The sequence below is a fragment of the Apium graveolens genome, chromosome 8 (assembly GCF_009905375.1).
Source record: "Apium graveolens cultivar Ventura chromosome 8, ASM990537v1, whole genome shotgun sequence".
NCBI classification, from domain to species: Eukaryota; Viridiplantae; Streptophyta; class Magnoliopsida; order Apiales; family Apiaceae; genus Apium; species Apium graveolens.
Window position 1 is genome coordinate 69,402,708 of NC_133654.1, and position 72,089 is coordinate 69,474,796.

At 35.1% G+C, this 72,089-nt stretch overlaps 2 protein-coding genes across 5 annotated transcripts; both read right to left on the reverse strand.

The window, feature by feature from the left end:
• Positions 1–16,310: 16,310 nt before the first annotated feature.
• On the reverse strand, positions 16,311–17,766 carry LOC141676696 (receptor-like protein 51). Its single transcript, XM_074482400.1, has one exon. It carries the CDS (start codon positions 17,609–17,611, stop codon positions 16,382–16,384), a length of 1,230 nt encoding a protein of 409 aa, XP_074338501.1. The 5' UTR covers positions 17,612–17,766; the 3' UTR covers positions 16,311–16,381.
• Positions 17,767–22,160: 4,394 nt separating this feature from the next.
• LOC141678229 (U11/U12 small nuclear ribonucleoprotein 31 kDa protein) lies at positions 22,161–26,905 on the reverse strand. 4 transcript variants are annotated; one of them, XR_012557662.1, is made up of 5 exons: positions 26,073–26,905; positions 24,984–25,094; positions 24,728–24,808; positions 23,796–24,638; positions 22,161–22,527 (listed from the first exon to the last, which is right to left on the reverse strand). XR_012557662.1 is itself a non-coding variant. In XM_074484491.1 (2 exons), exon 1 carries the CDS (start codon positions 26,832–26,834, stop codon positions 26,094–26,096), a length of 741 nt encoding a protein of 246 aa, XP_074340592.1. In that variant the 5' UTR covers positions 26,835–26,905; the 3' UTR covers positions 22,161–22,527; positions 26,073–26,093. The 4 variants fall into 4 exon arrangements, 2 of the variants coding, with proteins under 2 accessions (XP_074340592.1, XP_074340593.1); XR_012557661.1 differs by lacking the exons at positions 23,796–24,638; positions 24,728–24,808; XM_074484491.1 differs by lacking the exons at positions 23,796–24,638; positions 24,728–24,808; positions 24,984–25,094.
• Positions 26,906–72,089: the final 45,184 nt, after the last annotated feature.

A 72,089-nucleotide genomic window follows, 5' to 3' on the forward strand; every position in this document is an offset into this window, starting at 1 on the left:
ATTACTGCATTTATATAGTTTTGACATCATCAATTAGAACTTGTACATATTTCCATAATGCACAAGTTGGGGGAGATTGTTAGATATAATTGATGATATCTGGACAGAAACTATCATAAGTTCTTATCTGGACTTATATCAGTATTTACTGAAGAGTGACGTCATCAGTACTTATATCAGTACTTGATGAATAGAAGATGATGTCATCAGGATTTGTCACTTCAGTAAATATTCGAGAAGGAAAAGGAAAATAGGAATTCAAGGCGGTGAAGAACTTTATCTCAGAGGCAATCATACTGGGATAGGTATCCTTATTTGATTGTATAATTGTGCTCTATATAAAGCACAGATTAGGTTCATGCTATAAGCATTACGAACATTGTTATATCATTCGCATAACCTAGCAGCTCTCAAGGATATTTATTCATCCTTTTGAGAGAGTACGTTTATAATCTATTTTTATCTGTTAATATAAAAACTGTTGATTCTGTTGAAGCTTTGTCGAATTATTTGGATATACTGTATTCACCCCCTCTCTTCAGTTGATTACGGACGTAACATGTATCGCACTAAGGTGAAACGTTTCTAAGTAGTGGAGTAGAGTGTTAAACAAAATCAATGTTTGATTTCTAATTATCACTTTACCACTTACTGACTATCTTCTTACTCTCTTACTCTCTTTTTCTCTCGAGCTTAAACTCTGAAACCCTAATTTATGTTTAAGAAAATTACTTAAAGAAATATCATGCCTTCACCTGCTACCTCTACACCCTTTAACCGTGGTGGTGCCAAGTTTATCACAAACAAATATACCGTTATCCTGGACAACAATGGGATAAAACTTGATTTTCATATATTTCAAGATTTCTTAAGGGCGAGTGAAGTTGGGTATGCTCTGACAGCTCCGACGACTAGTTCTGGAGATCACGTTCTTGCTCTATAAAGGATTATTTTATTTGATGATGGAGGTAAAACAGGCACTCCAAGCATCATTTTTGGGTTTGATGCCAAGCAGAGGGTTGTAACCCCTCAGATAGTTCGTGATCTCTTCATCTCCCTGCTCATAACTCTTATACAACATTTGTAGGAGATGCTGCGATGAGGAGATCTTTCACTCAGATTGGCTATGACAAAGGTATGAAGAATCTTGTCCAACTGAAGAGGAATGGGATAAGGAAGGAATGGAATTTCTTCTTCGATTGTATTACAAGGGCATTAAACAACAAATGCACCAACTTTGATGATATTCCAATCATGACACGGCAAATTGGGTACTCTCTAATTCATGGTACTAACTATGATTTTGGTAAAGTAATTTTCTACTTTATAGAGGATAAATTAAAAGCTGATCGAAATATAGTATATTATGCTAAATTTTGTCATTTGATTTTCAATATTTATTATCCTGATACCCCAATCCCTGCTAACCAAATTGTGTCAGTTTTTAAGCTCACCAAGAGAGCTTTCTCTGATCTTATTTCTAAAAATTCAGAAAAGATTGCTCTAACTCCTTTAAGGCTGCCAATGATTGCCATGGACTTGCTAATTGCAAGGCTTCCTGTGACTTATGGTTTACCTAACCAACAAAGTGCTAAACTGCTGGAAATAAAAGTTGGTAACCCACCTGTAACTCACCCCAGCACTGCAACCCAAACACTTCCTCAAACACAATCTGCCTCATGTGCCTCCCAAAAGACACATGTTAAAAAAAGGAAGAAACTAGAAAAAGATGATGCTACGGTTATTGTTTCAATTGAGAACCCACAGGAGATAATTGTCTAGTCTGCTAGGCCTTATGGTCAAAAAGCAAGTGTCGCAAATGCTGATATAGCATAGAAAAGTGGTCATGTACAAGCTTCTCCTTCTTCTAAGCATTTAGATCTTGTTAAGAGAAATCTTGTACTTTCTGAGTCAGAATCAGAAAAACTAAATAAATGAAAAATATTTCATAACCACTGCAACTCTCTAACTAGGCATTCACCAATACCAATGAGTTTAAAAATAATGAAGGCCCACCTAGCATTGTATACTTATGCCCCCCAAACACACTTATAACACAAGATTTAGCTCCAATTTATTGACAGCGTGCTTAAATAAGCCTTTTTTGCTTGAAAATCTGCAAGATCATTCTATTCTTTATGTATAAAACTTACATGAACTTGCCACCTTTTATTACTCTAAGCACTAAAAATGTCCTTCTTCTTCTGCAACGGGGAGACTAATTTTTTATTGTCCATCAGTATCAATAATTTCTTATCCTCCAACCCACATAATTCCAAGATTTGAATTAATGTTTGAGATGCCTGAAATTCAGCTTTATATGGATTGTTTGCAACAGTTGGGCCTGCAAAGACTAAAATTATTGCACCATCTCTCCGTTTAAATATTCCACCTAATCCATCAATCTATGTACCATGAAAAACCTTTTTCCAGCTACCATCAATAAAATCAACTAAATTAAAGCCTTTTGCTTCCATCATTGCATTCCATCTATCTTTTTCACTTGCAGTTACACTCACAATAGGATTTTGGAACCACCACTGAGATCTGTTCTTCATAACCAAATTATTTGTCATGTTTCATTCCAAATTCCTATTTTGTATCAAAAACACTGTCTGACCTAAATTTAACTTAGAATTCTTAAAAATGACTTGGTTCCTCTACGACCACAGAGTCCATGCTGTAAAAATAATCACTATTTCGCAAGCACATTTGATCCCTACATTGTTAAACATTTGCTTTGATTTTCAAATCGATTCAACATTCTATATATAAACTTTTGAGAGTAAACCCCACCAGTTAAGTACAGTCACCCAAATCTTTTTTGAAAATACATATTTTCAAAACAAATAATTTGGTGACTCTATTTCTGAATAGCAGAAAATACATAAATTTGACATGTTACTTTGTCCAATTCTGTTATAAAGCATTTCGTTAGTAGGTAGGATTAGCTTGTGCATCTTTCATAAAAATAGTTTTACCTTTTCAGGGGATTTTACTTTCCAAATGAACTCCAAGTTGATACCCGCAACACTATTATTTTCATTCCAAGTAGAGATGGCATTCTTAACCGTGAAAGCTTCATTAGTATGTGACCGGATCAATTCATCCTTCTTCGAATGCAAGAAATGACATCATCCAGTCTTGTCAGCTCATCTAACTCCCAAGTCCTCAAAGGCCTAGACCAGAAAATTTCTCCATCATGTTAATCATAACAGCCCCACGGGTCTTTAAAAATCCTGACCTCTACATGCTTCAATCTAGACAACTTATATAATCTTCCAAACATTTCCCATAGAGGTTGATTTTGAAACCAAGTGTATATTTTATTTTATTTAACGAATTATCTAATTTTTAATTTTATTTTACTCCAGTTTAATAGTATAGTTTTTTAATCGCGTCATTTGATATATTTTTTTATCCCGATACAACAAATCTAATTAACTAAGTTTAATTCTTTTTATTTTTATTTTAACCCGAATCATCAATATTATATTTTTTTTAAATCCAAATGAATAGTGTATATTATTTTTCTTTTAACCCGGGGCCGTTATACTTATCAACGAATTATCTTTTGATTTTAATTTTATTTTTGATCGATTCAATGTTATAATTTTTTTCTGCCCGGGTGAATAGTATATATATATTTATTTATTTTGCTCAAAATCATTGTACAGATTTAATTAGAATTATATTTATGTAATTATATTATGAATATTATTCATTAATGAGAGAATTTATGTTAAATATAATTGTAAGTTGAGAGTATGACCAAAATACAGCCGATAAGGCTAAATCATCGACAAAATTGCAATTCATCTTTAATATAACTAATTATATTTAGTTTATATTTATTTTAACCCGGATCAAAAATATAATTTCGTTTAAGTCTCGATAAATATTAAATGAGTATAGGTTTTAATTTTTATTTGTATTTGCCTAATACCATTATATATACAAATATAAATATAAATATAGAGTTACTAAAATACATGTGACCAGAGTACTATCAACAAAATTTTCAAAATTTAGGCTTTAATATATTAGTGTAGATATATAGATGTAAATTCGTCATTTATAATAGTGAAACTCGTAACTATAAATTATAAATAATAATATCTTTAAAAAAATATATGTGTTTTAAATATAATAGGTTTATAACATAGCTTTTAATTAAAATAGGTTTGTAATATAGTTAGACTCGTAATAATAAGTTTTATAAAATAACATCTGTAAAAGAGAATTTAAAATATTTAGGCCCTAAATATATGTTAATATTTTATTTTGGAATAAAATAATGATATAATAAAAATTAAGTAGTATATAGAATTTTATTTTAGGAAATTTTGACTATCATGTGTTATTTTTTTTAAGTTTATAAATTTTCTAGTATTATGATATTATTTAAAATAGAAAGGGAGTTTGAAATTTGGATGTTAGTTGCATTGTACATATTGCATTGCACGTGATGTTTACGTATTTTTACGTATCTGAATGTCAATAGTTTTAATATTTTAATAATAAAAGATAATGGAATAAGGAAAATTAAATAATTTCAGTAAGTACCGACTGATTTTCAAAATTTCAATGTTTTATCTATTATTATATTTATAGATAGATAATCAATATATATATATAAAAGAATTGTCTATAATAGTTTTAGGAAAAGATTTATTTTAGTTGAATAAAATAAAAAATACAATGAGTTTTACTTAAAAAGGTATATATATATAAAAAAAATAGTAAACGTGTTTTACTTATAAAAAGGTATATTTAAAAAAAAATTGTCTAAAATATTTTTAAAATATTTTTAGAAAAATAGTTGTTTTAGTTCGAAAAAAGACAATGTATTTACTTAAAAAGGTAATTGTTTATTAAATAATTAAGTAAGGAAAATTAAGTAGAAGATTGAATTTTTTAAGAAAGGGTAATTATATAATTGAGGGAAGAACTGTACCAATCAAATTTTTTATATATCATCTATTATATAATAGTATTGATAAATGATATTATTTTTAATATCACTATTTTAAATTTTTTAAACATAAATATTTTTTATTTTATCATCTATAATGGTAAAACAAGATCACTAAATAATAAAAAAATTATCAGATTTTTTATGGTGTGCCCATAGGCACATAATAAGAAATGGGCACACAATAAGAAATGATATGTTAAATTTTGGTTGGAATTTTACTAGTAAATATTGATGAACCCCAATTATATCAATTATATCATACAATCACTCGAAAATCATAAAACTTAGTGTTTAATGTGTGTTCATGACCACACAAGACAAACTCAAAAATTATTTAACAAATATAATATTAATTTTAAATTACTCAGTTTATGATATAAAGTTTGTCAAAAATTATTTAACAAATATAATATTAATTTTAAATTACTCAGTTTATGATATAAAGTCAAGTTTGAAATGAATAATACACAATTATGTATAAAAATCTTTTAACACGTACTTTGAATATAGAATCTATCATTTTTCTTTAAAATTGAGAATTTTATACATTTAAATTTGAAACACATAAATATATTTTCAAATTTAATAAATAAGATATTTTCAAAGTAGGATGTTCACATTTATATTCTTAAAAAAGTATTTATTAAATTTAGTAAAAATATATTTCATTAAATAATAAAATTATAATTTTTATTAAATATTACTCGTTTAATTATTTTTACTCCTATTACATTATTTACTCATGGTGTCATGAGTTTATGAATTAAAAATCATCCCATGTATTATTATATGAAATACACATTTTTCGAAATAATTTAACAGTAATAGATATGACATGAGTATAACTATATTTAAATTATAATTTTATTATCAATGATACATATTTTTATTAAATTTATAAATTACTTAATTTTATTATATTTGAATTATTTAATATTGATAATATAATTTAAATATGATACCAAAATATTATATTAATTTTAAAATAATTAAAGATGAAAATACCCGTCGCAATAATTTATTGTGAAAATTACGCCACAATAATTTATTGCAAAAGTTCACGTAACTTTTACAATAAATTATTGCGAACGGTTTCCGCAATGTTTTATTACGGATCCGTTGAGGTGTCCAAATTTATTAATTTTACGGTCACACGGAATCAAATATGAGTGGGGAATTTTTGCCTTATTTTCAAAAGATGTATACATGGCCTGTAGAAGTTCGTAATTATTGTGACAAATACAGTCAATTATAAAAGACTAAGACTGTTTTGAATACATGAATTCTTATTCAAAATGAGACAAAACTTTTTAAGAATTTAATTATATGTAATTTTGTTTATTTAAACAATGTGTTACATAAAATTATTGCATAATTTAGGTATAATAATATTATTATAATTCATATAATTGACGGATATTCAATTTTGTGTGTAATAAATTAATAAAACTTACATGTAATTAATATTTTACAATATTTTTTTTGTGTATAATTCAAATTAAGAGGAAGGGAAAGTCAAACTAGAATCGGGAGTGAGGGAGTTATCGGCACATAAATTCACACGTCAAATTTATCTCTTTGTAGTTGGGGATCTTAGGTTATATATATCCTTGTTGGTCTAGCATTAGAAGTGTATGAATAAACGGGTTTCTTTGATATTTTTCATTAAAATCCACTTTCCGTAGATTCAAAACGCAACATGGAGCAAGAGGAAGAACAGGGCCTGATAAGACTTCCGATAGAGCTAATAAAGGACATCACCGAGCGTCTGTCCGGAAAAGAATTAGCTAATTTAGCATCCGTTTGTTCCGTGTTGGATCTTACAATATCTAATGATAATGCCCTATGGAAACGTAAGTTTCGGCAGGAGGAGAAATTTGAATACATGCCTGGTGACATATATAGTTGTAAGGCATGGAAAAACAGATTTGCAGCCACATGGGTAATGTATAACAAGAAACCAAGGAAGAAACTAGCAGTTGGATCGGATTTTATTATGCCCAAGAGACGTAGGACTATGTGAGATTATTGCGCTTTTAATTTTATGTTATTTTGCTTCTAAAAATATACTGTAGTAGGAATATTTCTTATTGGTTGGTTGTGTACTGCAATACATTAGAGAGCCAGTGCAAGTATAGTGTCATATTTAGTTTGGGCGAGCCTGGCTTTAACATAAATTTTTTACTCGGTTTATTAAACTTTGACTCGGCTCGTTATGAAAAAATTTAAAATCGGCTTGACTCATACAAAACTCGACTCTATTCGAGTGCAGCTCCAAAAATGACATACACAGCCTTTGAAGTTCAAAGATTTCCGGTAGTTCATGTCCTTATTGGTTTCCGGGAGTATTTCTTTTGTAAAGATTCTTCAACTTCTGCAAACTTTGTGATAGACTTATTGGTTTATTTCACATAAAAAGTACCAATGTTCTGTGGCCAGAGCTGGCCACATGTGCGGTCCGTGCGTGCCCGGCCGGGCCGCACACGGGTTGAACACTCCGTATTTAAACACTGAACCGGACCGCTGAATTACGAACCGGGCTCGGGCCGGGTTTGAACCGTTAAAACAGGGCTCGTAACCGAACCGAACAAACCGAACAAATTCGCGGGCGAGCTGTGTGTGCGGGCTGTGCGGGTTGGATTCGTGAGTTGGGCGAGCCGTGTGTGCGGGCTGGATTCGTGAGTTGGGCGTTTATATCCCAACCGTTGACACGTGTCAATCTCCTCCCCCTACCTTTCCACGTGTCACCCCCATCCCCCCATACCCCAAACCCTTTCTTTATAATTCCCCCTCCTCGTTTTACATGCCCCCCCTCCATTTTATTCAACATATATCAAAACCCACAACTATTAAAATGACGTCGTTTTGACAACAACTCGCCGGCTATAATAACAAACTCCGGTTATGGATAACAAGCTCCAGTCTAATTACACTCATTTACAGCGAAGCTTCGGGAGTCTCAACAGCAACAACTCCACTCCTTTCAGCGACTGCTCCGGCGACTATTCTCCGCCGACAGAAAGAAGAGTAGGGAGCAGAGCAGGGAGGAAGACGTTGGCGCGTGAGGCACACCCGCGGGCGTGCTGTGCGGGCTCGTGCGACTCGTGCGGGCTTGGCTCGTGCGGGCTCGTGCGGGCTTGGCTCGTGCGGGCTCGTGCGGGCTCGTGCGGTCCCGGGTTCTAAAATTGGTATTCGTGTTCGGTTCACCTAATTTACCGAGCTGTGCGGGTTTGAACCGACCCGGTTCGGTCTGAATTTTTTACGGTTTCCGTACGAACCGGTCCCGAATGAGCGGTTCAAACCCGCCCATTTGGCCAGCTCTATCTGTGGCTAAAGTAAAAGCTTGGAAGGTGAAAGGCGGTCCTCTGTCACAAACATGGTTACAATTACAAATGTCAGTCTTACTTGTATATTGAATACTCCACTACACATGTCACTAGTCTGAATTGTATGCATTGGCATTTAATTGAATTCCACAAGCATGGTTCAAAAAATCGGCGATGTTACCGATTAATCGGCCGATTAAGCGCTATAAGGCTAGCTCCCGATCTAATAACCCAAAAACGATTGAAAAAACATTTTTTCCGGAATCGAGTGAAAATCGGGCCGAAATTGGGTTAAAGCCGAAAAATCGGGTCAAATAATTTCATATACCTTCATCGATATAATGCGATGATGATTTCCCTCTAGTATTTATACTTTCTCTACCTCTTTTCGTATATGTATCTGCTTCTTAATCCAATCAAGATGAATATGCAAACTCAGATTGAGAATATTGAATGGTGTTAGGTCACAATGTGTTTGTAGAAGGGGGTTGAATACAAACAGTACCGAATAATCGAATAAATGCGGAATAAAAAATGTGAAACAAAATTCAAGTTAAATAAGAATATTATTAAACTTGAAAGGTGTTACAACAACTGTATCGATTACAAAGAATTAATCTCAAATTAATTATCACAAATTTAGAATAAATTCGACATTAACTTTTTCTATTTTTGCAATAATTAGAATCAAATGCTAAACGCGATTTGAGATTAAGTTCTAGGAATTTTGATCCGCTAGATTGTTACACAAGAACAAGATAAATATTTCTAGTGGTTTGGATTTAACTTTACAAACTAGAAATTTGATCTTGAAATTAGCAGAGAATATAAAATATTGTAGGCGGCTGCTTTTGTGTTCTTCAATTGTATTTTTGGATAGATAGAATGACTTCTACTGCTTCTCTTCTTTTTAAACTAATCAACAGACTTGAATGAACTGGAGTGACAATAGGTGAGACAATCCAATTGTACTAGCAAGACAATCTGTTGAACTGGAGAGACTTTCGGTATAACTATTGTTTGTACTAGCAAGACAATCTGATTGAACTAGCAAGACAATCCTCTTCCAGTGTAACTTTCGGCAAGACAATTATTTGTACTAGCATGACTTTCGATATGACTATTGATTGTCATACCGATTGTTATATTAGTACAATCAGATTGTCTTGTTGAATTTAAATAGATTTTAATCCAATTTAAATTCTGAAAATCCTTAATATTAATTCTGAATTAATTAATCAATTAATTCAATTAATAAATAAATTAATCTTTGCAGATATAATTTATTTTCTTAATTAAATTATATGACTTAATTAATTAATAGAGTATTAATACTAATCTTGAGCAGCAACCATTCTTCTGAATATCTTCTGAAAATCACTGAAAATTATGAATCAATTCCACCACTTCAATGTTGACACTCGATGTACTGTCTGGTTCATGAGTGACTAACATCCGTGACGTTTCTTCATGTCTTGACTTTGATTTCAGATTAAATCCCTGTAATTAATTGATACCCTGACGAGATCTCTGTCACTTGATTAAATCCACAATCTTGATTTATATCACTGAGGCTTGAACAATTTCTTGAACTTCTTCCAGTGAATTAATTCCTCAAGTCTGTAGATGAACCTTGTTTCTGAATCCTTTGACAGATGTTACTTTATGAGATCTCTTTGACGGTAGATCCACTATTTACTTGTTACATTCTTATTTGAGTTGAGTTAAATCCTCGAATAAACAAATATGCTATGACATATGTCTTACAAATGGTGTGTACGAGAACGAATGAGAGAGGTTTTATAACTAGAGAAGAAGGTGAACTGAATGAAACTGATAGAGAAAGAGAAGATATTTGAGAGTGACGGTGGGGTTAGGACTTAGGTGGGTGTGGTTGGTGGGAGTTGAAGATGCAAAATAGTAATATAATAAACTACTCCCTCCGTCCCGTATTATATTTCTCAAGTGTAATGTGCATCAGGTGCCTGATATGTCGTAATATTCTCAAGTTTCATCACTGGTGCTATATGTTAGATACTGCTTCCTGATAATAACCTAGCACAATATACAAATTTACAATGATAACATTCTCAGCTTACAAACAGCCATATCCCTCAGATAAACCTTTGCTGTTATCTCCAAAGGTAACCAGTGGGCCAACTTTCTCAATTCATATTTAATAGCAGGGCTCTATCTCCGATCATATGTCTTGATGATCCACTTGTCAAGAATCCACACTACCTGTTACACCCGTATACTGCCCTGCACTTCAAATGGATTAAACCTTCTTCGGAATCCAAACTTGGTTGGGCCCGGCATACTTGTAGAATTGTCCTTTGTCAGGAAAAACAACATTTTTAATTTTAATGGTCTCAACATCCTCAATGACTGAATATTTGACCTTGTAAACAGCCTTAACAAATTTCTGTTTAGGCTTAGGCACAAATGTCTCCTTTCTAGCCTTAGAAGGACTAGCAGTCTTAGACCTATCATGCTTCTTATTATTCACATGCTGACGAGGAGTAGTCTTATCACTAGAAACATGCTTACCATTAAAATAAGCATACATCAAATTAAAAGCACAAGACATACAATTAGCAACACCACATGCTTTATGAGAGTGATTAACAACAAGCAATTTATGCATGATAGACATGACATTTTTGTTATCCAACTCATGTGTGTCTGAGTTAGTCTCAGTTGCTTTCACAACTTTGACTAGAACTTTCGACACACTTGACTTGGAAACAACCTTCTCATTAGCATGATCTTCAGCACATATTTCTTCTTGAATAACAGAAGAGGTCGCATCAAATGGTTCAGCAATTGATGCTTTATAGAGGGGTTCATCAACACCCTTAAGCACATGTGGTACTTCCCTACCTTTAGCACATACATGAGGAGGGGAGTTTATGCCTAATTCTCCAATAGCAGCATTGTAATCATAACATATTCCAGATGTTTGATTAACAGCTTGCTTACTGTAGAACTCTTTAGCCTTCGAACAAGAATTGAAGTAGGCTCTAACCTTAGTCTCAAGACTGGTGATCTTGTCTTTGAGAATAGTTTCGAGTTGTCTATAACAGTCAACTCTATTCTCTAGAAAAGATACTTGTTCTTTTAACTTGTCTTGATTAATGTGCACAAGTCTTAATTCATTGACCTCTTTCTCAAGGTCTTTGATCTGCTGACTTAACAGTTCATTATCACGACGAGCACAATCTAAGGAACCTCCTAGATGATAAACTAATTCAGCATCAGTAAATTTTACCTCTTTTCTTGACGATGAAGCTTTTCCATCAATAGCCATAAGAGCAAGATTCTCATTTTCTTCATCTTCACTATCAGTATCATCCCGGCTTCTTCCCTTTGCCAGGTAAGCCCTTTCAGAGTTACTCTTCTGATTTGAATCATAAGAGTTCTTCCTTACTTGCTTTGGCTTCCTACATTCTGTGGCAAAGTGTCCCAACTCATTGCAGTTATAGCATCTAATGGTGCTCCGATCAGTCATCCCTGTTTTGTATCCACCACTACTGGTGTTAGAGGATGAAGATCCACCTGTCTGGAATCTGTTGTAGTTGGACTTGTACTTGAACTTGGGATTTCTCTTGAATCTGACATTGGAAAATCTCTTGACAATTTGGGCCATTGACTCATCTTCCAATTGCTCCAGCTCTTCCAAGGAATAAAAATCATCACTGGATTGATTTGTAGTAGGAGGATCATATTCTGCTACTATCACATTTTCCTCAACCTTGGAAAACTGTACCATTCTCTCCGACTGTTGAGATTGTTGTTGTTGTTGACCTTCAGCTACAAGAGTAGTAGATGTGCTGACCATTCTATCTTTCCCGTAGACTTTCTTTTGCTGAATCTGCTCCAACTCATAGGTTTTCAACACACCATAGAGTCTATCCAAAGAAATCTCACTCAGATCTCTATCTTCTCTAATGGCAGTGATTCTATGTTCAAGATGAGTTGGCAGTGTTAAAAGGAACTTTTTGTTGACCTCCCTGATTGAATAATATTTCCCATTTATGTTTAGGTTGTTGATCAACGCATTGTACCTCTCAAACACTTTAGTAATTCCTTCTCCTGAATTTGATTTAAAATGTTCATACTCAGATGTTAGGATCTCCAACTTGTTCTCCCTAACTTCCTCTGTACCTTCATTAATCACCTCAATAGTTTCCCAGATGTGTTTGGAATTTTTACAGTTCATCACATGTCTGTTCATCAAGGGATCGAGGGAATCAACTAAAATTAACTGAAGGATGGCATCCAAGGAGGTTTCTTCTTTTTCAGCAGGAGAAAAATCCTCAGGCTCTTTTGGATAGGTTCTAGCTTTGGTAATCACAACATCATCTACTATCACCTCTGGTTCAATAACCATTGGAGTTGTTGGACCCTTCTTTAACAAGTTCAGATATTTAGGATTTGCAACTTGTAAAAACAAGATCATCTTCTTCTTCCACATGATATAATTTTCTTTATCAAATAGTGGAATTTTAACGGTTCCAACTTTTTGTGAAGTCATTATGAATTTTTGAATAAATAAAAATTCAAGGAGTTGAAAAATCACAAAAGTCTAGGATCTTGATTTGTTCGTTAATCAGAAGACTCTGATACCAATTGTTAGGTCCCGATGTGTTTGTAGAAGGGGGGGTTGAATACAAACAGTACCGAATAATCGAATAAATACGGAATAAAAAATGTGAAACAAAATTCAAGTTAAATAAGAATATTATTAAACTTGAAAGGTGTTACAACAACTGTATCGATTACAAGGAATTAATCTCAAATTAATTATCACAAATTTAGAATAAATTTGACATAAACTTTTTCTATTTTTGCAATAATTAGAATCAAATGCTAAACGCGATTTGAGATTAAGTTCTAGGGATTTTGATCTGCTAGATTGTTAGACAAGAACAAGATAAAGATTTCTAGTGGTTTGGAATTAACTTTACAAACTAGAAATTTGATCTTGAAATTAGCAGAGAATATAAAATATTGTAGGCGGCTGCTTCTGTGTTCTTGTGTTGTATTTTTGGATAGATAGAATGACTTCTACTGCTTCTCTTCTTTTTAAACTAATCAACAGACTTGAATGAACTGAAGTGACAATAGGTGAGACAATCCAATTGTACTAGCAAGACAATCTGTTGAACTGGAGAGACTTTCGGTATAACTATTGTTTGTACTAGCAAGACAATCTGATTGAACTAGCAAGATAATCCTCTTCTAGTGTAACTTTCGGCAAGACAATTATTTGTACTAGCATGACTTTCGGTATGACTATTGATTGTCATACCGATTGTCATATTAGTACAATCAAATTGTCTTGTTGAATTTAAATAGATTTTAATCCAATTTAAATTCTGAAAATCCTTAATATTAATTCTGAATTAATTAATCAATTAATTCAATTAATAAATAAATTAATCTTTGCAGATATAATTTATTTTCTTAATTAAATTATATGACTTAATTAATTAATAGAGAATTAATACTAATCTTGAGCATCAACCATTCTTCTGAATATCTTCTGAAAATCACTGAAAATTATGAATCAATTCCACCACTTCAATGTTGACACTCGATGTACTGTCTGGTTCATGAGTGACTAACTTCCGTGACATTTCTTCATGTCTTGACTTTGATTTCAGATTAAATCCCTGTAATTAATTGATACCCTGACGAGATCTCTGTCACTTGATTAAATCCACAATCTTGATTTATATCACTGAGGCTTGAACAATTTCTTGAACTTCTTCCAGTGAATTAATTCCTCAAGTCTGTAGATGAATCTTGTTTCTGAATCCTTTGACAGATGTTACTTTATGAGATCTCTTTGACGGTAGATCCACTATTTACTTGTTACATTCTTATTTGAGTTGAGTTAAATCCTCGAATAAACAAATAGGTTATGACATATGCCTTACAAATGGTGTGTACGAGAACGAAGGAGAGAGGTTTTATAACTAGAGAAGAAGGTGAACTGAATGAAACTGATAGAGAAAGAGAAGATATTTGAGAGTGACTTTGGGGTTAGGACTTAGGTGGGTGTGGTTGGTGGGAGTTGAAGATGCAAAATAGTAATATAATAAACTACTCCCTCCGTCCCGTATTATATTTCTCATTTTAACTTTTTACACTATTCATGGTAAGCGATTGATTACTAATTTACGTCTAATCAAATATTATCCTGAGTGATCTTGTTGGATTCGTATTTATGAGTACTTTAATACAATGAAATTTTTATATTTAATAATAATACAAAATTAAAGATATTAGCAATTAAAAGTGTGCATTGACAAACGTGTCCAACACAAATAGGAAACGTTTTTAGGGACCGAGGGAGTACTACTTCGATGTTGAGACTAGTACTTAGAAGTTTGGAAAATTGTTATGGGCCGCTTTCTTCGAGCCCATTTCACCAAAATTTATTCTTAAATCTTATTTTTTTTCATCTTTTCAGAATGTATGTAATGTTTTAAAAATTTTAAAAATTAATATTAAATATATAACCGATTAGTGCTCCGATTAATCATTCCGATTAATCCCCGATTTACCGATTAATCGCTAATCGGTACCTCTACCGATTAGTACCGTTTTCCGATTTTTACGACCATGTCCACAAGTGAAGGTTCAAAACCATAACCAAACAATATCTACCAAAAATTTATAGTAGATCACCTTAGTTTTTCGGTGCCAAGAGCATCTCCAACCCTTCCCACCCCTTGTGTATAAATGACGTGGCAATTTATATTTACAAAATATGAACAAGAATGGACACTCCAACGCAAGTAACCCATTAGCTAAAATTTTACAATTCTCTATCCAGCTTCTTCATATTTGCTAGCCATTTTCATTCTTCAAAATTGTCAACCTAGACCTTTAAATTTTAATTTCAATTTCAAAGTTGCCTCTTTCTATAATGTCATTATAAATATTATTATTATTATTATTATATTATAGTCGGTCATTATAAAGAATACCATCGGAACAAAACACCTTTTTGGTTCTCTATAATTTACAAAACTATTATTATATAATAGAATAGCCAATCAATTTAGAGAATGAGCTTGGAGATGCTCCAAAAAAACAAAAGGTTGTATCAAATTTGAAATTTTGCATACCATCCATCATTCTTATATGTCTTTGACAACAACGTGCCATTGTCCTGTTCTCCTTATCTATTGTGCTGCAAATCCTGATTATGTTTGCAAGTGTTTTAAGATTTGGGGGGATAGATTCTTTACAGGGAACTTGCCTGCACCCGAATTCCATTTTTTTGGCAGTACAAATTTCTTCTCAGGTATATATATTTAAACTCTTTAGACAATATCATAGAGGAAAGATCAACATACAAATTGTTTTTCTGCGACATAAGCTAGCTAAGTTTCGTTCGATTCAATTTACATAAACCTGCGACTACGCGTTGTAAGTTGTAACCTATAATACGGCACTACCTCTACATTTTTTCGCTGAAATGAGAGTATATTTTGCTCAGGGCCACACGTTTTGTTAGAATGGAGTACATGAAGTCTCATAATTACAGAGACCAGTAATAAACTCAAGTAGAAGACATGAATTATTAGCTAAGTATGAAAAAGCAAAATCTTGCAAGTAACGAAATCATTCATACACTGCTACAACATGATAACTTATTTACTTTTTCCTCAAGGCCTAATCATACAACCCACAAGCAACTAAACCCCACAAGGGAAGTAGAAAAACAGAGCTTTCTTCTCAAATGGTAAAAAAAAAATAACAATAATCTCTCAATTCTTTTCCTAATTATCACATAATATTTCTAAATGGTCTCGCTCAAAAAGTCTTGCAATCTTATGCTTATTTTTCACAAAAAGGGCTTTTTAAGGATTGAACTCATAAATTTGTAAAAAATAAGTAGATACTTAACAATCGCATTCAGCATGACCGTAGATACTTAACAATCGCCCATGACCCCTCATGTAACATGTCTTTCTCACGAATAGATGTACTATAAAATCATTTTTAGATATCTTATATGATATTTTTACCTAAATAAATAAATAAATAATTTACCAAGTTATCCACACCATTTAGAAAGAAGAACTAAGAAAACAATGAGGAAGACTATAGATGAAAGACCAATTGCAACACCAAGAACAACCTTACTTGGACCCTTATGATCATTCATGTCGGGATCAGATTTAACATCACCACCATCATCATCTTCATCTTTCGAGCTCCGTCTGCTGGTACTCCCATCACTAAGTGAATCTTTAGCCGGAGGTGGTGGAATTGGCAATCCATATTTGTCACAAGGAGAAATGCCAAGCACTAACTTTGAAGAAATTGTCGTTTGATTGTAACAAAGCTTATTATTCCCGCTTATTTTAAACACGATAAATCTCTTAATAGTTGACTCATTAAATGGCATTATACCGTGAAACTTGTTATATTCAAGATTCAAGTACTTTAAGTTGTCCATCTCTGAAATGAACATTGGTACTGTCCCATTGAGCTGATTTGAGCCGAGATCAAGGTGAATAAGTTCTGGCATTGCTAGAATTGATTCCGGGATAGTGCCTGATAGCGAATTTGAAGACAATGACAACTTTTGAAGAGATAACAAGTCTCCTATGGAATTTGGTATCACTCCAGTAATCCCATTTGATGAAAGATTTAAAACTTGTAAATTCTCAAGTCGAGTTAAAGAAGTTGGTATTTTTCCGTAAAGGCTATTGTGTGATAAATCAATGTGAGTGAGATTTATATGCCAATGTTTGGGTAAAAGACCATTGAGTCTTGCTTGTGTAATGGTGAGAGAGTTGAGAGATTTCATAGGGTTAAGAATGATGGAAGGGTGAGTAGAGTTGATGGTAGTGTTGGAAATAGTTAGAGTGGTGAGATGAGTGAGGTGACTGAGGAAGACTCCAGAGAGTTTAGTGAGGCTGTTGATGGCTAAGAAGGATCGAAGATTTGTCGAGAGTGGGGAGGGGAAGTGAGGGAGAGGGAGAGAAGGGCAGTCGAGGATAGAGAGAGATGTGAGAGAGAAGAGAGATTTGAGTGCAGTGGTGGAGATTTGGAGGTGGTGAGGGCAGTTAGAGAGATTGAGAGTGAGGAGGTGGCGAAATGGGGAGGAGTTGTCACATGTTGTGGTGGTGCATGGGTCTGTGGTGGTGGGGATGTTGAGGGATTGGAGGGCTGTGAGTTGTTTTGGGTCTAGTGTGGTGGAGGATGAATGTGAGGTTGGGTTTGTGGTGGAGAGGAGGATGAGGGTGAGGATGAGGAGGCATTGTTGTGGTGGTTCCATTAACTCTCTGTGTGTCTAAGTGTGTTTGTTTTAATGGAGTGTATATATGAGTATAAATGTGAGACAGGGAAGTACTTCTACTTCATTGGTACACTGTATACAGATTTAAGATGCTTTCACAGAGAGGACAATGAATTAGAGGAAGATGGTGAAAAGATTGCTTTGCAATTAGGAGCTGTGTTCATAATAATTTTTATAACAAAATTATTCTGAAATAGTAATGTGCTAATCATTTTCATTCATATCATGGTAATATTACAAATTGTAATTAGCTATTACTAACCTGGACAGTCCAGTAGATAAAATGCTAGACAGTAGTTATTCCTTTATGTATGCCTTCATAAAAATGTGTCCGAGAGTATTTAAATTTCGGAATTATATCTTGTTTCCGCAGAAATGTGCAAGAATTTGTATCTTAACAGTTGGATGTTTCATAATCCGTCAACCAAGTATTGTAGGATGATACTACAATACAGAGAAAAATGCAGGATTAGGAGTATAATGGTTTATTCATTTAGTCCATTAATTATACATAATCTTAAACATTGTGGTAATATATCTTGAAGAAAATCTTCGTGAAATCGAACTTTCTCATCTGTCACTGTCAGCTGTCTTAGCTCAGTATCGTTGATATGTTATTTATAGCTGAAGGATATGTGTATTATACAACAGTTCCTAACCTGCACCTATGAAATTATTCAAGGTTGTACAACTTTTGTGGTTATGTGTGAACTGCGCAGAATGCGTTAAAATAAGTCTCTATTTCAAGTACTTTATCGACTGACGATTTGTTGTCCGGTATGGTAGAAAATAAGAGACCGCTGTATCTGCTTTCTCTAAGTATGTGCAAAACTCATCCAAATTACTGACTTGACTTACCTAGCTTACGGCACGTGCACGCACGGTCTTGGTTACTGTTTATATTCTTTTTTATTTTATATAATTTTATTAAAATTTTATATAAATAATTAGATACTAAATGATGATTATATAATTATAAATTCATAATGTATAATGTTAAGTTAGGTATAAATAGTATAAATATTATATGATTAATGATGAGATCTTATTTATAAATAATAATGTAAATGTTTGTGACTTATATGCATCTCTATAAACAATATAAATGTTTGTTGTTAACGATATTCAAACCTAAAAACTTATATGTATTTTTAGTATTTAGATCTAACGACTCTGATTATTTGACGAAAAAAATCTGACAGTCATGATAAAAAGAGATAACCAAAATCAGGTTAACCAAATTACAAATTATATCATATTCTAGTTATTATAGTAAGTAAGTATAGATAGATTACAATATTAGAATCACGGAAAATTCATTGATTTATGAAAATTGTTAATGCCTCGAGTTATTTTAAATTTAAAGGTAATTTATCAAAAATATAATTTTAATAAATTATTTGTGATTTTACAAGATTTGATTTTTTTTGCAAAAATACTATTTTTCCTGAAAATATTTGGAAAAATAGGATATTATATGATAAGTTGCATTTAGCATGAATTGTGCAACTCTGTTAGGTTGTATTTCAGGTTATATTATATGTTACATTTTAGATTACAAATATGTTTACAAATTTGCAGAATATATTTTCGTAAATAATTTTTTAAAATTCAAGTTGCAAACGTGGCTGTAAAATAGAATAGTTCCAAAGTTGCAAAACATATTTTTACAAATATTTTCAAAAAGTGACTATTTTTGTAAAAAAATTGTAAATTTTTGATATTTATGAAAAAACAACCCTATTTTAAATCTTAATTTAAATTAAAGTTTAGAATTCACACATTTACTTGATATATATATATATATATATATATATATATTAAAAATAATAATAATTTCCAAATGTGACTTCCTTAATACCGCAATTTGCGTGTCAAAATGTCATAAACTTTGAGACCAAAAAAGTTAGTGTATAAAAATTAAAATTATTTATATTCTACATTACTTTTAGTTAAAAAATTTAGGAGTTTTTTTTTGGACAAATATGACTTATAATATAACCTTATAAATGAGTTCCCTGTTGGGAGAATTAACCGAGGATCTTGACCGACAGATGATTAACTCTTGACCAACCGCCGTTAGCTCGACATTTTAGGAGTTAGTGTCTTAAGATAAAATAAAATTTAAAAATAAAATTTCTATAAATTGATCTATAATTGTAACGATAGATTCGGACATGTAAATATCGTTGAATGCACTACATTATGAATGATAACAAAAATTTTAAAGGCCAAATAAACATATAGTCAAAGAAAAGGGAAATAATAATGGATATATACCCCTCTTTAACTTGGCTTCTACTCATAGTCATAGTCATAGCAGTACCAATTGTCATCATTCATTAGTCTTGAATTCTCTACAGCAGCCATTATTCTTCATTGCAATCAAATCCATAGCTCAACAAAGCCTGCAGTCCGTGAATACTTTGTCCTATTGTCCTTTACTTAGCACGAGGTGTGAAAAAATACAATTCAATCTTACCCCAGTGATAATATAACAAATACCTGAGTACTTTAATTTAGCAAATTTTACCTAGTTTAAAGATAAACACCCATAGAACTATAATTAATTATGTTAAATAATAAACACCTTCCTGTGAAAGAAGTTTTAAATAAAATATAAAAGTCATCTTATTGATTTTACTATATCATAAGATTTTGATAGAGTTGCTGTCTTTAACTGTAAATTCTGGACAGATCAAGATAGGGAGTTTTGGTGCCCTTGACAAGTTCAGGAGACTCAAGAAAGTGACTTTTATCAAGTTAGATTGATCGAACTATACCCTATCAAACATATGAGCTCTTGATGATTCAATAATTAATCAAAAATGAACTTTAAGTGAAGCTACACAATCTATGAACACACTAAGTTGAAATCTAACAATTTAAGAGCCAGGAATAATGGAGATGGCGGTGGTTGAGAGCAGATTAGAGGGAGGTGCATTGCAGAGGAAGACAACAAGAATGCAGCGGAGGAATGGTAGTTTCATGAGCAGCTGAGCTCTTATACAATATATTGCTGGATGTTTATTTTTACTTGAGCTAACCTCAACCTTTTGTTGACAGAGAGAACAAGGAACAAAATTAGAAGAGTGTATCCAATAACTAGCTTACAATACCATATATTCCAATTTCGCATCTATGATGCCACATTTTCAGTATTTCTTTTCTGGCAGTAAAGTATGTTTCAGGTTCAACGAGCTTAGCATTTCACTATCAATGTAAGGGTTGTACTAACATTCTACCATCAACAAACTAATCATGTAGAACAGGAGATGGGTCACTACTCATCTCTTGCGAAACTATGTTTCAGGTTCAACGAGTTTAGCATTTCACTATCCATGTCATGGTTGTACCAACAATCTACCATCAATAACTAATCATGTAGAACACGAGATGGGTCACTACTCATCTCTTGCAAGGAGACGTCATGGATATATCTATGAGAAGGCTCCCATTCATATAAGAGAAGGAAAGAGGCCTATCGGTTAGTGAGAGTGAGAGACCCCTATAGAGTCAATCCACTGCCACACCCTTAGACAATCCCTATTGGTTCGTGCGAGAACTTTTATATTTGGAATAAAGAAAAATAAATTAAGGCCACCTAACTGGAGGCCGTATGTAATATAAACTCCGCCAGGATATAACACCTTAAGGTGGCAAGCTAGTACTACCGCCTATGGTCACCTAAATATGTTTACAGCCCTCGAGAGAAGAATTAAGTAAGCTCAATTACACAAAGCTAAAGGAATACAAAAAGAGAGTACGAGACATTAACTAACGTATATGAAATGTGCATCTGTAACAGCAATTTTCATATTCCTACAGAAAAAGTTGGTTCTGAATTCCATCTCTACTACAGAACTGGACATGAGAGTTTCTTCTCATCCAGCTATACTTTTGCATCGGCTCTCTCGTTAGGTAATTCCGAGGCGAAAGCAGCTCTCTCGGATGTAACTTTTCCCCGCCATCTTAGGGCTTTTCCCGGATGAAATGAAAATTGGATTCACGGAACAGGAGAAAGATTTCCCATTCCTTAGCCGGAAAGTTATGTGGCCATGAAAGAGGGGGATTAAGTGGAACATAATTTACTGGGTAATAGAGTCACGGAGGCGTCTGTAGGTGGCTTTTTAAGTCCGCCGTCAAATCCCAGTCTCAGCAAATCCTTTTTTTTCCACAAGGGATTGTGATGTCTTTCTATGGGATCGCGGGTCTCTTTATTAGCTCCTATTTGTGGTGCACAATTTCGTGGAATGTACTCAAAATCATTGTAATTAATGAATGACTGAATGAGTGCATTTTCTACACTATAACAGATAGCCAATAAACTCATAGTATGTGCAACTGTAGTCATATTTTCTTATTCTTAAATAAAAGACTGGGATACCATACTGATGAAATGACCAGTCATGAAAGGAATAACATGTGATCAGGTACTACCCAGATGTCTTATCCTTGGTTTGATTACACGAAGATAAAAGGATGCTTTGAAAATTTCATTTTTCTGGTTATAACTTTGTACCGCATATCCTATTGAATTGATCCCTGCATTACTTGATTCCTTCAAAGTTTATAATTTAAAGACCAAAAAATTGCAATCTCACCTTGTATACTTGCAGGGCTCAAAGTAACTTAAATCGAGGGAAACCAACACTTCAAATGCAGCCTTAATCTCAACAGCCCCAATTACATTGTAAGATAATTTCCTCAGAAATGCAGTCTTTTATCTTCAGTTCAAGCAATCAAGCTTGATCTAACAATCACACTTTAAAAACCTAGTACAAAGTTCTCCGCCTGCTGCCTTGTGTTCTTAATGCTAATCACTTATCTTCACATTTTCACAGGAGAAAGAATTCAGATCCATTCACAAGTCCTTTATCCATTTTAGTAGCCACCTGAATCAAAAAAAAAATAGCTCATAACTTTGTGTAGCACGTCTGCCTAGAGATATGCGTTCCAGAATTTTAGTCTAGATGGCAAATGACAGTAGATTAAAATTAAATTGATTTTTTACCACATGTGAGCTAGACATATATCAAGAGAGAACAAAAAAAAGTCTTCCACCTACAAATAAATACCACCAGGCAGCAGCGATGCTAGAGAACTTTTTTGCAAATTTAATTTAAAATTATGAGGCCTTGGCAACTTACTGATCTATCATTACTATTAATACAGCAAAGGTTTTTCAAACTGCACATATGTTTAAAATTTAGAGAACCTTAGCATATTAAACAAAGGAAATTGATAAATACACCTACATTTATTAATCAAACTCCAATTATGCATCTGACATTACACATGAATTGGAAATGAAAGAACCGGATATGAATTGTTCAAGATGAGTCATGAATATAGACATAGCTAAGGATATCGATGATATGAATTGAAAATGAAAGAACCAGACCTGCATATTTAGAAAATAAAAGAGGTGGCTCTCATAAAAGAATAATAAGAAATAGGGAATATTGTGCTTCATAAAAAGCGATTACACACAAGAATTGACGAAAAGGTATTACCGAAAAAGATAAAATTTTAAGCTTGCAAAACAAAAGTATAAGCATTTGCTCACACCAGATTAAGCGACACTTAAATCTTACAAGCAATTAGAATTAACTGCTTCACTAGTAACAATATTAAATTTTAATCGACCGAAGATTAACCATGACCGACTAACATATAAGTCCTTAACTTCACAGGATCAGAGAACCAACGAAGCCTTCAGAGCCACAATGCATTTTTGTTTCCATAATATATATCGACACCAGGTTATACACATCAGATGCATCCCCGAATTCAAAACCCCTTCACCTTAACCATAATACAATATAAATTCAAACTGACATTAACACAAGCCAGGGATCTTATTAACTATAGCTTTCCATCTCTGTATTTTTCTTGACAATCAAATCCCATCAATATATGGTATCTCATTCTCTTCGTGCACATTAGAGCGGATAGCTACTCAAACAAGATTTTGAGCACTGCTAGTTGACTCCAACACAGATCCATTCCTTTTCAACAGAACACACATAGAATCTCAATACCAGAGAAAACTTTGCATAACATTTGCTTCCACTATCTCACCGAAAGCTTTTTTATCCATATGCTAAGCGACTAACTGATCCAATTTAATTACATTTGTGTTATATATCAAGTCACTGACCTTTGAAACATCCCTGCACCTCCAGTCTTCTGGTTATGAAGTAACTCCGCAGCTGGGCCGATTGACTCAACTTTAGCCTGAACCTTAGTTCTCCTTTTTCCTCAATCTCTCTCTTTCCTTTTTTACTCTTTACCTTCTTTTCTCGGAGTGGCTAGAACTGTGGAGAGTTTTCTATCATTTTTGTTGGTATTTCATTGAAATAATTCTTTTCTACTCTCACTTTCTTGTTTTCTTCCTACATATTTTTATAAATCCTCCCTATTTAGAACTTCCTTTATACATACATTCGTATCCCCCTTCAATACTACATACACCTCCAATACTTTGATATAGAAAATATAATAATAGTTAAATGCATTATCCACTTAAAACGTGTAACAAATCAAATCTAGTATATCATTAAATAACATAGATATTTTTTTCAAATCTTAAAATGATAATTTTTTTCCTCCGAAAAATATAGATTTCCCCTTATACTTCGCTTAATTGTACAAGTCACTATAATTGAGCCTTCTACGCTTTTGCGGATGAAGACGAAAAGAAAGAGAATAGCAGGCAGTGCACCTTTGCCACCAGTAAACCTGCTGCGTACTCTCCCCCTCTTAATGAGAATTTGTCCTCAAAATCTTAGGAACCTTAACGAGTCATCGATGCTTCATGCTTCTGTCCATAAATACTTAAACAAAGAAATCATTCTTTTTCACAAAATTTTACTCCCTACAATACATGCACTCTGGGGGTACTTTATGAATTTAAACATTCTTAGCCCAAATGAGTTCATTAAATGTTCCATACTTCCACCCCAGGACAGTCTATTGCATAGTAGATGTTTCATTGCAGCCTCTGGATATGAAGTACAAAGAACGTGTCATCAGTTCCATGAAATCTTAATATTTAAACTACATTTCAAGAAGATTTTAAACTACTCGTACATTGTTGACTTATTTCTCTCCATTAAAACCTAGCAATTTGTTTTGACTCCCCAAATCTGAATTTCTTCCCGTAGAGCCAACCTAAAGGGAAATGTTGCAGAAGCATGTGATCTTTTTGAATACTTCTATAAGCACAGAAATAGTTCGCATTATGTTTAAATTGAAGCAACTAATGCTTGAGTATAAGCAATGCTAAGTACATCCTAAAAGTGATGGCAAGTATGTACTGTATAACCTGTAAATTCCATGTACGAACCTGTATGCTAAATTCAAATACTGAATTAAGATCTCTCGCAAGCTAGAGCAACACTGAGATTCAGATAATGGTGACATGTTTCGTCAATAACTGGAAGAACAGTATTCCCTCCTAAAAAATTAGCTCTTAGCACCATTTAACAAGAGTTGATTATCAAAAATTAAATTATGCTTAAACATTATGTGACACCTTTGAATAAAATTTTGACAGAACTATAAGATGGCAATCACAAGGCATGATCATAACAGAACAAGAAAACCATGACCCTTCTACGAGAGGTACGACGGTACTGCACCATTGGAAGCTTATCATTTGCATATTGATTTTCACCTAGTTTTGCTCTATACTTCTGGTCTAATTCATCCTTTTGCACCTTAACCTGCTCAACTCCTTTACACACCAACTTGACCACTTATAAATATGAAATGTTCGGTCCCTGGTCCTATCAGAATCCATCACACAAAATTTCACTGTTGTTCCTTACCTAAAACAAGTCTAATATTAGTTCCTTAAATTCTCATGTCAAGTATAATCCAATAACCCTTATACTTAACTTTTAACTCGCAGTTCGATCATTATCCACTTATACACAATAGCCAACCCCGGAAATATTTAGCATTTAATATCAAACCTTATCTTAATGAACTCTTAAAAATGCTGAAACTATCTAACAGAGCAATCAATTTTTTCAGCTAAACACATACACTAATTATATATTGGGGGAAGCAACATCCTTGAACTCTTAAGCTGTTGTATCCTCATCTCCAGTGAATAGATACATTATAGTTATATAAAAAATCTAGACATTTGTTAACAATCAATAAATTTGCTCACTTCAATCTATCAAGGGACCATCAAAAGCTCCAAACACTTAATAATACAATCATCAGAGGTTTTATATCAATTATATAACAAAGAAAATCCATCTAAGTACATTAATTCTACCATTCCTAATGAAGCAGCTAACATTCACAATTCCAAAGAAAACATACCTGCGGCAAAAATAAGTAAAATTCACATAAACATTATACAAATTCATAAGAAAAATATAAAAAGCATCACAACTATCCAAAAAGAACAACCGCTTACCTCAAAATTTGCATCACCCAATCAATCCTCATCCCCACTCTCATCACTAAAATACGCAACCTTCTTCCGTTTCCCCATCTTCCCACTCCCCCTCTCCTCATCATTCCTCAACAACCTCTCATCCGCATCCGTATCCACAACCGACGCCCAATTCTCCTCCTCAAACACCCCCTCCTCATCATCATTCCCCTCACCATCCCCAATCCAATTCCCTTCTCGTTTCCCCTCGAACCGCCTCAATTTCTTGGGCTCAGGCCTTTCCCTCTTCCCCAAAACATTCTTATGACATTCATAACTCAAATGCCCATCTTCCCCACACTCATAACACCGACTCTTATCCTTATAAACCTTCTTCCGTATAAACTCCTTAGCCCGGCCATTATCCGTGGCAATCGAAGCACTCAAAGTCCGCTTATTCAACACTTTCCCATTCATCCCATTCACAGCACTAACAGCATCCTCTCTCGAAACAAACAAAACAAAACCAACCCCGCGACTTTGCCGAGTCTGCCTGTCTTTGAGAATTGTGACTTTTGCGACTTTTCCGAAGGTGGAGAAGATGGTGAAGAGGTCGGAGTTTGTGAGAGAGTAGTCGAGGTTGGAGATGTAGACGGTGGATTTTGATGGGGCTAAGCCTCCGCTACCGGTGGAACGGGAGGACTGGGGTGTGGAGGCGGTGGAGGGAGGTGGGGCGGCGGTGGAGTAGCGGTAGTAGAAGGTGTCGTCTTCTTCTTCGTCGGAGGTATGTTTCTTGATCACCATGGTTTGTATACTCGTCGGTAGGATTCCAAGGGTTTGAGTTGTCCACAAAATATCAAATCTTAACGGGTAAAATTTTTATTAAAATCAACGAATTTTTTTTAAAATTTATGAATAATTATTAATACTTTAACATCTGAAATAAATACACTCCTAATTTGTTATTTTAAAATTTAATTTAGTAGAAATTTTAAAATAAATAAATCTCACGGTATATATTAAATCATGATAAGAAGGGTAAAAATTTCCAGAAAAATACTGGTCAAAAAATTAAAATAACCTTAATAAATATATGTTAACAAAAATGTCACTCTGTGCTTTATTTCATAATCAAACCGAGTTTTGTTACACTAACTAAGGCTCATCGACCTAGACGGAGGCCCAAAGAATCATTCAAACCTAGAATCGTAGGCGGAATTTTCCGATATTTAAAGCATTATAGAGGTCTGAAGTCATCGCTCGCTCATCGGTATAATCACATCATATGTGTGTGTAATATTTATGTTGTTCTGAATTAATGTGTTTCTGTATGTTGTATATTTATGTATGTATGTGACAATGATTATTGTGTTTTTTAATTATGTATTGATCGTGTAATTCTAAAGTTCCGATTTGAAATATATGTTTGATTGGCTGAATTTCGATAGGTTTTTGAGGGTTTTTTATTATGTTTTCCGGAGTTTTTTGATGAATTTAGGTTAATTACAGAATATGGATGAATTCAGGTGATTGTGTTGTTTTAAAATGTTGTAGAGATCATATGGATTTGGTTTTAGGCTAGGATTTTTCAGTGACTATTCTTATGAACACTCAGGGCAATGTTTTTGCGCAAATAGTTAGCTCGATTTAGTATCAGTTTATAAAGGAAAATGTTGATGATGCTTTTTGTTAATTGCAAAATCTCAAGGAACAGATTCAAACTTATGTATTTGACGATAAGCTTCTTAGAGGCATATTGGTCTTCTTGTTTTATTTATATGTATAAATCAATTTCGTGATATTAATGTATCTTGGCATAGGTGGTCAGAAATGTTATTTTAATATATGTGCTTCTTCTTCTTCTATATATAATAAGCCAACCAGGAATAAATTGAGCCAGAAAAATGCTTATAAAATGACAAATATGCCCCCAGCTAACTCTAAATTACATTAGTGCCGCCGTCTTTAAAACGAATTCCTGAGTTTGTTAAGTTCTGGTATCTCTTCCCTACTGAATCTGTTTAGACATATAAATGATAATCAGGGAGATATATTATTCAGTTAATCGGGTAAAATTATCAAGTGTTCTGTAATTTTTTATAATATATACTCAATTCCCAGTTGTTTTGCATCTTTTTTTTAGCACAAATGGTTTATGCACTGATTCAAGTCCTGAAAATGGACACTGTCCAAATACTTATCTTTTGAGGAGTCAATTTATTCAGAATTGTGAGATCAGCCCATATAAAGTTGTACTTGCTGCTTTATATTACATTCATGTATGTTGATTTTGATCTAGTTTGCCAATTATATTTATTTTAGACATTAGCTGAGATATCGATGCATAAGGGGATTTTCGCCGGACAAAGCCCCTTATCATATATGTAGAACCGAATTAAATTTCATTCTTTTTCTAATATTTTAGATTATCATGTTGTTGGAAACTAATAATTCTTATTTTTTTATAAGTTGCAGAGATGATGAAGCTATTGATGATTTTTTTTGCGCTAGCTATGCACTAATCATATCCTGCAGAATTTAAGTACATTTGTCGTATTTTCCCGAAAAGTTTCTTTTCTTGATGTGTGTATAAAAATATTTTCTTTGGATAGAGAAATTTGGTACCAATTTGTCAATATATATGTTGTGCTTGATTCAAAAAAATTTAGGGCTTGTGTTATGCTCCAAAGTTCAGAATTGGGAAGGGGATAAAGATGAAGGTATAGTTAAAGACTTTTCTTTTCATAATTAATATGATTAAATAAAATTCTTACTAGTCACTAGCTACTACATTCCTGGTCGTAGACTCCTATAATCATATTCTCCTTGCAAGAAATGAAATTGTATATGTTAATATTAAACTTGTTTTGCACTTGTCGTTGCCCAAGAACAAAGATGCTCTGATACCACTTTTAGGACATGTCCATGCCTGCTCTTTATATATAGATGTAAAGAAACGAATTCTTTTATCGATAAACACATGCACACATAACTAGGTGGTATTCGCGAGAGCACCCACTCTTCACAAACACACTTAAGTCAATCTTATTTCTTCATGCCTTAAACATATAAGTTGCTTCCCTCTTTATAACCCCAACCTCAACTCACAATCCCTAGATTAAAGTCGGAATATTACAATTCGCACCAAATCCTCCCTTTCAAATCCATAACTGGTGCATACACTAATTATTCATATTTGTAACTGATTTAATATTTATACTATTTATTATGTATCCTAACATTATTTGCCACCCAAACTTGAACTTTCTTCATGTTTTTGGATGCAAGTGTTATATTCTAAGGAATAAAGCTGACCAACATGGAAAGTTCGATGCAAAAGCTGATGAAGGTATCTTTGTTGGATATGCTATTGGAAAAGCATATAGAGTCTAAATCTGAGAACCAACATTTTTATGGAATCTGTACATGTTGTGTTTGATGATAAAATGGTTGAAGGACTGAAAGATGAAGGTTTCCATGAAAGCCTCAAATTTGACAATGTTGAGATGTATTGTGATGATAGTGATGATGAAAGTGGTCTAGAATGAATAGAAAAAGAATATTCAAACTTGTCATCGAATGAAGCAACAGTAGTTGACGCACATAGTGCTTCATCTGTTGAAAGACAAAGTGCAACATCCGTGAAAGACAAAATGTTGCATCCATTGAAAGACAAAGGGCAGCATCCGTTGAAAGACAAAGTGCATCATCCGTTGAGAGACAGAATACAACATCCATTGATGGTCATTCTTTAATAGGCGCTTGAGGTCATATTAGATCACTTCTTGACAGAACTCATTCTTCAAATCAAATATGCACCAACTCAGGGGGAGTATCATCTAGTCAACACTCAGTCACACATCAAAACACCAATGAGGCCACTTCATCTAGAGCAAATCTACCACCTCAAAGAAAATGGACTAAGAATTATCCATTTGAACTGATCATTGGTGATGTAACATCTAGAGTGCAAACAAGGAGAGCAACTCAAGAACAGTAGCTTTCTATCACAGAAAGAACCAAAGAAGGTAGAAGAGGCTCTAATGGATCCAGATTGGGTTTTAGCTATGTAGGAAGAGCTAAACCTTTGAAAGAAATAAAGTGTGGAAGCTGGTACCCAAACCTAAAAACAAGAATTCTGTTGATACTAAATGGATATTTAGAAACAAGATGGATGAAAATGGCATAGTCATAAGGAACAAAGCTAGATTGGTTGCAAAAGGATACTCTCAGCAGGAGGAAATAGATTTTGATGAGATATTTTCTCCAATTGCAAGACTTGAAGCTATCAAAATCTTTCTAGCCTATACAACCCATGCAAGTTTCAAAGTCTGTCAAATGGATATAAAAAGTGCCTTTTAAATGGGGAATTGAAGGAGGAAGTCTATGTTAGCCAACCTCCAGCTTTGGAATATCCCAACTTTCCAGGGTATGTATACTATCTAGTGAAAGCACTTTATGGATTGAAGCAAGCACCTAGAGCATGGTATGACACTTTGTCAAAATTCCTTTTAGAAAATCACTTCACTAGAGGTACCATTGACAACACTTTTTTATTTAGAAATGAAAATGGCTCTACTATACTTGTGCAAATCTATGTAGATGATATAATATTTGGCTCTACAGACAATAAACTTTGCAAAAAGTTTGCCAAATTGATGCAAAGCAAATATGAAATGAACATAATGTGAGAACTAACTTATTTTCTTGGTTTACAAGTTAAGCAAGTTAGGGATGGAATATTCATTAGTCAAACTAAATATATTTATGATCTTTTAAAGAAGTTTGATTTAATGGATTACACATCTACAAAAACTCCCATGGCCACTGCCACTAAACTTGAATTGAATACAACTGAAAAGTCTGGGGACATTTCAAGTTATAGAGGTATGGTTGGCTCACTTTTATATTTGACATCTAGTAGGCCAGATATAATATTTTTTCAATGTCTTTGTGCTAGATTCCAAGCTGATCTTAGGGAACCTCATTTAATAGTTATTAAGAAGATTTTCAGATATCTCAAGGGGACAACAAAACTTGGCATTTGGAACCCAGATATTCTGGTTTTGATCTAATTGGCTATTCAGATGCAGATTATGCAGGTTGCAAGATTGACAGAAAAGTACAATAGGGACATGTCAATTTCTAGGAAATAAGCTAGTGTCCTGGTTTAATAAGAAACAAAACTCAGTTTCTACCTCTACAGCTGAGGCTGAATACATTACTGCTGGCAGCTGTTGTGCATAGATTCTATGGATGAGAAATCAATTGTTGGATTATGGTCTACATGTGGACAAAATTTCAATCTTCTGTAACAATACAAGTGCTATTACCATTACTAAAAATCTTGTGCAGCATTTAAGTATAAAGCACATTGACATCAAATATCACTTCATAAGGGATCATGTTATGAATGGTACTGTGGAACTTCATTTTGTTCCAAGTGAGTAGCAACTTGTAAACATCTTTACCAAGCCACTTGATGAATCAACTTTTACTAGGTTGGTAAGTGAGTTAGGTATGCTAAACTATTCTTAATTTACTATTATTGATGTCAATGCAATTTGAAATACAGCCAGAAATAAATTTGATTTTCTTGATCAAGTCATGAAAAGGTAAAATTTTGGCTAAGTCAGAATTACTCTTTCAACAGATAAGGATTATCCGTTGAAAGTCAAAGATATTTCTGGTTACATTGTCCCTCAACATATAATGATGTATTTGACATCCGTTGATCAATCATAACTGTTGATTCTAAAACATCATCTGTTGAAATATACTTACAGTCGTGTATGTATAGGTTGATGGACAGTTATAGAATTTCTACCATTTACTTTATTTTTAAACGATATTTTTGGCATAAATCATTGGATATTTATATTTATTTTTAATCATTTGTATGTTTTAATTTGGGAAAGTATAAAAGCCAATTTCATTTTCAGATCTCACTTTTATCTTTCTCTAATTTTTCAAAATAAATTTTACTCTCTTTCTTCCCAAAACCCTCTTTCTCTCTATAACTGCGAACTTAACAAAAACGGCACTAGTTGTGAAGATTATGTCTCAGACAGGATTCGTGTATGAGAAGAACAATTTCGTTGCTCTAGTGGACATGAGTGTTGCTCATGAAAACTATCACAAAATGATGGAATTTATTAGCAACTGCAAACTCAAGTACTGAATGCTCGAGTCACCAGTCATATATTGTGAAGTTGTTGAAGAGATGTGGACCTTTGTTGTCTTTGATTCAAAATACATGACCATTGCCTCTCAAAGGTAACATTTACTGCATAAATTCCGATGAGGTCCAATCTTGTTTTAAATTATCTGAAAATAACACAATTACTCCACACACTGATACTGATGTTATTAACATGCTTAAGTCTATGGGTTATGCTTTAGACACTGCTAGTCTAGGTAGTATTAAAAGAAAAGGACTTAGGAAAGAATGAAGTTATTTGTGTGATGCATTTATCAAGGTGATTTTTGGTAAAATCAGTAATTTTGATGATATCACCTCTGCACTGCTTAACATGCTTTATATGCTTTTTTCTGATAGATACTTTAATTTTAGCAACTATGTCATGCTAGAGATAGGGTATAAATTATTGGATATTCAAAAGAGGCTTAGGAATGTGTTTATGCTAGATTCTTTATGATGTTGGCTAACCATGTTTCTAAGGACCTGAAAATTGAGAACCCAAATAATAAATTAGATTTTTGGGTTCAAGAGAAGAGGGTTCTTGCAGACCTTATCAGGAACAGCCTAAACAGTGAGGTGCCTCTCAATTATCTTTCTATCTTTGAGGCACCTCAGGTAAGTCAGGTAACCACCTCTGTCTCTATCTCTTCCCAACCTCAAATTTCGTTGCCTTCAATAGTGACTATAGAGTTTGTGATAGTGACCAAACAGATTACTACCCAGCCACTAAACCAAAAGTTTCCAAATCCAAATCAAAGAAACACATCTCTAGTGTCTCTCAAAAGAAACTAGTTGTAAAAACCACTAAAGCACATGAGGGGAGTGTTCAGGGTGGTGAGAAAGGTGAGGGAAGGGGTGAAAATCAAAGAAGCACCAATGATAAGGAGGGTGAGGTCAGTGTAACCCAAGCTAGCCATACTAGAGTCTCTCAAAAGACTATAGTGCTACAAAAGGAAATTAGCACATCCCTAGTTGCATCCTCCCAAAAGGATGTGACTATTGAAATAAGCTCCCAACCAGGAGCACATAACAAAAGTGGTAGGGACACTAAAAACTTAGCTCAAACCTATATATGAAAGAAGAAATATAAAACCATGGGGGAGTTACAGGGTGCACACACAATGTAAACCCAAGTCCCAGACTTGGTATCTGCACCATCTCAAAGCCAGGTTGATGTGGCTCCAGTAAATGTGGAGTCACAGTCCCACTCTTTAACAATTGAAACACCTCGAACACATAACTCTCCAACTATCTCTCTAGATGTGGACATGATTTCTATATCAATTCCTGATTTTCAATCTCTTAAACTCTTGGAGGAGCTTCATACTCAAACAAGTGATCATCATCTAATTGATGATTTGTTGGATCACTTGCTAATTCTTTCTCAAACTATTGAGGTGTTTGTGCACCAAAATTTGAAATCAATCTCCAGAGACTCCGTAATAGTTTCAACTTCTATTTCTCTTATTTCTTCTTCATCAACGGATATCCATCATCCGTTGATAAGTGATTGTCCTTCAACGTATATGCTTCACAATAGTTATCTGTTGATAGTCACAACTACACCTTCAACTGCTATTTCACAACAGTTGATAGTATCTGCACAAACACTTGATATTTCAAAATCTATTACAAGTGCAGATGACTTGGTAATTGTTCAATCACTTCTAGGATTGAGGGATGAGAGTGAACTGAGTGAGAGTCTAGGTTCTCCCAGGCAAAATGAGAGGATGAGAGTTCATTAATGCACACTATTTATTTTAGTGTGGCAAAAGTGAGTGAGAGGAGTTCCACCTTAGTAGGTGAAGGTGAGGGTGTAAGGATAGTGAGCCAGGGGGAGCACCTGATGCAAGAATATAGAGAAAATGAGAGAAAAGCAAGTACATGAGGAATAAGGGTGGCAACCATTGCAATTGAGTCAATGGATGTCAGTGATGCTGAAAAGGAAAGGCTATATCAACAACATCATAAAGCTTTTATAGACTTCATTTCCTTGGATGCTGAGATATTTACTCATCCTGTTATAGTATATCAAACCCTGGCAGTTCAGGGCAATGAGGAGGCAGAAATAACATTGAATTTAGTACATATACCATTGAATCAATGCAAAGGCCCAAATATGCAATGTTTAAACTGCATCCGACAACTGATATGGATTCTGACTTTAGAGCTGATGATGATGAGTTTGATGAAGAGTTTGGTGAAGATGCTGGCTAGGACATAGGGGGGATGCAGGCCCTAGTTCCTCAATTGATACTCCCGATTGGATGTTAAGCAAAGAATGCAGCCCTCATCATTTCAACTCCACACTTTTTAAGCTCATCAATCAAACTAAACAGCTTTACCAACTACTTCCAATGCTGGTACAAGTTCTCTTTTGCAAGCCAATCTAGAGTCTCTGCAACTTCATAAAATTCAACAACTCAAATAGGCTCTAGATTTGGATGATCTAAAACTCTCTATTGATGAAGTAAAAAAGGAAATGAACACCAAGCTAGATTGGAAGCTTCCTGAAGCCACCATGAGAGAGCTAGAACAAAGGCTCATGAAGGAAAGTGACCTATCAAGAAAAGTTGAGGCCTTAGGTACAAGAATGTCTAATGTTGAAGATTCCTTGGTTAAGATACTTCAAGGTCAAGAAACCCAAACTCAGTTGCTCCAACAACTGGTGGTTGCACAAACTTCAACCTCTACACCTCTACTTGATGATAACAAAAAGGAGGAGAAGGATGTGCATGTACAAGTCACTAAGGTAATAGTTCCATCTATTACTTTGCCAAAGACACCAGTAAACGGAGAATTAGACAGCATAGACTTGATCAATCTAGCTGTAGCTGAGTTAAAGCTGAAAGAACAAAAAAAGAAGATTGATCAAAGAATTGCTCAAGTATTTGGCTCAACTGCAAAACCATCAAAAGTTATGAAGCATATCACACAGTTGAAGCCTCTTACTTTAGATGAATTGAAGCCGGGAAAAGGTGCAAAGGGAGAAACATCAATTACAAATGAACTCAAGCCTACTTTGGTGCTCAAGCCTAAACCTTCAAATTTTAGGTTTACAAGCAAACACCCAATGGAGCTAGATTATTCACCTCCCAGGCCTGATAAGTAGAAACTCATGGGCAAATCAATTGATAGCTACAAGACAACCAAAGATGCAATGTTGAGAAAGAGGATGGCCAGAATTTACAGACATGGAAAACTGGTCTATATAATGAGTGGGCATCCCAAGTTTTTAAAAGCTAAGCACGAAGAAGATTTGAGATTAAAGACAAAGCCAAAGAAAAAATAGGCTGCTAAGAAAGCTCAAAAGAAGATTGAGAAGCTTGTTATTGCAACTGAAAAGAAATTGGATAATGAATAAGAAGAGAAGCCTGAGTGGAAAACAGGCAAAAGAGTAAAGGTGAGAGCTAAGAGGCCAAATAAAATTTTAGAAAAGAGTGAGCCATCTCAATCTATTCTTTCAACTCAACCAACTGTTCCCATTATGGAAACAACTGAAATTAAGGTAAATCCCGGGGTAAACTTTCATAGTGAACCAATAGTGCCCAAGGATGAACCTATATATTAGGAGAGTTTACCAATTCCTGATTTGAACATCCATTTGCCAACCAAGAAGAGAACTCCAAGAAGGAAGAACAAGCCAACCCTACCTCCAACAAAACCATCTCAAAACCATAGAAGCCTACTATCAATAAATATGATCAAATCTACATCTGTGACATCAAAGAATTTTATGATATTGAGCTGTATCTGGATGAATTGGAAGAAGTGAGAGGAATTGATGCCACCTTTAGACTTTTCGAGAGATTTATGTTCAGATACAAAGGTGGTCATGAGATAATATGGTCATTCTACAGGATTTTTGAGGAAAGCTACAATGTCTTTGTCAAGGTATTTTCTGCATCGAAGAAAGACTTTAGATTCACAAAGATTGCTAAGTCAGAAATACTCAAAAAGATAAGTCAAATCAGACAAAGCTGAAGAGATCCTAGTGCACTACCAAGAGTTCTAACTATTCCAAATACTGGAGATAGAGTGCACATGAAACCTTATGGATCATGGAGTTTAGAGATGGGAAGTATGTTAGAAGATTTTTCAGAATTGAAGATCAGCTTAAAATCTCAAATAGTGGAACTCTCAAGGAAATGCAGGAGATGCCGAATATCAATGAAGAAAATGAAGCTGAATTTTACAGACAACTCCAACTCCAGATTGAGGAAAATAATGAGAACTTGGGAAGGAAAATAAGGCAATCAAGGAAAAGAAAGTAATTTGCTCAAACAAGAGGAGCACCTTGATAATGGCATGTAAACTTATTTTAACCTTCTTTGTACATTTTTATTGTATTGAAACATTTTACAAAATGTCTACTTTTTAATGTATTATCTTTATAAGGTGTTTTGTTATCATCAAGTCAACCTGAATTTATGCCTATAATTCCATTAGACATAAATTGGGGGAGATTGTTAGGAATATGTTGTAGTCTTGATGATAACTCACCAAAATACCTTAAGTAGAATTGTTAAGTGTCATTTAGTAGCCTTCAACGGATAACCACAGTATGTCTATCCGTTGAAGGAGTAGCTTATGTTAATAAGTATGTAACACATTCTGTACACTATGATAGCTGGGGGATTTGGTAGTTTTAGTAGTTTCTAAGTCATGTTGACTACTAGCAAGATATACAAAATAGGCGGGCTAAGTGTAAATATAAAATGCCTTGTAATTTTGTATAAGTGAAAGAGTATCAACTGCTAAGGAAACATCTTCAACTGCTAAATTACAAGCTTCAATGGATGACTCTACAAGCTTCAACGAATAACTTAATATGCCTTCAAAAGATAAGCTCTTCAACTGATATCAGATAAAGTTTCAATGGATGTTAACAAGAAAGCTTCAACGGATGACACTAATATAGTGTCAACAGATAACTCAATAAAGCTTCAAGGAATAACACCAATATAGCTTCTACGGATGATCAACAAATATAGCAGTAGATAGTGACTTGACAGAGACTGACAAAGTCACATGAGTTGATAGTGCATAAAAGGAATATGGCAGCCTGATTACAGGTTTTAGAAGAAAATGAAGCATTTCCATTTCCATGTAAAACAACGACGTACAAAGATGTTGTATCTAACTTAGATTGCATTGAACAGCAAAATGAAGAAGCATGTGCTTGGACTTAGCTGATAGGAATATTATTCTTGTCTTATTGCACATGTAAACTTGGTGAATATATAAACCAAGTGTAGCAAGTATTTTAAAAAAACTAAGCACAACAAGTAGAACAAGAAAGAACTAGAGAGTTTAGCAAGCTGTATCTTTAGAAAGTACTCTCAAGTTCTAAGTTGTAACAAAATACTTGTAAGCAACTGTATGCAATTTGCATCAACGAAATTTCTTCAAATATACATCTCTGTTGGAAAGATAAATTCACCAGAAAGTTTTTGAACTTGTATTTATTTACTTTGTGTTAGTAGAATACTTTAAAAGCTTTATCTGCATTCTTGCATATTCATAAATATAGTTGTATATTTCAGAAAGAGGTTTTCAGAAAATCAAAAAGAAACCAGAATTCCTTTCAACCCCCTTCTTTAATTCTGTTGTTACATTGTTGGGAAATAATAAAAAGCTATAAAAATGTTACCAAAAGAATTAAACCATTTCATTAACCTGTGTTACAATAGAAAATATTGTGTTGCAAAAGGTTTATTGTAACAGTTTTTTCAGTGTTTCTAGAGGTCATATATGGTGTAGTGTATAAAACTATTTACTCAAATGTTATGTTGTTATCACAATAATTGTAGTTTTCATATTCCTTGAGTTGTAGAACATGCAAAGAAAAAAAAATTTGATTGCATAAGTTAATGGGGTCAAATTAAAACCTATTATCAAAAACTAATTTTTCCAATTAGATCAAATTCAGGTTTTATTACTTTATGTTTTTTATAAATTTCTATATATTCAAGATTTTAGTGGAAAATTATACGCGCTGCTGATATATTGGCTACTTCCTTGGTAATTAAATTTTGGTTTGTGATGTCTTGAAAACACATTAAAAAGATATTTTGAAATTAATATGGGTTGTACTTTTGTAGTTATGTTGGATACAGTATAAAACTTGTTACATTAAGATACTCCGACAAATTTAATTCAAGTACCTCAAGCTATCTAACATGCTATTACCACTTAAAAATTGAAATTTTCATATGATTTTCGCAGAGAGAGCAAGCTCCATTATGCATTAAGACAAGGATTGCCACGTGCCTTCGGAAGATCATGCAAGATATCATCTGAAGTTATGTACAAGAGAATTTTAGACTATGTGCCTTCCGCAGCTCTATTGTGCTCTTAGTTTCTTGTGCAACGCTAATGAGTCATTATTTCAGTGTGTGAGACTATTTATATTTATTAGTTTAAAGAGTCTACTTGAGTTCTATATATAGAGAGAGCAACGAGGAATAAATTAAAAGTGTTTCATTGTGACCGGAGATTTTTTACATCATGTGGTAGGTTTACACTAAACTTTATGATAAAATTAGAATGCATGGATTCATCAAACAATTTAGATAAATAGTTTGCATTACTTTACAAATTTTAAGCAATTACTGGTCCTTTTTAACTGTGGACCAAAACATTTATAAACATCTATATGTAGGTTTTTTTGCATACGCGTTCTATTTTCTTAAAGTGTTGTTAGATATATTTGATAATGTCATGACTAATGTGATTTATGTTTAGTTTACAGATCTTACTTAAACAGGACAAATCAGTACTTAACTGAAATCAGCACTTATACTGAAGTCAGAACTTACGTCATCAGTACTTAAGGTTCAGAAGATATTTATCAAAAGATAATATCAGGACTTAAAGGAAACGTTCGGATAAGGAAAGCAGCTGATTTACAGGAAGAGAAGATCGAGACAAAACATAAGAAGAGATATGCATGAAGAAGGAATTCTATGAAGAATAGAATACTTGGAAGAAAAGATATCTGATTGATATATTTTAGGAAGCAGAATTATATTCCATATCAATTAGCGATTATCTTGTAACTGTGTAGTATATAAACACAGACATAGGGTTTACACTATAAGTATTATCATTATCGAAAAGATTATTCATTGTAACCCTAACAGCTCTCGTGACATTTGTTCATCACTGAGAGAGGACAGTTCCATACTGTAATAGAGTTTATTGAAGTTTGTTTTCTGTTACTTGAGTTATTAAAGTTCGATTTGATTGTGCAATACACTATATTCACCCCCCTCTACAGTGTGTGTGACCTAACAAGTGGTATCAGAGCCTATCTGTTAACACACAAACAGTTTAATATCCAAAAACAATCATGTCTGAAGTGGAAACTCCAACTAAGCCCACCAAAACTGAAGAACCTCCAAAGACACAAATTCAAAGCCGATATGAGACTATTAGAGTTCCCATATTGAGACCATCTGAATATCCCATATGGAAGGTGAGGATGACCATGTTTCTGGAAGCTACAGATCCAGAATATCTTGGTAGAATCAAGGAAGGGCCTCACAAACCAACCAAGCTCGCTGTTGCAATTGCAGGTGAAGCAGCAAAGTCGGTACCAAAAGAAAAGAGTGACTACACTGCTGAAGATATCGCATCAATTGCTTAGGATGCTAAGGTACGACACTTACTGCATAGTGCTATTGATAATGTAATGTCAAACATGGTAATAAACTGCAAGACTGCAAAGGAGATATGGGATGCCTTGCAAACAAGATGTCAGGGAACTGATATAATTAAGAAGAACAGGAAGACAATACTCACTCAAGAGTATGAACACTTTGACTCAAAGGCTAATGAGTCATTGACTGATTTATATGATAGATTTGTCAAACTCTTGAATGATTTGTCACTGGTTGATAAGGAGTATGATCTTGAAGATTTAAACCTTAAATTCCTGTTGGCTCTTCCTGAAAGCTGGGATTTGAAGGCAACAACAATAAGAGACAACTATAATCTTGATGAAACAACTCTTGATGAAATTTATGGAATGCTCAAGACTCATGAACTTGAGATGGAACAAAGAAGCAAGAGGAAAGGAGGAAAGTCAAGGACAGTTGCTCTTAAGGCTATAGAAGAATCCCCCAAGGCAGCTACCTCAAGGAAAGACAAAGGTAAAGCTCTCTTCACAAAGTCTGATACTGAGTCATCAAGTTCTGAAAGTGATGATGACTCCGAATCTGAAAGCTTGCCTGAGACGGATGCTGATGAAGAGATGATGAAGCTGTGTGCTCTTATGGTGAAAGGAATCACAAAGATTGCATACAGGAAGTTCAGGAAGGGAAAGAAGTTTTCCAGGAAAGGCGCAAGTTCTGATAAGAAGAATTTCAGAAAATCTGAGGGTAGAGGAGGAAAGTATGACAGAGGAGATTATACAAATGTCAAATGCTACAACTGTGGTGAGAAAGGCCACATATCTCCTGATTGCAAGAAAGTGAAGAGTGACAAAGGCAAGGCTCTTGTCACAAAGAAGAAAAGCTGGACAGACACCTCAGATTCTGAAAGTGAGGAGAATTATGCCTTGATGGCAAATGCTGATAAGGCAAGTGCTGAAAGCAGTTTTGAAGCTGCTGAATTAAAGGTACCTCAAACTACTTATGTCTTTCATACTGATGATATTAATGAGTTGAGAAGATATCTTCAAACCATGTTCATTAGTTATAGAGATCAAACTTTAACATGTGAAAGATTAACTTCTGAAAATCTTGCTTGCAAAAAGAGGAATGATTATTTAGAAAAAGAGTTAGTCATGTTCCATCAAACTCAGAAAGATAGAGATGATGCTTTCTATGTAAGGGATGAAGTGCTTAAAATGAATGAATCTCTAAAAGCTGAGTTAGAAAAGGAAAAAGAGATTATCAGGACTTGGAATAACTCTGGCAGAACAACTCAGAATTTGTTAAGTAATGAAAACTGGAAAGAGGGCTTAGGTTATGGAGAGGATAAGAATGATAAAGGAACTGTAGATATTAAGCCTATAGTTGTTAAACAAAAACCAAAGTTAAAACCTGTTAAGTTTGTAGCTGTAAAGTCTGATACTGAGAAATCAGAAGTTAAAAAGGAATTAACTTCTGACAAACTAAAACAGGAAAAGACAACTGAAGTAAACGTAGGCTTAATGACAAAGAAGCAGCTTAAGCATAATCTGAAAGATGTTAAGAATGCAAACAAGGTAAAATCACCTAGGAAAAATAGGAATGGAAAGGAAGGTGTGAATAAAAGCAATGATTATAAGCCTGTTGCTGATGCTCCTAGAAAAACATGTCATAACTGTGGAAGTTCTAACCATCTGGCTTCTTTTTGCAGGAAGAATAAGAACATAAACTCCTTACCTTCAAAGTCAGGAGTTAAGAGTCAGTCTGTTAGATATAAGCCACAAAATCCTTGTTTTTATTGTGGTAGTTTATGGCATTCCATTTATACTTGTAAGGAATATCATAGTTTGTACTATGATTATTATCAAATAAAACCTTCTTTAAAGAAAGTTACCATTGTTCCTTCTAGTGTAAGTTCTGATTCAAAGTCTGATAGTGTAAATTCTGATAAGAAAAATGTTAACATAAACTCTGATGCTAAATCCGCTGTAAATGTTAACAGACTTAATAAGGCCAAAGGATCCAAGCTTGTCTGGGTCCTTAAAACTAATCATTAGTGGTCTTTGTGATTGCAGGGCAACAGGAAAAACATCCTAGTTCTGGACAGTTGATGTTCAGGACATATGACTGGAAATAAAGCCCTGCTATCAGACTTTGTGGAGAAGGCTGGCCCAAGTGTTTCTTATGGAGATGGAAACATTGGAAAAACATTGGGATATGGAAATATCAATCTTGGGAATGTCATCATTAAGGAATTAGCTCTGGTCTCAGGACTTAAACACAATCTGCTGAGTGTCAGTCAAATCTGTGACAGAGGTTATCATGTGGATTTCGTTGAAGAACACTGTGAAGTTGTAAGTAAATCTACAAGCAAAGTTGTTTTGAAAGGATTCAGGCGTTGTAACATTTATGAAGCCAAGATTTCAACAAGTACTGATGGTTCTGTAATCTGTCTGATGAGTAGAGCATCAATTGAAGAAAGCTGGAATTGGCACAAGAAACTCTCTCATTTAAATTTCAACAATATAAATGAACTAGTCAAGAAAGATCTTGTGAGAGGACTTCCAAAGTCAATATTTGCTCCTGATGGCCTTTGTGATTCTTGTCAGAAGGCTAAAAAAGGAAATCCTCATTCAAGAGCAAGACTGAATCATCAATTCTTGAGCCTTATCACTTACTGCATGTTGATCTATTTGGTCCAGTAAATGTCATGTCAATTGCAAAGAAGAAATATGCTATAGTCATAGTGGATGAGTTCACCAGATACACATGGGTGTATTTCTTGCACACAAAAAGTGAAACTGCATCTATCTTGATTGATCATGTCAGGCAACTGGATAGATTGGTCAAAGATTCTGTGAAAATAATAAGGAGTGATAATGGTACTGAGTTCAAGAATTTGATAATAGAAGAGTTCTGCAAAAACCATGGAATCAAGCAGGAATTTTCTGCCCCTGGAACTCCACAGAAAAATGGAGTTGTTGAAAGAAAGAATAGAACTCTCATTGAAACTGCACGTACAATGCTTGATGAAGCAAAGCTTCCAACCTATTTCTGGGCTGAAGCTGTGCAGACTGCTTGTTTTACTAAGAATGCAACACTCATTAACAAGCAAGGAAAGACACCATATGAAATGGTGAAGAATAAGAAGCCAAATCTGAAGTATTTTCACGTATTTGGATGCAAGTGTTTTGTTCTTAAGACTCATCCTGAACAGCTATCCAAATTTGATTTAAAAGCTGATGAAGGAATCTTTGTTGGATATCCACTTTCCACAAAAGCCTTCAGAGTCTATAACTTGAGAACAAGAGTGGTCATGGAATCTATCAATGTCTCTTTTGATGATAAGAAGATTACTGGACTTGAAGATTTTATTGATCATGATCAGCTGAGATTTGAAAATGAAGACTTAAATTCTGATACTGAAAATCCTGAAAATCTAAATCCTGATACTGCAAACTCTGATGGATTAAACTCTGATGTTATTCAAACTGTGGTGACTACGCCAAAGGAAGATGCACCTATGCGGGGGGAGCATACTCAAGATATAACCACATCTCAAGAAGCATCAGAACATACATCTGGCTCTCCAAGTTCTGATTCGTCAAGTTCTGATAAGCCAAGTTCTGATAGTTCTGAAAATCTAAATTCTGAAGGATCCAACTCAGAGAGCATAGTTTCAGGGGGAGCATCAGAAAATGTTGATGAAGATAGCATGGATCATGGGGGAGCATCCAGTTCTAGAGAAAACCTTCCATCTGCAAGGAAGTGGACTAAATCACATACACCTGACTTAATAATTGGAAATCCTGATACAGGAGTCAGAACTAGAACAACTACTTCAAGTGAATGTCTTTAAAATTCTTTTCTTTCTCATACTGAACCAAAGAAAGTGGAAGAAGCTCTTCAAGATGCTGATTGGGTGCAAGCAATGCATGAAGAGTTAAATGAATTTGAAAGAAACAAAGTCTGGACCCTAGTGCCAAGACCAAAGAATAGATCTGTGTATTGGTACAAAGTGGGTATTCAGAAACAAAACTGATAGTGATGGCATAATTACAAGGAATAAGGCAAGGTTGGTTGCAAAAGGATATTCTCAACAGGAGGGAATTGATTATGATGAAACATTTGCACCAGTTGCTAGATTGGAAGCCATAAGGATATTTTTGGCTTATGCTGCTCACAAAAAGTTTACTGTCTTTCAAATAGATGTGAAAAGTGCTTTTCTCAATGGAGAATTGGAGGAGGAAGTATATGTTGAACAACCTCCAGGCTTTATAGATTCCAAATATCCAGATTATGTCTACAGGCTTAATAAAGCACTCTATGGCCTTAAGCAAGCTCCAAGAGCATGGTATGAGACTTTAGCTCAGTTTCTTCTGGAAAGTGGATTTAACAGAGGAACTATAGACAAAACACTGTTCTACCTCAACCATGGAAAGGACTTACTTCTGGTTCAGATATATGTTGATGATATCATTTTTGGTTCTACAAATGACAGACTTTGCAAGAAGTTTGCCAAACTGATGCAGTCAAGGTATCAAATGAGTATGATGGGGGAACTTAGCTATTTTCTGGGCCTTCAAGTCAAGCAGAATGAAGAAGGCACTTTTATTTGTCAAACCAAGTACACCAGAAATTTGCTGAAGAAATTTGGGATGCAAGATTGTTCAAGTGCATCTACTCCCATGGCCACTGCAACAAAACTGGATAAGGATACTGGTAAATCAGTAGATATTACTGATTACAGAGGTATGATTGACTCTCTACTTTATCTAACTGCTAGTAGACCTGATATCATATATGCTACCTGTCTTTGTGCAAGATTTCAAGCAGATCCATGAGAACCTCACTTAACAGTTGTGAAAAGAATTTTCAAGTATCTTAAGGGAACAACTGATCTGGGATTGTGGTATCCCAGAGAATCAGATTTTAAACTAATAGGTTACTCAGATGCAGATTTTGCAGGTTGCAAAATTGACAGGAAAAGCACAACTGGAAGCTGCCAATTTCTTGGAGGCAGATTGGTTTCTTAGTTTAGCAAGAAACAAAAGTCAATTTCCACATCAACTGCAGAAGCAGAGTACATTGCTGCAGGAAGCTGTTGTGCACAGATTCTTTGGATGAAGAATCAGTTACTGGATTATGGGTTAACATATTTTCAAATCCCTATTTACTGTGATAATCAAAGTGCTATTGCTATGACAGGTAATCCAGTTCAACACTCAATGACAAAGCACATCAGCATTAGGTACCACTTCATAAGGGAACATGTAGATGAAGGTACAGTGGAATTGCACTTTGTTCCAACAGATCAACAACTAGCAGATATCTTCACAAAACCACTGTGTGAAGCTACTTTTACAAGATTGGTAAATAAACTTGGAATGGTTTCAGGTTCTTTCTCTAAATCTGCTTAGTTTTGATTCTGATGCATCAGACTTTATGATCAGTATTTACAGAAATTACTCTCCTTGTGTATTCTGTGCTTACTTGAAAATTGCTTAAGTACTGATTGTTGTCTGATGTGAATTTCTAAACTCTGATAGTGATATGACTGTTTATGTGACTATTCAATCCTATGAGAATAACTGTGCTAGATGCTGACCTAGTAGTCTTCAATATACTAGAGATCCCATGTTAGAAGTAATTATTTATGTGGAAATCCATTGACACAAGCAAATTCTGATATTGAGCTTAGTTAAGTTTACTTTGTCTATCTTATTACTAAGTCAAAAACTAGAAGAATGCTTCTCATATGTTAAGTTCTAATGTTAATAAATCTGTTGAATGTACTATGTGCTGATAAACCTCTCTTATCAAAAGAAAAGGGAAAAGAAAAAGAAATAAAAATCAGGTACTCCTTTGAGGTCTAGAGTAAAAATGTGGAAGGGATGACCCAAGTGAATTACTAGTATTAAGTAATATGCATCAGAAAAGCAAAATATTTTCTTGGTGACTTTTCACACTCTATGATTACTGGAGAAATACTCTGATAATAGCATAAATTCTGATAAGCAGTCGTGACTCACTTACACTGAGAAGCCACTGCAAAATGGAATTTAAAAAGATGCACAAAATTTGCACAAGACAGTTGAGATGGACTCATGCATGAACTCATTCAATAGTAGGCTTCAGAATAATGACAGATTTTAAGTAAAGTTTTAGTTATGCCTTATTTCTAAGATGTACTAAAGTGAATCAGACTTTACTCTTTGTCTGATATTTAGCTTAATGCACACACTAACACTCCATATGCATGATGAAAATTTCTGTGGTGATCCATGTTGTTGTAGATGAACAGTTTATGTGTTAGATTGCATAAATTCTGAGGACAGGTTCTGTTGAACGTTCTGATGATTAAGTTCTGAAGAATCGATATCAGAATTTGGGTGAAGAATTATGGAGATAGGCATTCATTTTTCGAGTTAAGAAATCATGTTCTGATGACTGTTAATTTCTGATATAAGTCTAAGTTCTGATATTAAATTCTGATCCTTTACTTGACTTATTTGTGGTTACAATTTGAAACAGTCTCCTTTTCAATCAAAATATGTTTGGGTAGAATATTAACAGTCAATCTAATTAGGGTTAGTAGAACACGTACATGCATAGTATTTTTTTTACTTGTTTGTTGTGCGCATTAAACCCTGTTTTACTTTTCCAATGACTGTTTTTCTTCTTCCAAGTCTAGGGAGACGGGGTAGAATTATTTCTACCTGTCAGCATTAAATTTCCTTGCGTCTCCTGGCATTCTCTTGCCCAGTATTGTTTTTGAAGTGGATGATTCTGAACATGTGGTAACTTCTGGTACAATTCGCAAGGCCTTACATTTACCAGAAGGCTGTATTTTTTCAACACCGGAGGAATCAGCTCTATAAAAGTTAATGGACAGTTTGGGGTATGAAAGGAGTTTGGCTAAGCTTGGACAGTTGAAACAGGCACATATCAGAAAGGAATGGAGCTTCTTCTTCGACTGCATCACTAAAGCCTTAGGGAATAAGCGTTCCAACTTTGATGCCATTCCAATAATGAGTCAGCACATCGGGTATGCTATTATTAACCAAACTCATTTTGATTTTGCAAGTGTTGTGATAGGTTTTATTGGGGATAGGATGATAGAGGATAGGAATGTTGTCTACTTTGCTAGATTCTATCAGCTTATATATAATTTATGTTGTGCTGATGAACCCCAACCTACTACTGACTTATATCCACCTTTTAAACTTGCAAAACGAGCCTTTAATGACTTGGTAAATACTGACCTTAAGAAAACGGTGGTTAGACCTTTACAGATTCCTTAGTCTATAAAATAGATCTTGGTAAATGCTGATCCTGAAACCTATAGATCTGTTTATCCTGATGTACAACCCACCACTACGTCCCAAACACCACAGCAACCATCAGAACATACCACTCATACATCTATACCTCAACCCTCCCTCAGAACATATCTCAAATCATATCTCACACCTTCACAGACAGCTCAACCTTCATCCTCAGCATCTTCTATGAAGCCTTCATCTTCCAAGCCCAAGAGGACAAAGACTGTTCCTCAAACACTACAGAAAAGAAGGAGGATTGTTCTGAGAGATGAGTCTGATAGTGAGGAACAGGTTTCTGCATTAGAACCTGTTGTTACAGAAGCTGAGAAGGTTCCTTCTTAGAAGGATTCTGGAATTGGGGGATCTAAGCTTCTCAAAAGGCTTAGAAGAATGACTTCTGCTGAACCTCCCAAGGAATCCCCACCTTCAAAGAGATACAAGAAACAGAGAGCTAAAAGACCAGCTTCAGATGATGAGGAAGCAGCAGCTAAGGAAGGAGATCAGGAATCTCTGATCTCACAAGAACCAGAATTTACTGAAGCTACTGCATCTCCTTCTCCATTGACCCCAACTCAGGAAGCTGCTACAGACAAGGCAAACACACCATCTGTGTCTCCTGTACATGAAACTCTATCTCCTGTAGACCCTGGCACAAGTGCTGAAATTGATATTCACAACCTGGTTGTGCCTGAGGTTCTCTACTTAGAAACTCCAACAACAATTCATCCATCAACAACACCTGTTACTGATGCTACTCAAACTCCAGAATTGTCTGCTACACCTTCTCTGCATCTAGATGATGATGATCAGAATATAGGTGAGCATCTAGATATGGCTGTTGATCATAACTTGGAACCAGATCAGCACTTAGAGGATGATGCTAAAGCCTCAATTGCTTCTCATACTGTTGTTTTATCAGAAGATGCTAATTCTGTTAGTTCTGATGCTTCAAATGTTGATCCTACTGGTGATGCTGCTATGAATGCAGATGCTGATGTAGCTGGTCCTTCAGGACATGCACCTCAACAAACTGTTCATAAATCTGAACTAGTTAAGAAGTTTGTTACAAGAGAAACACCAGTACCTTGGAGTGAAACTCCTCGAGGACAGGAGTGGACTAAGGAATGGAACTCAGTTACCTTTGTTCCATCTGAAAAGATTCTTACTGAGCACTTGGCAAAAGCTGATAAGCTGTTCATTAATGATGATTTCAAGACACAGCTTCGGGTCACTGCATTGAGTACTAGACATCTTCAAGGTCTCCATTCAACAACTCATGCAGAGTTACATAAAATTCAGGAAGAATTGCTCAAGCAAGAAACAGTTAAGAAACTTGAAAAGAAAAGTTTCTTTAAACCTACCTTTGACAGAGTTGCTTACATTGAGAAGACCAAAGAGAAGCAACAGTCTCAGATTGATGATATTTTGAAAAATCAAGCTTCTCAGCAATCTCAACTCGATGAAATCCAAGCCTCAGTGGAATTGCTTGTCTCTCTTCTCTTACCTGCTGATGCCAAAAAGGGGGAGAAAGTAATTAAGTCCAAATGCAAAACTGATCAGATACTGAAGGGGAAGGATGATGAAAAAGATGACCAGGGAAACTCTGGAATGGGTGGAGGTCATGGTCAAGGTAGAAGTTTCTCATCAAGAAGAGCTGGAATTACAAGTCACAGGACAAGTTCTGATGCTGGAAAAAGAATTACTTCTGCTACTGGTAAAAGGATAAGTTCTGATGAACTTTTGGATCTTGATGAAGAAATGTCAAGAGTTATTTCTTAAGGAAAATCCAGGAATGGACTTGGAGAGTCTGATGGAAGAAGAAGCTAGACTTAAGTCAGAAAAAGTCAAATCTAAATCTGAAGCTTCTATTGGTAAAAAGAAACTTCCAAAACTCAAAGGCATTGTGATAAAAGAAAGGACAAATCCTGAAGCAACCAAAGCTAAATCACAACTGCAGATAGATCCAAGGTCTAAGGGCAAAGAGAAAGTTGGTGAACCTATCAAGGTTTATATACCTCCTGTGAATGAAGAAATTACTGATGAAGATGCTGATCTTACTCTGACTTCAAGAAAAATTTCTAAGACAACCTCTGACATGGCTCAAGTTGTTCAGAGTCAAGAGAGAGTTAGTTTTGATATCTCAAAGAAGCAAGTAACCTCTGACATAGCTCAAGTTAACTTGATATCAGAAGATAAATCAAAGGAAACCTCTGACACTACTCATGTTAAACCTTCAAAGATACTCCTACCAGGATTCACCAAAGCCAAACAGACTCAACCTTTGAAGACTGCTGCAAGTGGTTTTGAAGCAAGAGTGGTTACTGGAAAGGAAGCAAGAGATAAAACTAGATTGGGAAGTGCTGATGAAAGAAGAATACAGAACACAACCAATGATCCAACTTCCTTAAGTGAACCAGGTATTGGAGCAACTCCTGAAAGATTGAATCAACTAGAATCTGTACAGATGGTTTACCATACCTACTTGAAAGAACACATCTTGTTGTACTTCATGACAGATGGTAGGGTTTATCATATAAGGGAAAATGCCATTCCACTGAAGTATTTTGAAGAACTGGAACATGTATTATTCTTACTTCAAGTGAATGACAAAATAACAGAAAGTGCTGCAAACTATTTGAAGAATCAGATTCAGAGACAGAAAAGGCTTTATTCTGTTAAGTCTGACATCACATATCTTCCAAAGTACAGAGATCACAAGGGTGATATTGTTGAGATGAAGCCCAACTCTGCTAAGATTATAACTACCTTTCTGGGTTACAGGGCTGTGGAATTCAATCTTGAGTCTGACAAGGCATATTTGATCAGACTGGATCAGGACATAAAGAAAGCTAAAATTAATGATCTCAGGGCTGCAATCTTTCAAACTGGTGAAAATTCTGCAGAACTTAAAGATGTTAAAAGGAGGATGATTGATGAACTCAGATATGCTGATAGATGTTTGTTGAAGAACTATCTCAGAACAACTCCTGACATCAGAGAGATCAGAAGATGAAGCCAAGTCAAGATCTACAACTGCTCAAATTCTGATATGAATACAGACTGAAGTTGTTATCAGAAGTTAAAATTGGTAAAGTTTTAAGGACTGTAAGTTGTAGTTATCTAGTCAAATTCTCATGCATTTGTACTTAATATTTTTGACATCATCAAATATCTGTTAACTTGTATATTATGCTAATTTATAAGTTGGGGGAGATTGTTATATATATTTGATAATGTCATGACTAATGTGATTTATGTTTAGTTTACAGATCTTACTTAAACAGGACAAATCAGTACTTAACTGAAATCAGCACTTATACTGAAGTCAGAACTTAAGTCATCAGTACTTAAGGTTCAGAAGATATTTATCAGAAGATAATATCAGGACTTAAAGGAAACGTTCAGATAAGAAAAGCAGCTGATTTATAGGAAGAGAAGATCGAGACAAAACATAAGAAGAGATATGCATGAAGAAGGAATTCTATGAAGAATAGAATACTTGGAAGAAAAGATATCTGATTGATATATTTTAGGAAGCAGAATTATATTCCATATCAATTAGCGATTATCTTGTAACTGTGTAGTATATAAACACAGATATAGGGTTTACACTATAAGTGTTATCATTATCGAAAAGATTATTCATTGTAACCCTAGCAGCTCTCGTGATATTTGTTCATCACTGAGAGAGGACAGTTCCATACTGTAACAGAGTTTATTGTTTTGAATAAAGTTTGTTTTCTGTTACTTGAGTTATTAAAGTTTGATTTGATTGTGCAATGCACTGTATTCACCCCCCCTCTACAGTGTGTGTGACCTAACAAGTGTGCATCCACAATAGGTCGTGGTTGGTAATTCATATATACACCCAAAAACTCGTAAGAGAGGGAGGCTTATGATTTTGTCCTCAAAATTATTAATACTTACTGAGAACAAGCCTCAAAACTTTAACACGACTATGTTCATCGTTACAATAATCGCCAACAAAGGTCCTTGCCGACCAAACCACACTTTAGACTTTTAAACTTACAACTACACTATCCATATATTAGTACATTAACCTCAATCTTCTTCAGAACAAAATCATTAACATATAAAGAGGTCGGTTTGTTACGCTAGTTATTATTTTAAATGAGTAAATGACTTAATATTGATAAGTAGATAAATACTTATAAGTTATTTAAGTATTTTGATAAATTTACTTATAAGCCAGAATTTCTTTTACCTAAATGAAATAAAATAAATTATTTTTAAATATAATTATCTTAATTCATGAATTTTAAATTATATTAACATTTAAAAATATATATTTTTAATTAAAGTTAATAAAAAATGGAATATCAAAATAAGTTTGAGAAAAAGTACGGCGTTACTTACATGTTGTAAATTCAATTTATAAGATGGGTCTCGTCGATAAATTGTGACACACTTATAAGTCAAAAGTGGCTTATAAGTTGTTCGTCAAAAACCGTCAATAACTAGAAAATTAAAAACTTGTGTAAACTTGGTCACTGAAAAATAATCTCATTGATACGATTTTTTGAAAATTTAAGCTAGTGACCAAATTAAGTAAAATTTGTAATTATCGATTCAAATTTTTTAAATATTTTAAAATAAAATTTCAATTATTTTTAATGTTATAAAATTTAATAATTATTATAATTGACAATATCTATTTAATATTATTATGTTTACTATTAAAATTTATCTTATGTTTTTACTATGATATTATTAATATTTAAAAAAATAGATCGCTAAATTTGTAGTATGAGATTAAGTATTATTCACTCATTATTTTTTATTTGAATTTAGTAAAAATCAATATAGCATATTATTATATAACTATGATATTATTCATTAATTTTTTTCTAAAATTTTGCAAGCTAATAAAAAACTAGCATAATAACTTGTGCCACACAGGTCATTTTTTAGAGTTTTTTTCTGCATTACAATTATGAAATTTTTGGTTGTTTTATTGCTAAATATTGTACATGTCTAACGTATGTCAAATACAAGTTGATTTTTATGAATGTGTAATATTTGTATATAAGACATTATTGACGTACACAACGTAGCTCATTATACAAATTTTATTTTTTCTTGTTTGTTTCGTATAATTTATATTTACTGAAGAATACAAACAGGTTAGTAATTGCATGTCACGCCCCCAACTTGAACAGCAAAGTAAATATAGCTATTACAAAATTTTAAAAGAAATAACACAACCAAATACAAGATATTACAGTTTAGGGTTTGGAACAGCCCAACACTACCAACTATTACATCTGATTTTGAATACCGAGTCCTCACACAACTACTATCACTTATTCTACCTGAGCTCGAACATAAGCATCAGCATCACAGGTCTTACGGGCAGTCTGCTTGAATCTAACCATAGCTGCTAGCTGTAATATCAGGGTAAAGCAAGAAGTGAGCCAAATGCTCAACAAGTGCTAACCGTATGATACAAAACATAAATCGAGATATACATTAAAGAATGACAATAGAAAGACATAACCAATGATAACGAGAGATAAAACTATGTGCGATGGCATCATTTTGCTTGTATCAAAACAATTTTAAAATCATGTCTTAATCAAAATCATTTTATGACGCTACAGATTACAGCCGGTGATCAGTCGCGAAGTAATCCCGAACCTCGCTGGGTTCTAAAATATTAATGGGAATCCCTAGGCAACTTTTAAGCCTAATATAAGTGTGGAAAGGACTCGCGTCTCAGTCCAGATCCACTATTCAAAGAAAACATTTATCCCCCTTTGGGACTGAAAACCCACATTTTATTTATTTCAAAAACTGATGTCGAATTATAACAAAATCTCTTTTAACAGTAAACATTTTTATCAAGGGATTATAGATCAACTCGAAACACGGGAAATATGGTACTAAATCTCAAGGCCATGATTCACAAAACTTTACTCTATTAGGGTAACTAAAAGGTTATCATATATCAAAACTTGGACAAGAAAATTTAGTGAGGCTAATGGATAATATGAAGGGGTAATGCCAAACTGGGCTTAAAGCAATGGTTTCTCGTCAAGGTACAGGTGTTGGATCATCAAGAAGATAAGCTTCATGAATACTAAGGGTGTTAAGGTATGAAGAAATGATCTTTAGCTCAGGATATATCAGAATTGTCAAGCTTTAGGATAAGAAAGAGGGGTATCAATCAATGATGAATCACTTTGATAAATATCTGGCTTTCAGGATTCAAGGTAAGTTTCTACAGGGATTCAAGTATCAGGATAAGATATCAATACTTAGGAATCATCAACATGTTAATCAAGAGGATCAATCAAGTAATATAACAACTCTTCATTTTATCATGGCATTTAACTATCATGAAAAGACTTTTGAACTACTTGCAATACGTACTCGAGGGTTCATGGCATCTCTATATAACTCAAAGATAAACAAAAGATACGCTTGATTTAAATATATCAAAATGACTCAGGATAATTGCATCGATATATATGAACTATTTATAGTAAGTACGAAGGTCAAGTTGAATCACTTGCCTTGAGAAAGGCTGGTCTGGTCTGACTGGTAGGAGCAACAACTGGACACTCGACCTTTATGGCAAGTTTTCCCTCGACTCGAGATCCTACATAAATAATAATAATCCTCATTATAATATATTCTTACCATCTTAACCTATTTACAACTCAAAATTAAACACGGATGGCACTTAGGCCTATACGCACTTAATTTATATTCACTTTTAAATTACCATTGTACACACATAGCCACATATTCTCATATCATATATTAATACCAAATAACACCATATATACCATAATGCAACACTAGGATTGGATTATCTCGACTCACAACGTAAGTCACTTGGTCGCTAAACTAGACAAAGTCTTCTAATTTTGGCTTCCTAACTCGATGTGCCTTTACTAAACTATCCAAAACCTAGTGACCCTCACTTGAGCCTTTTTCTCTACTGACCTTATATTATCTTACAACTATGGTGGTCGACCTAATGCTCACTCCTAAGTGTTCTAAAACTATGCGATAAGTGAAAGTGCTCACTGGTGCAAATTTCAGAATGACAACTATGGTTTCTTGAGTGCATTAGACACTCTTAAACTACAAATTTTCCTTCAAAACTTTTACACAAGACTCTATTGACCTAAGGGCATCTCAAAAACTTGATGTGGCTCAAGGGCCTGGCTTGGGCCTTCTTGGGCCTAAGCTAAAAGTCCAAGGTTCCCCTGTTTTTCTGGGCAGAAAACGCCCTGACTTGAATTAAATTGTGACACATGGTTCTAACTCATATCCTATGAACTATGGTTGGAAAAACTTCTCTGACACTCCCTCTAACTAAGGCCCAACAGGGCCTAATGAGGGCCTACCGATGACATGGTCAAATCTCCCCATTTCTAATTTGCAACAAAACTGTACCCTGCTGGACAGATTTTGTTATTCTACTTGTGCACCTAACCAAATGACATGCAAACCTCCAACCAACTCCTAAAACCTTTTATATACTCCCAATACTAACTTCTGGTGGCTTGGGCCTCAAAGTGCACATCAATGACATGGTCAAAACTCACTCTAAACCTCAGAGTTCTAAACTGATTTTCTGCAGAAACTATAACTCTCCTTTCTCCAAGGTTTTGACTTGACAAACTCAACTACCAACAACCCAATACTCAAACCAAGACTTAAACATGGTAATCTACTGAACTAACTCCCTTATTCTCAAAATAACCTTGGGTGAGATTATCCTTACCTAAGGTATAATTTATGGCAAAACAAAAGAAACTACACTTCACAACTCACGAATCTTCATGCTTTTGAAACAACAAGATATGCATTTTTATTAAAAGATAACCACGAATTATTACCATGCAACAATAAGCATAAATCAATATTAGCACATTATTCCTACTGAAATTAAAGCTCACTAACAAAATCTTTCCAAATGATCAAAATCTTATAACATTCTAAGAGAAATCCACATGCATGCATGTCTTCGGGTTTTGCAAACCAAAACAACATATTTTCTACATATATCCTATCATAAAATTGACATGAAAGCCTAGCATAAGGTATACCTAAATGATCACTTAGCATGCAAAGAGTTTTATCAAATTTTCACCACAAAATTCAAGTCATTATCACATAAACATGCAAAAATTGATTTAAGCAACAAGAATAGTCTTAAGGACCATTCATTCGGCTCCCATATGGTCATGGCCAAATGAAATGGATGGGAATGGCCATTTAAGCATCAAGAGTTCCCCTCTCAAGACTTGGCACTTCTCCATTCCTTGTAGTCCTCTCAAAAACAACCCTAAACTCACAAGAATCAAGGTTGTATTTTGAGTTTCACTAAAACCTTTACATGCAACCTTTAAACTTAAACTTTTCACTCAAAACTCTTTGAATTATGTATGATCAAGATATAGGAAGTAACATTTACTTGATTTGAAAGTGGGAGCTTGAATGAAGAATGAAGAAAAGGGAGGGGGGTATGGCTTCGGCCAAAAAGCCGAGAGGAGAGGGGAGAGCCGAGAGGAGGGGGAGGAAAGGAGGAGTGTGGAAATGGTGGGGTGGAAGTGGAGTAATAATCATGTTAGTTTGGTTTTTATTTGACCAAAAGTGAGTGGATTTGAGAATTTACAAGAGTAACCTTCCAACATAGTTAGGTAGATTTGCATGCAAGGACAAAGTGGTAATTTGGTTAGTAGAATGAAAGTGAGTGGGGTTGGAAATGTCTTCCTTGCCCCTTAGTTGAATTGGAAGAGTATTTGCATGCAAGGGTGGCCATGTAATTTGCTAATTATAACAAATAAAATTTGTAAAGGTTTATTTTTATAAAATAAAATACAAGTTCAAAAATTATAAAATTTATACCAAAAAATAACTTGGATTTTTTTAGAGACTTTATAAAATCATTTTCAAAATTTGTGAACAAAATACCTTTTAAAAGAAAATTTTTCCAAGGCTTAGAATATTCCTTATAAATCAAAAATAAAGCAATTAAATAAACTCTTGCTTTGAAAAATCATATACTACATAAAGCAAATTTATAATGCAGAAATTTTTCACTCACACCAACGTACAATCATTGAATATATTTTCATTCGGCTTTAATATTATACCAAATCCACAAATAATATTACATAAAATGTCGGTCGTAACATTGTCTCCCCCTTAAGGGATTCTGTCCCCAGAATCTAAGAGAACAGATGAGGATATCGGGAACACATATCAGACTCTAACTCCCAAGTCGATTCTTTGACCTTAGGGTTCCTCCAAAGTACCTTCACTAACTTTACCGACTTATTCCTAAGACTCTTTACTTGACAGTCGAGTATTTTGACAGGTTGCTCCACAAATGACAGGTCTGCCTGAATTTCTACAGGTTCATATTCTATCACATGGCTAGCGTCAGGATTGTACTTCTTAAGCAATGACACATGGAACACATTATGCACATGCTGATACTGAGGTGGTAAGGCCAACTCATAGGCCACCTTTCCCACTTGACTCAATATTTCAAAAGGACCTATGTATCTAGGTGCTAACTTCCCTTTCTTGCCAAATCTAAACAACCCTTTTCTAGGTGACACCTTCAGCAACACAGCTTCACCAACTTGGTATCGAACATCCTTACGCGCTGGATCCGCATACTTCCTCTGTCTATCTTGAGCAACAAGCAACCTTTTCTGAATTAACTTGACTGAATCATGCAACTGTTGTACCAATTCCGAGCCGAGAATTCTTCCTTCTCCTACTTCATCCCAACTTGTTGGTGATCTACATTTTCGCCCGTACAAAGCTTCGTATGGTGGCATGCCGATACTGGAATGATAGTTGTTGTTATAAGAGAATTAAATCAACGGCAAGTGGTCGTCCCAACTACCTGCAAAATCGATTGCGCAACTGCGCAACATGTCTTCGATTGTTTGAATTGTCCTTTCGCTTTGACCATCAGTCTGTGGGTGGTACGCCGTGCTCATATTCAACTTTGTGCCTAGACATTCCTGAAATTGCTTCCAAAATCTTGAGTTAAATCGGGGATCTCTGTCTGAAACTATTGATACGGGTACTCCATGCCTCAGTACGATTTCGCGCACATACAGATGAACCAATTTGTCCAATGACGACTTCTCGTTTATTGGAAGGAAATACGCCGACTTCGTAAGACAATCAACTATAACCCATATTGCGTCATGCCCGGATTTCGTTCGCGGTAGTCCTACTATAAAGTCCATAGCGATATTTTCCCATTTCCATTCTGGAATATTCAGGGGCTGAATTAATCCGCTTGGTCGTTGATGTTCTGCCTTCACATTCTGACAAGTATAACACCTCGCAACCCATTCTGCCACGTCTCGCTTCATATTTGGCCACCAAAAGTCCTTCTTTAAGTCTCGATACATCTTGGTGCTTCCCGGGTGGATTGAAAATTTTGAATTGTGGGCTTCATGGAGGATCTCATTCTTTAATTCAGGTACATGAGGAATCCATATTCTGGAAGAGAACCTTAGTATCCCTTGCTCATCCCTTCGAGTATTAATCTCCTCTCCAGATAACTGATTCTTCTATTTCTCCATTACTTCTTCTTGACATTTCTTTATCTTTTCTTCTAGTGTTGGCTGAAAGGTCATTGCACGACAAACTTCCTCAACTTTTCCGCAAGTACAAAGTTCCAGTTCAAATCTCCCGATTTCTTCAGATAACTCTTTTGATGTTATCATCATATTCAGTCTCTCCTTCCTACTCAGAGCATCAGCCACAACATTCGCCTTTCCAGGATGGTAATTTATCGAACAGTCATAGTCCTTGATCAATTCCAGCCATCTCCTCTGCCTCATATTGAGCTCTTTCTGAGTAAAAATGTACTTTAAACTCTTGTGATCCGTGTAGATTTCACACTTCTCTCCGTAGAGGTAATGTCTCCAAATCTTAAGTGCGAACACTATGGCGGCTAGTTCCAAGTCATGCGTTGGGTACTTTAACTCATGCGGTTTTAATTGTCTTGATGCATATGCGATCACTTTACTGTGTTGCATCAACACACAACCCAAACCCTTATATGAAGCGTCGCTGAAAATTACAAAGTTCCCTTGATCGTCTCGAAGTACCAACACCGGAGCTGTTACCAACTTCTGCTTCAACTCTTGAAAGCTATCCTTACATTCTGCACTCCATTCAAACTTTTGATTCTTTCTGGTTAACTTGGTCAATGGCGTGGCGATCTTCGAGAAATCCTTGATGAATCTTCTATAGTATCCGGCCAATCCTAGAAAACTTCGCACTTCCGTAGGAGTCTTTGGCCTCTCCCAACTCATAACTGCCTCAATTTTTGCCGGATCCACTTTAACTCCTTCATTTCCAATGACATGCCCCAAAAACTGAACTTCCCTTAACCAAAACTCACATTTGGTAAACTTGGCATACAACTTCTCTTGACGAAGTATTTCCAATGCTATCCAGAAGTGCTGCTTATGTTCTTCTTCCGACTTAGAATAAATAAGGATGTCATCAATGAATACCACGACAAATTTGTCCAAATACTTCTTAAATACCCGATTCATCAGATCCATAAATGCGGCCGGAGCGTTGGTCAATCCAAACGGCATTACTAGGAATTCATAATGCCCATATCTGGTCCTGAATGCGGTATTGGGAATATCTTCTTCCTTGATCTTTAATTGATGGTATCCCGATCTCAGATCAATCTTCGAAAAGCATTTTGCTCCCTTTAACTGATCAAAAAGGTCATCTATCCTTGGTAGCGAGTAGCGGTTCTTGATCGTTACCTTATTCAACTCTCGATAGTCTATGCATAATCGCATACTCCCGTCTTTCTTCTTTACAAACAGAACGGGTGCTCCCCATGGCGATGTACTTGGCCGTATCACTCCCTTATCCAACAATTCTTGTAGCTGGCTTGCCAACTCCTTCATTTCTGCTGGTGCCATCCTATATGGGGCCTTTGAAACTGGTTTCGAGCCTGGAGCAAGGTTGATCTCGAACTCGATTTGTCGATCTGATTATAAGACTTGTAGTTCTTTGGGAAACACATCTGGGAACTCGTTAACTACAGGGATATCTTCCATGTTGGGGCTGCCTTTTTCCGAATCCACTACATAAGCTAGGAATGACTCACAACCTTTTCTAAGTAGCTTCTTAGCCTGAACAATTGTAAGAAATAGTTGCTCTTGCCTCTGCCCCTTAAATACTACCTTCTCTCCACTCTGAGTCTTTAAATACACTTTCTTGGTCTTACAATTAATCTGAGCGTTATTCTCTCCTAACCAATCCATTCCTAAAATTATGTCAAACTCTCCCAACTTGAAGAGTATCAAGTCGGCTGAAACCTTATACCCCGAAATATCGATCTCACACTTTAGACAAAATTGATTCACAGGAATCTTCTCTTGGTTCGCAATTACCACATTTGCTACCTCACTCATAATCATTTTATCACATTGGAGCTTATCAACAAAAGTTTCTGATATGAAAGATCTTGTTGCTCCCGAATCAATCAATACTTTAGCTTTGACATTATTGAGTAAAAGTGTACCTGCTATCACCTCTGAATTCTGAACAGCATCCTTCATCTTCAGATCAAATGTCCTTGCTGTTGCTTGCGGGGTTGGTGTAGGTGGTGGAGGTAATGCCAATACCTCGGATGGCATGCTTACACTAGTACTTGCCACATTCATCAGAGCTTTGACTGGTCTGGTTGCCTTGCACTCCCTAGCTATGTGTCCAGTCTTCCCACACTTGTAACACGTAACTCCTGGCTTCAGCATCTTGCACTCATTCGCCAAATGTCCCTTCTGATTGCACCTGTAGCATGTCATGCTCAGCTTATTACACACTCCGGGGTGCCTTCTTCCACAGTGCTTGCATTCTGGCCTCTGGAACCTATTTTCTCCAACTTGCCCTTGGCTTGCCTGATTGTTCCCCTTCGATTCTTGCTTTTTACCCAAATTTCCTTTCTTTTGAAAATTTCCGCCCTTCTGGAAACCAATCCTCTTTACATTCCGATCTTGTGAACTTCCTGCTTTAGACTTTTCTCCATAAAATGGAACCTTCCTCTTCTTGTTATCCCTCTCTTTCCTTGACTGCATCCCATTATTCTCAATCAGAGCAGCTTTCTGTACTATTCCCGCATAAGTTTCAAGCTCAAACATAGCCACTCTATCTCTGATCCAAGGCTCCAATCCTTGCTGAAATTTCTTTGCTTTTTCCTCCTCAGTGCTGGTATACTTTGTCACAAACCTTGACAACTCAGTGAACTTCTTCTCATACTCCAATACAGTCATGTTCCCTTGCTTCAACTCAAGAAATTTTAGCTCCATCTGATTCTGCATGTACTTAGGGTAATACTTGTCCAGAAATAACTTCTTAAATCTCTCCCAAGAAACCTGCTGAGTGACTTCCATAGCTTTTACTGATTCCCACCAATAGATGACTTCTCCCTTCAAGAAGTAAGTAGCATACAGCGTCTTTTGATCGTCTCCTAACTGTACCAACTCAAAAGCCCTTTCCATCTCCTTGATCCATGTGTTAGCTATCACTGGATCAGTGGTATCATGAAATGCAGGTGGATTCACATTCTGAAAAGCCTTGAAAGTGACAATTTGTCTAGGTGGTACTGGTGGTTCAGGTGGTTGGTGTGGCTCACGGTTATCTTGGTTTTCAATTCGTTGTTGAAGAGTTAGTTGTTGTTGAGCTATAGCATTGGTTTGCTGTTGCAAAGTTTCCAGTAGTCGAAGAATATTTGGGTCTGTGGTGGATGTGGTTGTTGGGTTCTTCTTTTTGGGAGGCATGATCCTGAAATAAGAGTTATGTCAAAACAGATATGAATGATAAAATGATTCGAGGGTATCGCATGGCATTCTTATTTACATATGGGGTCAAGTTTCCAAATTAAGCAGATATGATGATAAAAACGTAAAATAACAGTTGAGAGCAAATGGAACAATATCACATAATTATTGAAATTTTAAAGGTCACAATACATAGGATTAGGACAAAGTCTGATTCTAGGAATAACAGGCTTATTTAAAGGAAACAACGGAAACAACTGGGGATTCCACAGAGTCTGATGGTACAACAACATGAAAGGTAAATGGAAAGAACTAAGGCTCCACTCCATCTGAACGGGGCTTGGTAGTCTTTTCCTCTCGAAGCGTCTTCACAATGCTCTGGAGCTCATCCGCCACCATCTGAATGACATACTGGCTGGTGCGGTCCCGGTGCGCTGGCATCTCCTCAAGCTTAGTGTTGACGTACTGAACCAAGGTCTCAAGTCTCGCAGTCATCTGATCCTTGGGCTTCCCTTCGTAGTTTCGGCTGTTCGGATACACGTTCTTCAGTCGGTCTATCAGTCGGTCGTACTTGCCCTGAAGCATGTCGAACTCGCGCCTCAACTCAGCATACACCGTGAAAGCAATAGTGTCGTCCAAACCAGAGGATGACGAGGAATGCGCCCTTTGCTGACAATCAATAAGAGGAGTATTAATAATAAATTTACTTAACCTACTCTCTCACATAATATCTATATCCTACACACATAACCTACAACCTATTTGGGCTGTCCAGGGACTCTAAACCGTAGCTCTGATACCAAAACCTGTCACGCCCCCAACTTGAACAGCAAAGTAAATATAGCTATTGCAAAATTTTAAAAGAAATAACACAACCAAATCCAAGATCTTACAGTTTAGGGTTTGGAACAGCCCAACACTACCAACTATTACATCTGATTTTGAATACCGAGTCCTTACACAACTACTATCACTTATTCTACCTGAGCTCGAACATAAGCATCAGCATCACAGGTCTTACGGGCAGTCTGCTTGAATCTAACCATAGCTGCTAGCTATAATATCAGGGTAAAGCAAGAAGTGAGCCAAATGCTCAACAAGTGCTAACCGTACGATACAAAACATAAATCGAGATATACATTAAAGAATGACAATGGAAAGACATAACCAATGATAAGGAGAGATAAAACTATGTGAGATGGTATCATTTTGCTTGTATCAAAACAATTTTAAAATCATGTCTTAATCAAAATCATTTTATGACGCTACGGATTACAGCCGGTGATCAGCCGCGAAGTAATCCTGAACCTCGCTGGGTTCTAAAACATTAATGGGAATCCCTAGGCAACTTTTAAGCCTAATATAAGTGTGGAAAGGACTCGCGTCTCAGTCCAGATCCACTATTCAAAGAAAACATTTATCCCCCTTTGGGACTGAAAACCCACATTTTATTTATTTAAAAAACTGATGCCGAATTATAACAAAATCTCTTTTAACAGTAAACATTTTTATCAAGGGATTATAGATCAACTCGAAACACGGGAAATATGGTACTAAATCTCAAGTCCATGATTCACAAAACTTTACTCTATTAGGGTAACTAAAAGGTTTTCATATGTCAAAACTTGGACAAGAAAATTTAGTGAGGCTAATGGATAATATGAAGGGGTAATGCCAAACTGGGCTTAAAGCAATGGTTTCTCGTCAAGGTACAGGTGTTGGATCATCAAGAAGATAAGTTTCATAAATACTAAGGGTGTTAAGGTATAAAGAAATGATCTTTAGCTCAGGATATATCAGAATTGTCAAGCTTTAGGATAAGAAAGAGGGGTATCAATCAATGAGGAATCACTTTGATAAATATCTGGCTTTCAGGATTCAAGGTAAGTTTCTATAGGGATTCAAGTATCAGGATGAGATATCAATACTTAGGAATCATCAGCATGTTAATCAAGAGGATCAATCAAGTAATATAATAACTCTTCATTTTATCATGGCATTTAACTACCATGAAAAGACTTTTGAACTACTTGCAATACGTACTCGAGGGTTCATGGCATCTCTATATAACTCAAAGATAAACAAAAGATACGCTTGATTTAAATATATCAAAATGACTCAAGATAATTGCATCGATATATATGAACTATTTACAGTAAGTACGAAGGTCAAGTTGAATCACTTGCCTTGAGAAAGGCTGGTCTGGTCTGACTGGTAGGAGCAACAACTAGAGCTTCACTCGACCTTTATGGCAAGTTTTCCCTCGACTCGAGATCCTACATAAATAATAATAATCCTCATTATAATATATTCTTACCATCTTAACCTATTTACAATTCAAAATTAAACACGGATGTCACTTAGGCCTATACGCACTTAATTTATATTCACTTTTAAATTACCATTGTACACACATAGCCACATATTCTCATATCATATATTAATACCAAATAACACCATATATACCATAATGCAACACTAGGCTTGGATGATCTCGACTCACAACGTAAGTCACTTGGTCGCTAAACTAGACAAAGTCTTCTAATTTTGGCTTCCTAACTCGATGTGCCTTTACTAAACTATCGAAAACCTATTGACCCTCACTTGAGCCTTTTGCTCTACTGACCTTATACTATCTTAGAACTATGGTGGTCGACCTAATGCTCACTCCTAAGTGTTCTAAAACTATGCGATAAGTGAAAGTGCTCACTAGTGCAAATTTCAGAATGACAACTATGGTTTCTTGAGTGCATTAGACACTCTTAAACTACAAGTTTTCCTTCAAAACTTTTACACATGACTCTCCTAACCTAAGGGCATCTCACAAACTTGATGTGGCTCAAGGTCCTGGCTTGGGCCTTCTTGGGCCTAAGCTAAAAGTCCAAGGTTCCCCTGTTTTTCTGGGCAGAAAATGCCCTGACTTGAATTAACTTGAGACACATGGTTCTAACTCATATCCTATGAAATATGGTTGGAAAAATTTCTCTGACACTCCCTCTAACTAAGGCCCAACAGGGCCTAATGAGGGCCTACCCATGACATGGTCAAATCTCCCCATTTCTAATTTACAACAAAACTGTCCCCTGCTGGACATATTTTGTTATTCTACTTGTGCACCTAACCAAATGACATGCAAACCTCCAACCAACTCCTAAAACCTTTTATATACTCCCAATACTAACTTCTGGTGGCTTGGGCCTCAAAGTGCACATCAATGACATGGTCAAAACTCACTCTAAACCTCGGAGTTCTAAACTGATTTTCTGCAGAAACTATAACTCTCCTTTCTCCAAGGTTTTGACTTGACAAACTCAACTACCAACAACCCAATACTCAAACCAAGACTTAAACATGGTAATATACTGAACTAACTCCCTTATTCTCAAAATAACCTTGGGTGAGATCATCTTTACCTAAGGTACAATTTATGGCAAAACAAAAGAAACTACACTTCACAACTCACGAATCTTCATGCTTTTGAAACAACAAGATATGCATTTTTATTAAAAGATAACCACAAATTATTACCATGCAACAAGAAGCATAAATCAATATTAGCACATTATTCCTACTGAAATTAAAGCTCACTAACAAAATCTTTCCAAATGATCAAAATCTTATAATATTCTAAGAGAAATCCACATGCATGCATGTCTTCGGGTTTTGCAAACCAAAACAACATATTTTCTACATATATCCTATCACAAAATTGACATGCAAGCCTAGCATAAGCTATACCTAGATGATCACTTAGCATGCAAAGAGTTTTATTAAATTTTCACCACAAAATTCAAGTCATTATCACATAAACATGCAAAAATTGATTTAAGCAACAAGAATAGTCTTAAGGACCATTCATTCGGCTCCCATATGGTCATGGCCGAATGAAATGGATGGGAATGGCCATTTAATCATCAAGAGTTTCCCTCTCAAAACTTGGCACTTCTCCATTCCTTGTAGTCCTCTCAAAAACAACCCTAAACTCACAAGAATCAAGGTTGTATTTTGAGTTTCACTAAAACCTTTACATGCAACCTTTAAACTTAAACTTTTTACTCAACACTCTTTGAATTATGTATGATTAAGATATAGGAAGTAAAATTTACTTGATTTGAAAGTGGGAGCTTGAATGAAGAATGAAGAAAAGGGAGGGGGGTATGGCTTCGGCCAAAAAGCCGAGAGGAGAGGGGAGAGCCGAGAGGAGGGGGAGGAAAGGAGGAGTGTGGAAATGGTGGGGTGGAAGTGGAGTAATAATCATGTTATTTTGGTTTTTATTTGACCAAAAGTGAGTGGATTTGAGAATTTACAAGAGTAACCTTCCAACATAGTTAGGTAGATTTGCATGCAAGGACAAAGTGGTAATTTGGTTAGTAGAATGAAAGTGAGTGGGGTTGGAAATATCTTCCTTGCCCCTTAGTTGAATTGGAAGAGTATTTGCATGCAAGGGTGGCCATGTAATTTTCTAATTATAACAAATAAAATTTGTAAAGGTTTATTTTTATAAAATAAAATACAAGTTCAAAAATTATAAAATTTATACCATAAAATAACTTGGATTTTTTTAGAGACTTTATAAAATTATTTTCAAAATTTGTGAACAAAATACCTTTTAAAAGAAAAGTTTTCCAAGGCTTAGAATATTCCTTATAAATAAAAAATAAAGCAATTAAATAAACTCTTGCTTTGAAAAATCATATACTACATAAAGCAAATTTATAATGCAGAAATTTTTCACTCACACCAACGTACAATCATTGAATATATTTTCATTCGGCTTTAGTATTATACCAAATCCACAAATAATATTACATAAAATGCCGGTCATAACATTGCACGTTTAAAATGAAAAGTTTAAATTTAATCTATAGAATGTCGTTAGGATGTTCACAAAAAGTAAACTAAAATTTAACATATATGTTGAATGTAGAGTTGAGCAAAATTTTTGAATTTTGGTTAAGTAAACTATGAGCAATGAGCTATTATATTACTGTGTTAGATATTGAGTGCAACACAGAGGGGGTGAATGTGTTTTCTTGATTTTTGTCTTTTTTAAACTGATTTGGAAAGGTGGTGAACAAACCAGTTTAATTAAAGAGTACTATGTTTAGCAGAATATAAAGAACATGCACAATAAACATAGTATTTCAAAACTCACTTAATTTGTATTAAAACTAAGTATGTCTTGCTACAATTCCTGGGTTTTTAAGAATATAAGAACTCAGCTTCTTCCTTGAGAGAGTACAAGAAAATTTAATTATGTTTGTTACTTTTAAAAATACTGGTTTACACAGCATGTAATAAGATGTACCAAACCCTACTATAAGTTATCTCTAAAGCTTTCCATTTCTGGCTTAGTGAATCATTGTAAATCTTGTAGGTCCGTGACCTTCCTTTGTCAGTTAATCTTAGCCCTTGATCTTGCACTCTTCAAGCTGCTTTTGTAGAATCTAAGTGATTAGATCGATTGTTGATTGATAATCTCGAATATTTAACTTGTCTGCATTTTGTACTTGAGGTTCATATTGAGATCTCCATTTTGTTCTATAGAGAACTGACATCTCGATAAGTATAATGGCTTATCGAGATCTCTAAGTTCTCTATACGTGTCTTTGATTTGTCGAGGTCTCTGAGTTCTCTATAAGTGAACTTGGCTTGTCAACAATTTAGAACTTAGATAATTTAATCTAATAAATTATTTTGGTAAAATACTTTGTTAAAATCATTCTGATTTTATTTTGATTTATTCAAATAAAAATTGGAAAAATTCAGTTCATTTAGGAAAAAACTGAGTATTTAAATGACGTCTCGATAAGTCATTTTCCAGTTCTCGATAAGAGTCAGGAAGGTGACATATCGATATGTATCTATTCTCTCAATATGAATGCTCGATAAGAAAATTCCAAATCTTTATTTTGAGTTCTCGATAAGTCATTTACCTTTTACTATAAATACCCAGACATCTCAACATACACCTCTTTACGCCTTCGAGATCTCTAAGTGACCTAATTTCTCCAAATCCAAACCGTTTTCTCTCATTTCAAACTCTTTCTCTCTAATTTTTCTTACCCACTCAAATTCAAACACTTCAAATGGCATCAAATACAGTTAGACCTTTTATCCAAAAGGAGGGCACCAATTATCTTGCATTTACAGATGTAAACCAAGCTCCTGATATCTTCAAGGGCTTTGTGAAGTTCCTTTTTGAGACATACTTTGCATGTGCTCTAACTGCAAATCCCATAATGTACTTGGATGTTCTCAGTGATTTCTAGAACACAGTTATGGTAAGGACTGTGGTGCATAAGAACCAAGCTATTTCCATGGTGGTTAACTGCTCCATTCAAGGCCAACAAGTAGAGTTTTCTGAGAATGATGTCAATCTGGATTTGGGCATCCCTACTGACAATCTGGTGGAGGTTCCAACACAGGATGAGCTAGCTGAGTTCATGGAATTCATCAACTACAATGAGAGGATCAACTTGGCAAGCCTGAACAAGAAGTATTTGAGGATGGAATGGTCTTTCCTTTTTGACTCAATTGTGAGGGCATTCACTTGCAGGAAGACGGGGTATCACAACATTTCAAGTGTTGTTCGGAAGCTGGTGTTCTCCATGGCTCACAACAGACACCTCAATGTAAGACATTTGATTGTGGAGTAGTTAAGCACCAGGCTCACAATGCCTTTGGCATCAAGAAGTAAGGAAATCTTTCTTCCTAGATTTATAATGTATGATTTAAACTATAAAGTGCAAGACATTCATTTACTTAATGGTATAGATAGGACAAAAATAAGCAACGATAAACAAGTGTCCAAAGTGCTATTTAGCTCAGTTATTACTAAAAATAAGGTACTTGTAAGTCTTAGAATCACTCCATTTATGTTGGAGAGATTCATGACTTACCCTTACCCTATGCCTAACATGAGGTCTATAGTAACAATTAGTACAGTTATGGCTCCTGTACTTGTGGAAGAACAAACACAGGAACATCAACAGGGGCCTTCCCAAACTGAGACCCTTCTTTCTTTACCAATAAAATCTAGGAAATCAACCACTTCATCCTCCCACAAGGATGAAGTGAGTAAAAAGAAGAGAAAGTAGACACCCTTGACTGTGTTTAATGAGAGTGGTGAGGACCAAACACAAATAGAGTCCACCTTGGTCAAGAAACCTAAGAAGGCAAAGTAATCTGAGCTGACCACTCAAGCTACCTCTGCATCCTCCCAAAAGGATGTAGTTGAAAAAGAGGGAATTAAACAGACTCTAGGGCCATCCTCTCAACAGGGTGTCTCTATTGAAAAGAGCATTCTTCCCAGTGCATCCTGTAAAGAGTTTGCACAACCACTTGAACACATTCAAGTGTAAGAAAGAAGGAATAAGGATGGCACACACACAGAGAGCACATCTTTTGAAGCTCCCTCTATTCACGGGGAGTTGCCAATACTCAATCTTGAAATTACTAATTTTATATCTAAAATTTCTTCTTCATACAATGAAATACTTGAATCTAATTCTCAAGTGTTATCAAAATCAAGTGACATGGTTCATGAAACTATGCTCACCACCCAGGAACCATATTTAGTTGGTGAGAGGCTACACTCTGGGGTAGACCTTGATGACACCATAACAAACACAGGGGTTTCATCAGTTCTTACTACAGACCCTGTGGTAGTTTCTCAAGCACCTTTATGTTTAATTAGAGGTTCCTCATGAAGGAAATACACCCTCTCAAAACCCTAGATGAGATTGCCTTAACAATTGAAGCTAGGAGTCCAATTGCCAATGAGCCTGTTATAGGGGAGGCAAGTCAAGCACATTCAAGTGACAGCTCTTTACAAGAAGAGCAAGGGTTTGAGGCCATGTTACATGACAGTAACCTGGTCAAATACCCTACAATTCAATTGGAGCTTCCCATTATTGGTGAACAACACACTGTCACAACCACAGTTCCAACTGTGAGTCAAACTGTGGAATCTATCACAAGTGGTGTTCTTGAATCTCAACCCTCCACTTTAAACCCAACAGACATACCATCTACTTCAAACCCCTCTCAACAACCCTCACACCTAATCTCCTAGTGGCTCCAGGATGCTCAGGCTTAACCAATCACCATGAATGACCTTCTGGTAGATCAACTCTCTGGACTTGACAACATCACATAATAGCTTCTTACAACAGACATGTCCAATCAGGACTATCAATCAATCTTGCTGTCTTACAAAACAGATGTTGAAGAACAACAACAGAAAATTATCAATAAAGCTGAACAAGATGGAAATGTGGATGCTTGGTTGGACAAAGACTTCATTCTATAGATGGATGGGGTTTTGGCTAGGTTTAGAGAGGAGTATATAACCATCTTAGGAAGCAATGCCAAAACTCTCAGTCCCCATGAAGTTTATGATACTGTTATAGAGGTCTACAAGGCATAGTTTAAAGCTTTTCACCTTATTGGTAAAGCATTGCAACAGACTCTGAACAGTCATCAAGACAGAATTAGAAGATTGGTGAAAGACAAGTTGGATGACCTTGTGCCAACTCAAGTAGAAATCAAGAATAAATTTCATAAATTTGCTGACCAAATGGCAAGGTTTGACATGACCAGCATGGAGCAAAGCATCAAGCAATTGAAGCAATCCTTTGTAGCTTTGCATGAAGTTATCCAGAATCATATTCAAAGTAACAATGACACAAAGGTCGAACTGGATCAACTTCATCAAGCTAGATATGAACCATCTTCTCTTTTAATGCAAGGGATCAAAGAGACAGTTCAAGATACTTTTGGTGCTCCTATCTCTTCAAGTTCCCAACAACCTCCTTCTATATCAAAAAACTCCAAATTCAATCTCTACAATAGTAAGTTTCAACTCTCCAATCCTCAAATGACTCACTCACGGCTCAGGTCAATGTTCTCACGTCTCTAGTGCAGAGTCAACAGAATGACAACAGGACCCTGGTAGACTCCCAAAAACACCTTCAAATGCAGAATTTAGTTTCTTTGGGAGTATCATGGGTGCCTTGAATATTCCTTTACCTGCTCTTCCTGAAGCTGTGAGGCCAGAAATTCTAAATCCACTACTCATGCCTGCCAACAAGACTAAGGGGGAGATAGAAGCTATGATTTAACAGTCCAAGGAAGCTGGTAATTCTTCACAATCTAAAGAGGATGGAAAATATACTACTGACTCTGGTCAAAGTTCTATGCAATTAAAACTCTCTCAAGATGTTAGTATAGACAGGCTCCAGAAAGCTGCAGTAGAACCTTATCAAGATAAGGAGTTCAATGAACTACTGGGAGTTCTAAGGGTCTCTCTGGCCAATAACTACATCACTTACAAGAGAGCTCTGGCCAACAACATCAATTTCTTAAGAGTGGTAATAGTAAAGGTTAACAACTTTTTGGAGAAGAGAATAGTAGCCAATGTCAATGACTGTGGTTTGGACAAATGTCTGCAGGTGTCTCTCTCAAATCTTCAAAGTATGAGAGCATCTGAGCTGGATGTAATAATTGGCATTGTTAATCCAGTAATTCCAGAGGACACCCAATTGCTCAAAGAACTCAAGAAAGCTCAGATAGCTGCTTTTTCTGAAGCCTGTCTACATCTAATCAAGGGGGTGGCCTACATTTGTCCATAAATTAAATAGTGTAGATACTTCACAGTACCCAAAAACTGTGTAAGGGGGAATACAAGATTAATTATGACATTGGAAAGAGGAAGAACTTCAAAATAGCTAAGATGAGGAGATGATTAGGATACTGGGAAGATACCTACAAAATGTTGACACCATGTTGCTAACTACACAGTTCAACACAACAGATGACAATGATGATAATGAGCAGAAGAATAATGAGCAAAAACCTTCTGGCTCAAATCCAAGTCAATCTTCTAAAGCAACTGGGAGCAAAGTAGAAGACAAGAAAATGGATGATAAGAAAAGAAGAGGGGAGATGAAATGAGAAGGAATAAGAGGGAAGATGGTGAAGGAATCGAGAAAAATGTCCTACCAATAAAAATCTCACAAACTCAAACCTCTAAGCCTGCAAGCTCAAACACTCAACTACCCTTAACCTCTAAGCCTAAACTTTTGTACAAACCAACTGCAAACACCTTACTCAAAATACCAATCACTTCTAGCCAAACCACCCTAAAGAAAATATCAAACCTACCTTCATTTAAGCCACCAATTAAAACTCATTACAAAAATGTTGGGAGAACGCCAAAGAAGCTTGTTATTCCTAGTGGACTAACAATGAGATTTACAGAAGGGGGGTTGAATGTAAATCTCAAAACTTTTTCAAGTTTTGAGCAATTTGTAAGACTAAGTGTTTGAGTGATCAACTGTGTGTGAATTGCTTGGAGCTGATGCAGACAGATATATATTTAAACACAAATGAAATGAACACAAAGAACTTAAAAACTTTTCTGGTGGATTTGTTGTTCCACCAGAGATGTGTTATTTCAGAAAATCTGTGATTCAAAATTAAATCACAGCTGCTTCCTAATACAAACTAGATGATTTTCTCTCTTGATATTGCTAAACAGCTCATGGAAAATTCATATCTAATTACTAGCTACTACTTGGTTTATATAACACCAAGTTTACAAGTGAAGACAAAGATAAAGTACAATAAGACAATAGTTCTCCACTTGTTTCTGTTCCATTTTTATCCAGTGTAATATGGAATTATCTGTTGACTTTCCATTTTGAACCAGACTAAAAACGACTGCTTTTTCTGCTGTTCCTGAAATAGGCTACCACATCTCTGTCAATCCATGTGCCTCTGTCAGCTTTGTTAACTATCACTATCAACTGCTATGAAGCTTTCATCCGTTGATGGTTTTATCCGTTGATGCTCTAGCAGTGCATCCGTTGAAGCTTTCATCCGTTGATGGCTTTATCCGTTGATGCTCTAGCAGTGCATCCGTTGAAGCTTTCATCCGTTGATGGCTTTATCCGTTGATGCTCTAGCAGTTGAAGCTTTATCCGTTGAGGCGTTAGAGACATCCGTTGAAGCTTAGTTTCTTATCCGTTGAAGGTCTTCAATATCCGTTGACACTACTTCACTTATAC

What these genes read in the sequence shown, in the direction of transcription:
- LOC141676696 (XM_074482400.1), bottom strand. Translation starts at nt 17,611, where the DNA reads ATGGAACCACCACAACAATGCCTCCTCATCCTCACCCTCATCCTCCTC.
- LOC141678229 (XM_074484491.1), bottom strand. Translation starts at nt 26,834, where the DNA reads ATGGTGATCAAGAAACATACCTCCGACGAAGAAGAAGACGACACCTTC.